The sequence below is a fragment of the Ochotona curzoniae genome, unplaced genomic scaffold (genome assembly GCF_017591425.1).
Source record: "Ochotona curzoniae isolate NIBS_2020 unplaced genomic scaffold, NIBS_Ocur_1.0 contig_392, whole genome shotgun sequence".
Lineage (NCBI taxonomy): Eukaryota > Metazoa > Chordata > Mammalia > Lagomorpha > Ochotonidae > Ochotona > Ochotona curzoniae.
The window spans coordinates 6-72,094 of NW_024466046.1; the positions used below are offsets into that span (position 1 = coordinate 6).

General features: G+C 44.0%; 1 protein-coding gene and 1 long non-coding RNA gene across 2 annotated transcripts; both read right to left on the reverse strand.

Moving 5' to 3' along the window:
- Nucleotides 1-302: 302 nt before the first annotated feature.
- Nucleotides 303-8,303, reverse strand: LOC121158910 (dynein heavy chain 6, axonemal-like). The gene is made up of 5 exons (XM_040983929.1): nucleotides 8,184-8,303; nucleotides 5,057-5,228; nucleotides 1,247-1,351; nucleotides 1,040-1,158; nucleotides 303-442 (listed from the first exon to the last, which is right to left on the reverse strand). The coding sequence occupies exons 1-5, from the start codon at nucleotides 8,243-8,245 to the stop codon at nucleotides 364-366; spliced, it is 537 nt and encodes a 178-aa protein (XP_040839863.1). The 5' UTR covers nucleotides 8,246-8,303; the 3' UTR covers nucleotides 303-363.
- A 29,113-nt stretch (nucleotides 8,304-37,416) lies between these two features.
- Nucleotides 37,417-41,464, reverse strand: LOC121158920. Its single transcript, XR_005884278.1, has 3 exons — nucleotides 41,311-41,464; nucleotides 40,578-40,640; nucleotides 37,417-37,689 (listed from the first exon to the last, which is right to left on the reverse strand). It is a non-coding gene; the product is annotated as an uncharacterized LOC121158920 (long non-coding RNA).
- Between the last annotated feature and the right edge of the window lie 30,625 nt (nucleotides 41,465-72,089).

Here is a 72,089-nt window from a genome sequence, read left to right on the forward strand (position 1 = left end):
TTGGGGAGGGGGTAGGAAAACCCCGGACACTATGGAATATCATAAAATTTAAAATAAAAGGTGAAAAAGTCAGAAAACTATATAGTTTTTATATATATTGTTTTTACGTGTGTGTGTATATATATACAAACCATGGTGTGTTTACATGCAATGGATAACATTAAGTCTGAATATAAGGACATCTTATTGTTTCTGATGACACGGATGGTCCTGGAGCACATTATGTTAGATAAAATCAGACAGGTGTAGAAAGAAAAAGCTAAATAATCTCACATTTACACCTGGGATTCAAAAAAAACCTGACAAAGGTAGAGTTAAATACAGGTAACAAATATATATAGGTTCAGGATTTAAAATTTGTACTTACTTTTTTAACGCCTCAAACATGCTTTTTTCTACATTTGCCAGCCACTGTTCTACAGCACTTCTTACGTGAATTTTCCTGTAATTTGTTTAAAAAAAAATCAGAAAGCCATTTCAACTCATGCTCTGTCCTTTGATAGACTTAGACTACATTTTGGCACATTTTAATAATATTCACGGGTCAATTATAATTCTAGAACATCTTTTGGTTATTCCAAATTTTAATTTAGAAAACTGCACAGAAAACAGTTAATCAGGTTTTAAGGAATTCTTACATAAAGGCCATAAATTACACAGTAATTAGATTATATGCAAAAAAATTCATCTGTAAGAGACAGAGAGATTGTAGTATAAAACATTTTGGGGGGCCCGGCATGATAGCTTAGCGAAACAGGTCATGCAGTAATGAGAGTAGGAAACGCAAAACAAATCTGAATGACAGAGCAGAAGCTAGACATACATGAGCACCGTGAGTTTGAAGATTATCTTCTCTGCTTCTAATTGAAAAGAAATGAATATGTATGAGAAGACATCCAGAAAGGTGACAGCATATTTGAATAAGGATATTATATCTTAGTTTGCTTAGAGTGCTTCCATGAAAAACCAAATTTCAGAGGTTGTAAAGCATGAGGGCTTAAGGGGTCTGAACGCTTGGTTAGCAGCATATTCAGCATACTTGTGCAGCACGAGGCCTTCGCCTTCAGCAGACATGAGCATCCTTATGGTAGAGGGGCCGATCTCTTGCTTGCATATCATCAGCTGCTTCACATTCTCAAAGCACTTCACTAGATGAGGCTGTGAACCGGAAAGGTGGATTGACAGCATGAGTAAATCCCGGAATGCTCGGGAAATAGCACTGCTGAACACAGGGGAGTGCCGTTACCTGTACAGACTCAGGGTTTCTGCTGCCGGCTAGGATCGCAAGCAGCTCATTGGTGCTGAGGAAGTAAAACCTGGGGAAAATCATCCTTTTCATTTCAAGGTAGTCCTGTTCAGAAGAACCAAGAGAAATGCAGTTCAGAAAATATACTTATTCATGGTAAGGTTCGTAACCGCATGTGTACCTACCTACACAAAAGCTACAACAGTAATGGTGTAGGGAACATGTTAGTATCTGTGAAAAGCACGCCAAGGCCAAATGAAAGCTATACTTAAGACATTAAAACCTTTCCTAAAGCAAATTTAGAAAAAAGAAATCAAAACCTAAGCAGCAACAAAAATCCTCTTAAATTATTCACAGCTAACAAAGTACTATATTTTAGTATGATCGATTTACTTTGTGTACTTCGCCTTTCTGGACTGCTTCCCTGTCTGTGGAGCTCCCATTTCACAGATGAGCTCACATCCTCCTGCTTAGGCACTCTCATGGAGATTCACCACTGCCGCCACCTCTCCCCACAACGTAGGAGATTCAAACCAGGAAACAGCCAGCCATCCAGTTTGGTCAGGTCAACAAGTTCTTACTGGTTTCTGTTCTATTCTCTTCAGATTCTCCCTTGGCACTCTCTCAAGTACAAAGTTTAAGAAGCCTTTCCTGTCCCTTTGTTCCCCTCCAACAGCTGTTTGCCCATTTTGCTACAAAGTTCTTAGTCTGTAAGCACAAAATCTTAATTCTCTATCATGTCACATTCTGCCATAGAGCCCCTGTTGGCTCCGATCTACTGAGTGCTTGTCAGTCTTCCTGTTGCATGCAAATTCTATAGGACTTGACTCTGCCCTTTGTTTCAACCTCTGATTTTTTTCCATTTTCCCACAGCCATTACATGTCATTTTTGCCTTGCAGGTACCAGGATCTCTTTTAGGGATGCTCCACTTCCCATCCAGCTCCCTGCTTGTGGCAGAGGAGAACAATGGAGGATGACCCAAAGTCTTGGGACCCCGTACCCACATGGGAGACCTGGATAAGTTCCTGGCTCCTGCTTTGGATTGGCTCAACTCCAGCCATTGTGGTCACTTGGGGGAATGAACCAGTGGATGGAAGATCTGTATCACTTTCTTTTTCTTTATAAATCTGCTTTTACAATAAAAATAAATCCAAAAAAAAAGAGTCCCTCTTTGTCCCATCCACCATAATGCTGACATTTCTCAAATTTTCCTATCACTCTTCTTACTATGCTCTTCTCAAGTTATTTAATCCATATTCATTTTCTTCCATTCAGATCACTTCTCTCTGCCCAGCCACACTGTGTATCCCCCTATCCTACAGAGGATGCATTCCAAGACTCCCCCAGAAAATGCTGAAACTGCACATTGCGCTAAATCCTTACACTTATGTTATTTATACATCACACTGTAATACATGCCATACATCTGCGAACTGGGATGCCTACCACACGCATAAGCAGTAAATGATGTATATGGAGTAAGTATGCTGAGCAGGGAGAGAAGATTCACATTTGGGGTAGAATAGGGAAAATTTCACCATGCTACTCAGGACAGTATGCAATTTAAATTTTTTCTGCAATTTTCTACTTGATATTTTTAGGACCATGAATGGCCACAGGTAACTGGAATTGTAGGACTCAAAGACAAGGAAGAACTACTACTCCCAGTTGCCAAGTGAGGAATTCATCTGAATGTCCCATCTGCATTAGATTTTCAGCATGAGCAAACACAATTCTCCTCCAGCTCTTTTCTCTGCAGCATCATTGCTTTTCGTTTTATGGCCAAACCAGAAATCCAGCCACAGTCCTGGACATCTTTTACACTTGACTCGCCGCTCTGCTGCTCCAGGCTCCACATTCTTTCATCCTCACTGTGGTCTTGCTATTGTTCTTGAACTAGTCTTTAAATATCCAGCCTCACTGTCCATGCTACAGCTTTGAAAATCATTCATCCCTCTCCAAGCTCATGTTGCAATTTGGTTCCTCATGTGACAATGTGGTGAGGCATTTCTACATTACATTGCTGCCTCGAAGTTTTCTCTGAATGCTCATGAAAATCGTAACTCACTGTGATTCTCAAGACCCTTCACCCTCTTGTTCCACGCGTGCCCTGTCTCATCTGTACTGTACTGCTCACAAACCAGAAGGTACCACATGTGCTCTTGGCTCCATGTCTCACCTACCCTCTTTGTTTGGACTCTAACCTAGTCAGTACCCACTCCTAAGACCCACATTAAGTGTCCTTTCTCTCAGTACGGGGACTTTTCTTTCTCTTTGCTGCGGCCTCACTCTCCAAGCTGTCATGGCATACTTCGTTTTATAATGCTCCTCTGCTCTTTCATCTCTTACACTGCAGTTCTGTAATAGTAGGCAAAGTGTCTTCTAACTTTGTAGAACCAGTACAGAGCAGCAGCAGTGCCTGGACCAAGTCAGTATTCAGCCCATGATTAAATGTCTGGTGTGGAATCATCCTCAGTAATAATTCAGGCACGTGTCAAATATAACTGGAAGGCTTAACGACCACCTGTCCTAGATCATAGCTTGTTCCAGAAGAAGGCCTGTCTGGAAGAACTTTCTATATAGAAGCCCTGACTACAGTTAAATACTCCAGAAGAGCCATCCTGGTATCTGTGTCCTGTGCTTAACAAGGAAAAGTGATGCCTGAAAAAAAATCTTGATTTTGGAAGCAAAGTAAATGTGTACATCATGAATCTCAAACACCAGAACCTAGTTGTTTAAGCAATATGTATGTCAAGATGACAATTCAATGTTTTAACAATCAGAAATTTATAAGCCCATCAACATATTCTATTTGAACTTTTGCTGCATTTATCAACTTAATAGGAGTGGTTTGGGGCTGGTGCAATGGCTCCATAGGCTAATCCTCTACATTCAAATACCTCCATTTCTTACAGGCACAGGCTCCTGTCTTGGCTGCTCCACTTCCCAACCTGCTTTCTGCTTGTGTGTGGCCTGGGAAAGCAGTAGGGAATGGTCCAAAGCCTTGGGACCCTGCACCTGTGTGGGAAACTAGAGGATGCTTCTGGCTCCTGGCTTCAGATCAGCTCAATTTTGGCCTTTGCAGCCATTTGGGAAGTGAACCAGTGGATGAAAAATCTTTCTGTCTTTTCTTCTCTCTGTAAATCTGACTTTTCAATAAAAATAAATCTTAAAAAAGCCACAGTACTAGTACTAATAAAACAATTAACCTTCATGAAGTACTTTTTGTGCCAATTCTTGTGCTTTATGCTCTCCCATTTAGAACAAAGCCCCTCAAGGTACCTCTGCCTTTTCTCAACCTTAATAGAACTTGGGGCATTTGCTTAGGATATTTATTACACCCCACCTCCATCCCAAAAGAGAGTTTTGGACTGTGTCCTGCCTTTGCTTCGATCCAGCTTCCTGCTTCTGCACACTCTGGGGAGGTAAAGATGATACCTCACATACTTGGGTACCAGCCACCCAGGTGACAGAGACGGTAAAGCTATGCCCAGCCCTGGCAGTGCAAGCATTTGGGGACTAAACTGACATGTGGAAGCAGTTGGTTTCCTTCTCTTGCAAATAAATACAAGATAAACAAATATACTTAAAAGGAGATAATGGAATTCTGGCTCTTCAAAGTTTAGTATTTTTGCCTAAGATCACTTCATCAGTCCATCTTCCATTGCTTTTGTGAATATTTTCACTCTATGCTATGGAAGAAGAGAATTTGAGGTTAGTTTCTACTGTATATTACACTCCTTCTGCAAAATAAAACCATTCACTACTTTAGGATTGGTATGATTTTTGTTCCTCATTTTTTTTTTTACCTCAAGCCTTTTCTTTATAAATTCAAGATGTTTATTACAATTTTTCAGAATTTCGGGTATTCTTTTGGAGATGATTATTTGCAAAGCATTCAGTCTGTTTTGTAGTTTGGATGTTACTTCTTTCCATGTGGAAATCACCTGAGAGAAAACTTTTGTTTCTTCTGGGAGCTGCCTTTAGAAAAAAAAGAGATGAAATTTTATATTTTTAAAGTCCTATGATTTAAATGTGCAACCTGAATACATTGCCACATTTCATGGTTTCATTTAGAAAGCACCTTTGTGGGTTTTATTTTTCTTCATCAGTCATTGATTAAAGATAACTTCTGAGTGCTCATTTTAAATGAATAATACCCATACTATGAAATGTAAGATCATTTAACAAGAGCATATTTACTATGTGGTAGAAGACAGATGTGCATGGATTCTACATAAAGTAGTGATTTGTGTGTCAATACATGGAATAAAACCAACCATGGGTGGAATTCGAGAGAAGCAGTGGGGTATGGAAGGGGCTTCCTGAACAGGACACTGCTTAATCTGGGTTCTGGAAGAGTAATCTGTTTATGACATGAGAAGGCAGTGGATGCTCAGTCCAGGAACAAGCATATAAGAGGGGTTCCCTGAACGCTCTACTAGTCTTAGGGGATGAGGAAATGCGAGGCAGGGGTCAGTCCTGGTAGGGAAAGTTTCCTTCACGGAATATTATCACTGTTTCCTCTCCTCTGAGAGCAGCATGTGGCTGCCTCTCCACATGCACATTGCTAATCTGCTGATAATGTTTGTTCTGCTGTTGAAGTATCTTCAAAAGTTGGTGGGCCAGCTCCTTCCTCTCTGCTCAGCTGGGTATCCCACAGCCATCCCACCCTAGTCATTTCCTTCAAATGCTTCATGCCTTGAAGTTGAGCGAGGAGGCCGTGAGGGGGAAGTCTTTAGGTGTGTGACATTTGATTTGACCTTCATGCACTAGATGGCAGCTAAAAAATGTTGATAGACTTTGCAAAATGTCCCCAAATATGTAAAATCATACCTGGCCAACACTGGTCTAGCATACTCAAGCATTCTTTCTCCACAGAATTCTCCAGAGGAGGGAAGCCCCCTCTTAGACTCTAAATGTCAATTTCTCCTGAGAATACTTCCACCATCATCACCTTCCACACCTTGGGTGATTGCCCTAGACATGTCTGCAGCTCGATCAAAGTCCGATTAGGAAATACCATGTCAATTAATGCCATAAGGTTGTAAATGGCTGTTGATTTTATGTTCCGGCTTTTACTTGATTGGGATGATAATCTGCTGGCTTTACTTTCAGACCAGAGATGGTCTCACCAAGAAATCGTTGAACCCACTAGGATAATAAGACACTGGACTTTATGCTTGGTAAATACTTTCAATGAAAGAACCTCAACTGAATTTGAACTGCGGTAACGCAGCAAGGTGGAGAAATCCACCATGGGGAGAGGGTTCGGTGAGGTGTGGGGGGAAATCCCAGTGCCCATAATGCAATGCCATTAATAAAAAAAAAAAAGTCCGATTAGGAGAGGAACTTGGATGTTCCCTTCTGCTAAGCACTCTCCCAACTCCTCTGGTGTTACGGTGAGGCTTGAGTCTCACCCATTCCCTTCACAACATTCTCCCTTAAGATGGATCTTTTGTTCTTTACTGCTTCCCCCACCCTCCCTGCCCCGATGCTTCCCATTGGGATCAGGGCTCATTGTCCCTCTGCATCAAACTATGGCCTATTATAGTCCATTTTGTTCTTTCCTTTAGACATATTTATAAGTGCTTTCGGCATCCCTTGTTTAAAAGCATCTTTTCAATCTCAGTAAATCCTGTAAAAGAGCAACGAGCAGTGGTATTTTGATACTTATGTGTTTGGCTCTTCTATTAAGAAATTTTTACTAAAATGCAATAATGAAACTTAAAGTTGAGCCTCAAAGCTGTTGCAACCATTATGGATATGCTTAACTATGTGTGTGTGAGTGTTTTTTTTTTTTTTTTACAACCATCTGCAGGTTAACAGGAGAATACCAAGCTTTTGTAGGATACATAATAATACGTATAAAATATGGACATTATTCCCAGAAAAGCAGTTCTTTTTCAAGCTTTTGATAGCTATTCTTTTCCCCCCAACTTATGCTTAGTATACTTATCTTGATATGAGTGGTCTTTCTTACCGTGCAAACCTTTCACTCACATACTTCATGACCTCCCATTTTATTTCAGAATGGCTCCTACACTAGCTTGTATGATTTACTCTGAATCATTAATGATTCCTAGATAGTTTCTTGGGTAACCATTCATCTCAACCAAGGCACTATTAAGACTATTAAGTGATTACCCTTAAGAGTTAAAAGCTAATTGATTTTAATACTATGAATAAAAGCAAATATAGAATTTTTAAGATAGTTTCCCAGGTCTTCTATTCCTTTACGTGGTCCAAATAAAAAAAATCTTATTAAAGTATGAAGGCTACTAAAAAGTGCTTTTTACATATATTAAAACAACACTGATATTCCAGAAGTAAACAGACCCATCAAAGTATCATTTAAGGAAGATAACAACACATCTGACACTTTGCCCCACGGTCCTTTATACATATTCATGTTAATAATTGTGAAGGGGTGGACACTTGGTCTTTGTGGGTAAGACACCTGTTAAGATGCCCATGTGCCATATCAGAATGTCTGATTTCAATATCTACCTCCACCTCCTAACGTCAGCTTCCTGCTAATGCAGGCCTATAGAATAATAAAAAATAATAATAATAAAAAAGGGAAGAAGACAGTAGCAAGTGGAGTTCCTTGATCCATGTGGGGATCCTGAGCCAGTTCATGCTCCTGCTTTGCTCTGTCTGTGCATCTGAAGAGTGCAGTAGTGGATGGGGTGTTTGTGCACACACTCCTTATATCCAATAGATACAAATTTTTAGAATTGGAGAAATAAGGCTTTTTTCCTAAATGTTAATACTTTTAAACTTCCTGTGAAAGAAAAAAGTTTTTACTGAGCACATTATACTCAAATGTCTATACTGTTCATTTCTTAAGGATTACAGAAGGTAACCAACCACTTTTTTTTCTTTTTCCAAATCTTAAGTGGGGTATTTTAAGTTTTTTTTTTTTTTTTTTACCTTTGTATTTCTAGACAGTTAAAGACTGGCTCAACATGAAGCCAGTTTCGTTGACAAGTCATCCATTCCTCAAGGGCATAAGAGAACACAGTCAGGTTATTAGTCCATTCATGCACAAGATCCTGCAAGGACAGAAACAAATATCTGGCAAATATACAAAATTGCAAAGTCATAAAATAGAAACTAAGATGAACAGTGATTATCAGTCACTGTATTTCATTTTTGAAGTTTGAGATGTTTGTTTACCCAATTCTCTTATTATGTATACATCTTCTCAAAAAGGTTTGAGTAACACATATAGACATACAGAATTAAGCATAAATACTTCCCATTCAACATTTGTTTCATAATTCCTATCACAGAGGAAACACCATTAGGGAGTCCGTACGTTTTTTCAGCACTTTCCCCTTCAGCATAAAAGCAATTGTATTATTCTGTAATTCACTTTTTAAGAGATATCATTTTAAAATGATTTCAGAAATTTCTGTCATGTGGATATAACAAATCGTTTCCAAATATTATATTAAAATAGTAGAAAAATCATGGCAAATACATTAATGCTGAAATGCTTATTTGAAGATAATGAATTGGGCCATCCTTTTATCTGGCTACTCAAAAATAAAACCACTTGTAACTCATTTGTATTCGTTTTCTGATATTTACTTCTGTATGTCTTGATTTTTGAAAGTTTTATCCAAGTATGACTGATAGGTGGCAAACTGCACCATTTATAGCTGCATAGATTTTAGCGTCTGCTTATACCTGTGGAATGATTAGCACAATGAAGACAATAAAAATCCATTACATGGAAAGGTTCCCTGTACAAACCCTTCCTCTACTCCTGTCTTACTTCTCATGCATGAACACGACACATCAATCTTTCACGCGAGTCCTAATTTCTGAGGGGTTTTTAGTTTTCCTTGCACAGACACTACACACCCATGTTTTGTCAGATTTACCTAAAAATATCACATTTAATATTATTGTAATTATTAAAAAATTTCAATATCTAATTGTTCAGTACCGATAGCTAGATTGAAGTTGATTCTTCTAGGATAATCACCTGCCCCAAAAACTTCCTAAAATTCATTTACTTTTTCTCAAAATTGAATTCATTGGTTTTAAATAGGTGCTTAGTATTAAATTCATGTGAATATAAGGAACATTTTATAGGTTTCTATTGCTTAACAGCAATAGAAGCAGGTGTTATTTTGAAATGATTTGATTCCATTTCATGATACTTATATTTACTTAGATTACAGGTCTGTTGTATATAGTAATGGTAGTTAATTTATTTTTTTTAAGATTTTTAATTTTTATTGGAAAGGTAGATTTATAGAGAGGAGAGACAAAGATCCACTGGTTCACTCCCCAAGTGTTTGCAGTAACTGAAGCTGAGCCAATCTGAAGCCAGGAGCTTCTTCTTTTACGTGGGTCTTTTATGTGGGTGCAGAGTCCCAAGTCTTGGGCCCTCCTCAATTGCTTTCCCAGGCCATAAGCAAGGAGCTGGATGGGGAGTGGGGCAGCCGGGACACAAACCAGCACCCATACAGGATCCCAGCTGTTGCAAGGCAAGGGTTTAGCTACTGAGCCATCATACCAGGCCCAATAACAAAGTTTTGAACACTCGAAAACTGGTAAGACTGTACTTTTTAAGTGTTCTCACCAGGAAAAAAAAAAAGTGTGAGGTAATAGATATGCTAATCAGCTTGACTTAGCCATTACATAATCATATTAGAACAGGTTATATAACAATAAACATACACAATTTTTATCTGTCAAATAAAATAAACAAATACAATCAAAATGCTTTTTTAAAAAAGGCTATAAGCCAGAGTCGGCAGAAATGTATGCTTTCTGATTCATTTGACTCCACATCCTTACCATGCGAGCAGAACCAGGCTGCCAGCCGTGCCCACCACCTGTGATCACCTCCCATATTAAGGATCAACCCAGTGAGGCTTTACATCCCTAAGCTCCGAACTCTCAGGAGGGGCTGCACTGTCATCATTCCCATTTTTACCTGAGAAAACTGAGGCTCAGATCAGAGGTGACTGACAGGGGAGTTGGCACGAGGCCGATGCTAGGACTCAACCCCAGATCTGCCGGAGGCTCACTGTATCTGCCATCTGTTGACCCAGTGTCAGGCAAGCAGACACTTTCCAGGAAGGCTGCTGAGTGGGCTTCTGGATTCCTTGTGGGACAGGGTGGGGGGCTCATTAGCCTTCTGGCACCCACATGCAGTTAAGGGAGTCCCAGATTGTGGCAATAAGGTGACAGAAAGCAGCAGGAGAGACACTCCTGTGTAAACCCCACCAAGCCTTTTGGGTTGTCTGACTCAGTCATTTGGAAGGGGGCAGGTGCTGTGTGCTTTCGTGCTGTGCCCACTGGGAGCAGAGCTCAGTGAACACAATGGCTGTCCCTTGTGCTCCAATCCACACAGACTTCAGAAGGGTGAGCTAGGCAGACTCAGGAGGACTGCACCAGAGGAGTCAGAGTAGGGAGTGCTGACCAACTGAGCAGTGAGCATCCAACACTGTTCTGGGCCTAGCTGTGAGCTCTGCACCTGGTACCCAAGTGATAGCAAAACAAGGCAGCAGACTTAGAACCAAAGCCAACGTGTCTCCTTACCTGGAAGGGCCTCTTGGGGCATTTAGAAGCAGGCAGAGGGCACCTGTGCCGCTGCCTATGATGCTAAATGCTGATGGCTCCTTGACCTTTACACAAATGGGGCACCCCTGGTGAGTGGGGGTTCAACCCCACTGGCAAGGTACACGCTGCTGGTGGCCTGTTCATTGTTCCCATTCACCCGAATGCCCTAGTTGTGAGATAGAAAATCTTGGTGTTATTTGGAGCCTCAGCTTTCCACTGGGCTGAGGCCCTGCAGGCTCCATCCCTACCTGGTAGCACGATTACCCCCCCCCCCCCCCATTTACCCAACACAAGCTCAGGCCAGGCAGTTCTCAGCTGGGAGCCATGAACTAAGCTTTCCATCAATGCCAGCTCATTGGCATAAATCTGGTGCCACTCATGTTGGAAACCAAGCTTGTCATCTAAGGAAATGCTCTTGGATTATAATCACTATTTCCTTTCTCATTCTCTTTTCAGATTGTTTTAATGGAAAAGTTTTTTAAATGTATATGTGGCCAACAATATGGTGTTTTAACACATATGAATTGCACAATGGCTAAATCAAGCTGTTCAATATTTATATAACCTCACACACTAATTTCATGTGTGATAAGAACACTTAAAATCTACTTTCTTAACAAGGTTCAATAATGCAATGCATTGTTATTAATGATGGAAACCATTATCTCTTCAATTATTCCTCCTAACTAAAATTTTTATTTTGAAAAGGCAACGGGTCCACCATGATGGCTCGTCTTCCAACTGCAACCACCAGGATCCCATATGTGTGCTGGTTTGTGTCCCAACTGCTTCACTTCCCATTCAATTGCCTGTTTAGGGCTGGAGAAAGCAGTGAGAGATGGTTCTAAGCCTGAGGCTCTTGGCTCCTGGCTTCAGATTGGCTCAGCTGTATCTATTGCAGCCACTTGGGGAGTGAACCAGCAGATGGAAGATCTTCCTCTCTGTCTTTCCTTCCGTCTTTGAATCTGCCTTTCCAATAGAAAAATAAGCAATTCTTAAAAAAAAATTAAAGACACATAGAAATTGTACATGTATCAAGTACTAGTTCATGTTTTGGTTCATGTATACATTGTATAATGCCCAGTCATTTGCTTTATGATGTATAGAAAACTACAGTATATTAACATTACCTATGATCATCCTATTGTATTATAGAGCCCCCAGAACTTCTTAATCCCATCTAGCTATAATCTACCCACCTATCCATTCTTCCTCACTCCGTCATCATTTTTTTTTGCCAGCATCTTGTGACCAACATTATGTTTTCAACTTTTACAGCATCACTTTTTTTTTGTCTCCATTACAAGTAAGACCAAGACCAGGGATAGCTGTCTTTTTTGTATTTGAATTTTTCACTTCATGACCTCCAGCTCATCCATGTGGCTGCAAAGAGTATGATTCCACCCTTTTCAATGCTGCATAGTATTCCATTATGTATGTACCACATTTCCCTCATCCATTCATCAGTGGGTTGATTCTGTTTCTTGGCTATCATGAACAGTCCTGCAGTACATGTGGGGGTGCAGATGTTTCTGTGACAAACTGACATGATTTCCCTTGGATACACAACCAGGAGTGGGACAGCTGGATTATATGGCAGCTCTAGTTTGGGATTGTTGAAGAATGCCATAGTGTTTTCCACCATGACAGTACTAATTTACTAACTGAAAATTAGATTTTTCTACCTGCATCCCCCCAGTCTCCCCATCTAGTCTCTATTTGCTTGAGTTTATTGGCTCTGGACTCCACCTGTAAGTGGAGTCATGCAGTGTTTATTTTCTTATGCCTGGCTTATTTCACTGAGCACCCTGTACTCCAGGGTCACCCATGTCATCACGAATGTCAGGATGTCCTCCTTCATTAAGGCTGGACAGGATTCCAACTGTCTATAAACAAGTGGTTTATAGTCCCCAACTTAGGACGGTTTGACTTACAATTCTCAGGTTTATGATGGTACAAAGCCAATATGCATTCTATAAAAACCACTCTTGGATTTTGCATTTGATCATTTCCTGGGCTAGTGTAAGGCAGCATGATCCTCTCTCCCAATCCTGACCCACCCCCCACCCTCACGCACCTGCCAGCTCTGCATTAGCCATTCCATCACAAGGGAAAACGGCCCTCTGAGTGGACCAAATTGCTAAGCTATGGTGTTTGAAAGAGTAGTTGTACCAAATATACTTTTGACTAACAATATTTTCTGCTTAAAAGATGTTTATCAGGACATAACACCATCAAAGGTCAAGGAGCATTCAGGTACCACATCTTTATCCATTCATCCATTGAGGCGCACTGCAGTTAGCTCCACATCTTGATTATTATGAGGAAAGCAGCAATGGACTTGGAAGTGGAGCTGTCTCTTTGACATACTGATTTCCTTTCCTTTCCATTTATGCCTAGTAGTGAGATTGTTAATTCATATATTAGTTCTATTTTTAATGTTTTGAGGTGACTCCACACTGTTTTCCATGGTAACTGTACTAACCTTTTCATTGTTTTCTTTTTGAGACCCCATTTGCATGACAGTTAAGCAGGTTCTGACAAAAGCTTGTATCAACAGAGTTCCCATGAGAAGTGAAAGCTAAGGAATGTTAAACCCCTCCATCAGAACCACACTTCAGACCTGAGCCATGAGCTTAACCAACTCATCCTATAATGACATCTATAGGAAACCTAAAGGAATTTCCATGTTAAAGCAGAATTATTCATCTGGGCCTGGCAGCGTGGCCTAGCAGCTAAAATCCTCGCCTTGAACGCATCGGGATCTCATATGGGCGCCTGTTCTAATCCCGGCAGCCCCACTTCCCATCCAGTTCCCTGCTTGTGGCCTGGGAAAGCAGTCAAGGACGGCCCAAAGCTTTGGGATCCTGCACCTGTGTGGGGGACCTGAAGGAGGTTTCTGTCTCCTGGCTCTGATCGGCACAGCACCGGCCATTGCAGCCACTTGGGGAGTGAGTCATCGGACGGAAGATCTTCCTCTCTGTCTCTCCTCCTCTCTGTATATCTGACTTTGTAATAAAAATAAATACATCTTTTTTTAAAAAAAGAATTACTCATCCAACTGCTCGATGAGTATACTTTGGGGTCTTTTATAACATTCAAATCAGAAGGAAAGATAAAAGCTACTTATGTTGCAAAACTTTGGAGTTTTGCTCTTTGTGGAGTAAGCCACTTTGGAGTGTGAAAAGCCTAAGTGGTTCTTTCTCTAGCTAAAATTAGCTGCCAGACCCCCAGCTGTTCACCCCGCACAGAGGGGAGGTCCTACACCATTATCCCAGGGGAGCATCTAAGCAGAAAACCTGATCATAGTGCATGCAAAGGACATCAACGAATACTACAGAAAGACCATGATTCCTATCTTTAAAAAGCTGGTACCAATGTGGGAATCCACATAAAAAATTACATCTCATAAAAACAAACCATGTCTGTAAAACACATATATTTAAGAGCAGACTGAACTATCTGTTTAGTTGGCCATGTGATGTTATAAATAAATAGTAAGACTTCAAAAAACAAAGCCACTTACATCACACTAGTGTGACCCGGCCTCACGTCTGAGATGTGGCTGCAGTGAGCCCTTAACCTGACCAATATTACTTCTTTCATTCTAACATTTTGCCACAAAGGCTGACTTTTGATCCCTGGAGTGTGATTCTCACTAACAGTTCTGGCACTGTGTGTTTTGTGACCATGGTCAATTTCCAAGAACAGCCGAGCTCCACTTGATTATTTATTTACTGCCTTCATTAGTCCCATCGGCAATTTCCCACAGAGCTGCCTTGAACCAAAGCATCGCCTAGGGCGGAGGCTAGCTGAGTTGCCATACTGCTGCTGTCTGCTAAAGGGCACCCAGACAGCAGGTGTGGGGGTTTGAGAGATGATTAAGACATGGCCTTTGTAGGCTGAGGGTCTGCAGACTTCCTTTACTCAACTTAATGCAGTGAGTACAACAGAAACGGTGAAGCAAGGGAGTCAAGAAAGCAGGGAGGAATCAAAGAAGGTTCCTCGGATTCTGGAAGGAGTGGTGCAGGAAATGGGCCTTGACAAAATAATGAGCCCAGGGGAGAAAGCTGCTGGGAAGAGCATGGGGAGAACAGAACACTGTGAGCTGAGCCAGCTGAGAAACTGTGAGGCAGGGCAGTGGGGTGCCAGTGCTGGCCCTTGGCTGGAGCTGAGAGTGTTCATATCACAGAAATTGGCAAATGCTACAAAATAAGAACTTCTTTGAGAGTAAGTTGACTGGCACAGAATTTGACCATGTATGCCAAAAACCCAGAAGTTGTTGGAAACTAGGACCAGCATCACAACACTGGCATCCCACGTGAGCATTGCTTCAAGTCCCAGCTTCTGCACTTCCCTTCCAGCTTCCTACTAATGTGACTGCTAACGCAGAAGAAGCCCAGATGTAGTAGGCTTCTGAATTTGGACTGACTTTGCCTCAGAATTGCAGTCATTTGAGGAGTAAACCAGTAGATCAAAGATCTTCCTCTCTCTTTAATAGATGTTAAAAAAAATTCCAGAATTAAGACTGTTGGTTAAAGTAATTGAAGTTTACACTAGGGATAGAGGGTTGATTTACAGGAGATCATTAGCCTTCAGGAATTGATATAACCAAGAGCTTCAATACCATCTGGCCATCTGGCCTTCTGGCCTTCAACTCTGCTTTCTTCCAATATCTTCCTATCGTGCTCCTTTTCTCTCCTTTCTACCCTCTCTCCTAAGGGTGTCTCTATTGCTAAGATCAGAAACCACAGTGTCTCAAGTTCTTAAAAGAAGAATGCAATAGCTTCACTTCATGAGAAAGACATTATTCTTTCTCAGTGCATGAATGCAAATGTCCTGGAGAAGAATGGTAATTTATTCATCTTGCCCAAGTGCTCACTTCTGGTCCTGCAGTAGAGCAGGTGTGAGCCAGGAAAGGCACTGTGATTGGCCACTTCTTGGTCAACAGCCCACCCTAGAACCAGTCAAGAGTGGCGAGAGATCCCATGGCAATCACAGCTTGTGGGTAGCCATGTAGATATGTGGGGGAAGAATGTCCCAAAAGATAGCTGGTCCTGACCCAAAGGACTTTGCAAGATGAAAGAAGTGACAGGCAGTGAGCTTGCAAGGTAGAGGCATATTGGAGTGAGGGGCTTGGGTTTTGCCCAGTGACTCATGATACATGGCAGGGGCCCCTACAGAGGAGGGTTGCAGTCCGCTGTCAGTTTTGAACAGACTGCCATACCCCATTGTGGAGGGTAAGAGTGTGACAGGTGGCACAGAGAATCATTGAAAGGCAGTTCCTCTCAGCCAGGCAAGAACTGTGCTTCCCATCTGACCTTATGCTGATGGTGTCATATTGTGTTTCCTCTCCTACTTTCACCTGGCTTCATCTTGTTACTTACTTTGTCAACGACTACCTCTCTACACCCATACACAAGCCCATTTTGTTCTCCACCTCATGTCAAGGAAGATGAAACAATATAAGCATAGTAAGGCTGTGGTAGTTGCCTCACCTAGCAAGATCAACCTCTTCAAAATCCTTTCCTTCCAAACTATTTGCTTTCACAACACTTAGGATCCCTTATCTTACTTTAATAAGAAGCCTTCTACAGTGTGAAGACTCTCAAGTAGGAAGGAGCAGAGATGGAAGTGGACATGACTGAAAAGACAGGAAGGAGGCAGGGAACCAACCATGCTGATCAGGTGGCTTGAACTGAAGGGTGAGCTGGGCGGGAGAAAGATGGAGCCCAAATGCACAGGCTCCAGAGGCTGGGAGGAGAAGAAAGGGGAGCAGAGAAGAAAGACCAGCCTTGCATGGATGGTTGCTGGCATCTGCTGCTTTGTTAGGTTGTATTTCTACCTGGACCAATCTGGATGTTTGTAGGTTATATTCTGCTAAGTAAACTTACTACTGAAAATGCACCCAGTGATGTTTTCTTACTTTTTAGTGATAATACAGAGGATGACGCTAATGTGAAATGCTCAATGGCTTTTTATACATGAAATACATTTAATGGAACCAACACCCAACTCCAGAATTAAAAATTTCCCAGCACCAAAGAAGCCCCTCTTGCACTCCTTTGAATTACCGTCAACCTGCAAGGAAAAAACACAACCCTCACTTCCAACAGGGGAGAGCCACGTTGCCTGTTTTAGTGTTCTGTGTCTATAAAGAGGCCCAACTCCTTTGATTCATATGGATATGTAGCAAGTAGTAATAAACCACTCATTCTCATTGGAGTGTTGAATTTCATTGGAAGACTGTGCTAGAATCCATGTATTCTCCTGTTGATAAGAATTTGGGTAGTTTCCAGTTTGAGGGTTACTATGAATAGTGCTGCTATACATAGCTGATTAGCTATTAATACGAAGACTCATTCTGTTCCCTTATTTCCTGAACTATTAATTTATTTAGCAGCAAAGGGCAGATAATTTTTTTTTTTAACCAAGTCTAAATTCAACCAAACTAATCTTGGTTACAAAGAACTGTGAAGGGATGTGAAAAGAGGGAGAGACAGAGAGAGACAGGAAGGAAAGAGAAAAAGCAATGAACAGAAAAGAGTTTTTCCCCAGGCCTAAGGAACTCAGTGTTAAGACAAGATCACACAACAGTATGCATCTTAATTTCTGTGAGACCCTCTGCCTTCACAAGCTGGTCCTCTCCTCCCACCCCTAGCCTAGCCCCTTCACACAAGAGAAAGTTAATATTTCACTTAACCCATCATTAGTATGCAATGGCCACACTTCCCGCAGCATCTGCCTATTATCATTATTGTTAGAAAACAAATCCAAAGTTTAATTATTCATTTTGCTGGGAGAGAGCGGCACGCATTTTGAATCACTCTTCCTCATGTCCCTTTTCTTCTTTAGAACTCCATATGCATTTGCCTTTGAGATTGGAACTGAGCCTACTCGTTATACAGGAAACACAACAAGAAGGATCACTAAATCAGGCAGCTCGCCACAGGCCCCTGGAGTCTGTGGTTCGAAATGTGCAGAGTTTTCTGTGGTAAGAATTTTCTACCCTATTAGAGCTGACATGCAGCTCTACATCTGAGTTGTAGAAAATGATTCTCCTAAAATAAACTGGCACAGCCCTGATGACCTTGACATCTGCGTGAATCATTTTAACTTTGGAGCTTAATGAAAGATGGAGCAGCAAAATGTTGCATACCCAACGCACAACCACCCAATCACCGATTTCCTGCTGCTGTGGGGAAGTATCAGGGTGGGAGAGAGGAATCAAGGAGAGAACTGCAGGACAGGAGTGGATGTCACAGCGACCCTCAACTGCTACATGCCAATAGCACATAGTAGGTTGCACAGGTGAGCTAGGCAGCAGGTGGAAAGGTTTATAGCTGGCAATAAACATTGTCAGTGTGGCAATGGCCTCCATCTCCATAATCATCACTGAGTTTGAGAGTCTGGAAGGTAAGTGCGGAAGGTAAGTCCTGCCAATAAGGTTAAGCATTTTTTCTGATTTATTGATCAGTTCTTCCTTTGGAAGAAAGGGTGCTGGGTTTGAGCAGCTTTGGGGTTCAGAGGAGCTTTCAGTCCAGGAAAGAGCCACTGGGATCAATAACTCAAAGACCTCAGTGCCAGTCCTGTGTCTGCTACATTAACAGCTGTGTGACTGCACAGGTTCCAAGCTCTCTGCCCACCTCCCACCCATTTCTTCCCAGATGAGTCTTACATAAACAAGATGATCCACATGAAAGCGCTGGCTGGAATGGAGAGTACAATGATCATTGCTCATTAGCGCCCTACTCTGCGCCTACGAGATGAGCTTATGACAAGACGCTTCCCTTGGGAAAACAAATCTCCTGGAAATCACGCAGCAGCTTGTAACGCAAACATTTGTCCCCTTTACTTCAGTTCCTTTCTTTCTGTGTTTCTGGACCCACATGGAAAGGCCACGTGCGCTTGCTGGCCGGCAGTCTGGACACTCCTAGCAGGACTGGATTGTGCCCACTGTGGCTGTGATTTTATTGCTCCCTGAGTGGGATGTGTAAAGTGGGGGTGTTGGCTGGGAGTGGGTTGCAGGAGGAGCAGGGAGTGGGAGGCCCAGGTTTCTAAAGGTTTTATCTGTAAAGATAGCTTGCGACAGGAAGAAAAATGGATCTAATATCTTTTTTTTCCCAGCAGGCTCTGCCCTATAGGGTACACCTTCTATATCCTGCCAGGGACCTGGGCCATGGATGGCACTTAGAGGATGCTCTCCAAGACCCTGTGGTTAATAAGAACTGAAGCTGCACCCGCAGGCATTTTTGGTCACATGGAATGCAAGTAGGATGAGAATCTGTAATATTTGGATGTGACACAGAGGGAGGAATCAACGTTTCCAGCACTGTGGATGAGCTTACCCGGGAATGTGGATAGAGATGGAATAAACAGAAGGTGGCAGCTTCTCTGTAGCCCTGGGTTCTAGGGACAGAAGAGACTGTCTCTGTCTTCCAGTTGGGGAGAGGGAGGTCAATCCAGTGATGACCAGAGCTGAAGCATTCATGTCACAGAACAAGGTAGAAAGCACAAGGCTGTGGAAAGCCAGAAGTCACAGCCCAGAATGGTTCTTTCACAGCAGAGAAGACCAAAGTCCTAAGGGGCAGGTCCTTGGCTCAGGTCACTTGGCTGGTGGCAGAGGTACACAGAGAATCCAGCCTTCCCAACTCAGGGATCGTCACTCCATTCTCCCAACCTCTTCCCATCCTTGCCTCTCCACTCTCCACAAGGCCAGATTTAGTGTTTTGAGTACCTTAGACAGGGCTAAATATCTGTGAATATTTTTCTTTTAATATTTTCTAATCTATTTGAAAAGGCAAAGACACATACAGAAAGGAGGAGGGTGGAGAGATTTCTTCTAGTTCATTCCCCAAACACCCATAACAGTTAAGGCTGGGCCAGGCCAAAGCCAGGAACCCAGCAAATCCATCCAGGTCTCCCTGATGGGTAGCAGAAACCCAAGTCTTTGAGCCATCCTCTGCTGTTCCCCTGGTGTGCATCAGCAGAAAGCTGAAGTGGGGAGCCAGACTGAGACCCAGACCCAGGCATTCTGATTGGGGCCATGGGTCTTAGTTGCATGCCAAAGCCCACCCTGAATAATCTGCTTTTATTCCTCCAAATATATCTCTTGGGTAACACGTCACTATTTGTAATTTGACAAAGGAACACACAGAGTATGGCAGAGATCAAATCTGCTATTTTTCCTTTCCTCCATGGTGATGGAGCTCCCATACAGAGAAAACTAGACTGCACTTCCTTGCATCCCTTGAAAGTGGACATGGCCACCCGCATGCATGCTCCTGGGTACCACTTCCTGGCAAGCTTTTAGCTGGTTGAAGCTGCTTCTGTCTTTTTGCTTGTCAATTTGATACAGGTGATGACGTAAGGTGCCCAGGAGGAGGCCCAAGAGAGAAGGAGCCATTTCTGTGAGTCATGGCAAGGGAGAGAGCCTCCAGCTTCCCTGAACACCAAGGTTATTCGCTGGGGTGTAGTGTTTTAATGGTGATATAATGAAGTCAGCCCATACAGCAGTTAGCTCTCTTATTACAGTGACGGAACTGAGACTGGCGAAATAGAACATACAAAACCCCACAGCAAAGCAGTGGTAGTCAGGAATGTCACCAAGTCAAAACGTTTGAACAATAATGTTCAAGCGAGGTACAAGATAATCCCATGTTGAAGGGGATAGGATTCAAATGCAAGAACTTCTGTTACTGTTGGTATTTTTAGTTTGTATATATTTTTAAATGTACACACTAAATCAGTACAGTTGGATCTGAAGACAACTTATAGATTAAAAAAAGTGTGTACATCGGTGGTATATATCTGAGACTGTTTTGCTAAAGGGCGAGATGCCTCCACCCCTGGCCAGACTTGGACAGCTATGAAGTGGAAGTGGACACACGGTAATGGCATTGCCCTGCAGCTGGCTATCATTACATTCTGATTTCCAGCTAGAGGGCCTGTGCCAATGTCACCTCTCTTCAGTGAATCCTGGTAAGCCCTTATCATCAAGCTTTTATATTTTTTAACAGAAAAAATATATATATCTTTTGCTTCTACTACTTTGTTTATCCTTCCCAGAGCCTGTAGGCAATGTTCTTTTCAAAGATATATGGCTGAGGTCCCTTTAAAAATGAACATGTGTCATCAAGGGCCCCCTTCTCCCTGGCTGTAGGCCTGCTTGCCCTGCATTCTCCTCCCACCAGGTCAATGTCAGAAGACTCTGTTCCAAGTCTAAATGTATGGCTTTCCATATATTAGAGGGTCCCTGTGGCCCAGACTGCTACCTGGAAGGGAACGTCAAAATTCATGTTGATAGAGGCATTGGGAGTACAGTGTGAACGTAACCGTCTACCAAAAAGTTTAAGTTGGGGTCAGTATTGTGGTAGTGGGTAAAGCTGCTGCCTGTGACACCAGCAATCCCATATCATAGTGCTGGTTCAAGTTCCAGCTATTGCACTTATGATGCAGCTTTCTGCTAAGGTGCATGAGAAAGCAGCAAGAGGTGGCCCAAGTACTTGAGCCTCTGCCATCCACAAGGGAGACATGGCTGCAATTCTTGGCTCGTTGCTTTAGTCTGTACCAGACCCAGCTATTGTGGCCATTTCAGGAGTGAACCAGCATATGTAAGACATCACTTTCTCTGCCTCTGCTCTGTCTGTCTCACTCCACCTTTCAAATAAATAATACTTTTACGTTCATGGAAAAGTAAAATTGAAAGATACACCTATTTTTGGTGCAGTTTTAAAAATCCATGCATAGCTGTTTCATAATCTGTGAAGTGCCCTCTTGTCTCCTCTGCAGCTCTTCCAACTTTCCCACGTACTGCCCAGCCTCTCCAAGGTCAGCACTGGCACAGTTCTCCCCCAGGCATTAAGGGTCTTTGCTAGTTCCTATTAAGATGTTCTGCCCATGAGTCTGCAGGTGGGGAAGGGCTGGGTGCGGATAGCTCACCTCTGTCACCCTTGGCTTCAGCAGGAATGGTTCCAGGTGCAGAATCACTGCCTGCTGACTTGTATGATGGGCCGTTAAGGCTAACTGCCAGCTTGCCCAACACTGCTGGCTACAACATCTGCACGGGACTTCTGCCTGTAGCTTGGGTTTCCCTACAACACGGTGGCTCGCTCGCAAAAGTGAGTGCTGGGAGAGACAGTGAGGTCCTATTACCTGTCGCAATGATAGCCTTAGAAGTCCCACAGTGTCTTTTCCAGCTATGTTCTATTAATTGCAAAGTCCCCGTCCTCCCCAGCATCAAGGGACTGAAGGGATGAGAAAACACCCTAACTCCTTAGGACAGCTGCAATCAGACAGACAGACAGCAAGTGTCGGCAGGGAAGGAGACAAACTGGAACCCTCATTTACTGCTGGAAGGAACGAATGTAAAAACGCTGTGGTCACTTTTAGAAATGGGCATTTCCTTAAATAATCAGATACAATGACTATATGCTCCAGTAATTCCACTCTGATAACAGCTTCACAAAAACACAGGGCTGGGGCCACAGCATGTTAGGCTAAGCTTCCACCTGCAGTGCTGGCATCTCATTTGGTTACCAGTTCCAGTCTTGGCTGGTTCACATTTACTAAGCCATCTCCCTGTGTTGGCCTGGGAAAGCAGCAAAAGATGGTCCAAAGCCTGGGCCCTGCACCCACATGAGAGACCTAGAAGAAGCTTCTGGCAACTAGCTTCAGATCAGCTCAGCTGCAGCCATTACAGCCTCTTGTGAACAGGTGACCCTGCAGATAGAAAATTCGCTTTTTCTCTCTCTGATTTACAAATCAAAACATTTTTAAAACTATATAAATGGAAGCAGTATTCATAACAAACTGTGAAAACACCTAATGATTTTATCAATAAAATATAATCTTCAACAATATTATTGGCTATAAAGAGGAATAACTTCCCATGTTTATACAACATAGAAGAACTTTATAATATGTTGCTGAACATGAAAAAAAAAAATCCAGCCACAAGACTCCACGCTTGAGAAAAGTCCAGGTAGGGAGATTAAAAAAAAAAAAAAAAGGGAGGGCTTGGTTTGTAAAAGAACAACTGGTCCTGACACAGTGGCTCAATTGGTTAATCCTTCCCTTACAAGCACTGCTATGGCAGTTGTGGCCATTTGGGAAGTGAATTAGTGAATGGAAGATCTTTTTCTCTCTCTGTAAATCTGATGTGCCATTTTAAAAAAATGAGAAGCAGCAGCAAAAGTGTTAACTTTGCTAAATGTGAACATGCTACCATGGTCATATTGTGATGGTCATTTATTTTTGGTGCATGTCAAAGTAATAAGGGATAAAGCGTTATGTCACCAACTTACTTTCAAATGTTTCAGCAAAAAAGAAAACTATGCTAATGTGACAGACACTAATTAAAAAATTAGTGAATTAAAAGGATACTAGATTGGCATTGTGGCTTAGCAGGTAAAGTCTGCCTTTTAGGCCTGTATCCCATGTGGTGCCAGCTGATATCCCAACTGCTCTACTTCCCATCCAATTCCCCATAAGTGGCTTGAGAAAAACAGCAGAGGATGCCTCAGGTGTTTCAGTCCCCCACCCATGTGGGAAACCCGAAGAGGCTCCTGACCTGAGACCAGCCCACCTCTGGATGCTGTGGCCATACGGAGAGCAAACCAGGAGGCAGAAGATTTCTCTCCCTATCCACCTCATTTTCAAATAAACAAGTAAATAAATAACTACACTTTAAAACTAGACTTTCTGAATATAGTTATACCAGATTCATATGTTTTAAATGAGTTTTCCAAAAATCTATCATAAATTAATACACTCAGGGGTTAGAAAAACACCTTTTGATCAAACACTTAAAATCTCTGAATGAAAAATGAATGCAAACTAATAAAAGGAATCACATCATTTGAAAATAACTACCTAGGGACCAGCATTGTGGTGCACTGGGGTAAGCTGTCATCTGCAGGACTGGCATCATACAGGCTCCAGTTCAAATCCCACTTGCCTTGCTTGTAATCTAGCTCCCTTGCATTACTAAGGCATCTCATTGCCCAGGAAAGCACCCATGGGGAGCACCCAGCTAGAGGTCCTGGCCTGGGGTCCAACTGTCAAGGCCATTTGGGGAGTAAACCATCAAACCAATGAATTCTCTCTTTCTCTTCATTCTAAGTCTTTAGAAAATAAAACATTACTTATCATTTCCTATGTATTTAGGCAAAGAATATACTACAAATATGTGAATTCAAATGAGAAATAAATGTTTACACAGTAACTCCAAGAATAATTTCTTATAAGTGAAAAACGGAAAACTTAAAATAGAAGAGTTGTGGTAGATAGTATCTTTGATTTCTTGGTTAAGGTGCTAACAACCAGCAATCAGCGGTCCAATCAGCACCAGATCATTTCTGACATGATGCACCAAATCTTTTTGTAGAAGTAAAAAGATGAGACAAACAAACGAGGTGGTGATGACTCAATTGACTAACCCTCCCCTTGCAAGTGCTAGTATCCCCATACTGCAATGGTTTGTGTCCCAGCTGCTGCACTTTCCATCCAGCTCCCTGATTGTGGCCTGGGAGAGCAGTAGGATGGCCCAAAGCCTTAGAACCCTGCACCACGTGTGGACCTGCACCCAAGGACAAGCTGCCACCTGCGCTCTGGACACGCACTAGGGCCAAGTTGCCACCTCCCCTTCCCGGACCCCTGTACCCTGGGGGTCTTACCTTGTAGATGTCCGTTTTCTCCTCAGAGGTCACATGGTGCTGGTGAAGCCCAGTGGGTCTGTGAACTCCTCCAGCCAGGCTCAAAGTCCAGGCACTCTGGGGGCGGCACCAACTCCACCTGGCACACAGCGGGCCCCACATGGGTTCGCCATGGCGGCCACCGTGAGGCCCTCCCCTGGTGGGGTGCAGGTGGACAGCAGGTGGGAGTAGGGTCAACTGGAGTCCACGAGCCCTGTCATGTCCTCTTGCGGGGCCCACAGTGCATCTTCGGGCAGCCCTAGAGCTCTCCAAGCAGAGCCCAGCAGTGTGTCCTCTTCCTCTGCTGCTTCTTCACTGACTGAGGGTGCGGGGCCACAGCACCTTGCAGGAAGTGACCATGCGGCCAATTGCTCCACCTCAGCACCCTCAGCACCACGCAGGATTCCTCCACCAATGGGGACCCTTTTCTTCCTCTTCTCCGACTCCAGGGCGCCCCGCTGTGCTTCCTTTCCTCGCCCTGGGGAAATTCTGCACTGCCGAACAGGGCCTGGGGCCCCTCACAGCACTGGGCCCTGCAGCGCAGGAGGGGAGAGATGCAGCTGCTTCTCCAGCATGGAGGACCTTGGAGGGCTCCAGGGGGCAGAGGTTGTGCTTCTGGAGAGGAGGACTCTCCCTCGCTGCCACCAGCACCACCTCCCGTGGGCGTCTCGATGGACATCCGACCTGCTCCACCTATTGTTTAAAAAAAAAAAAAGCAGACTGGAATATAGAATGGGGGAGATAGAAGTTTATATTCACTCAATCATACCCCTAATAGCCAAAATGAACCAGGAGGTTCTTCTTGGTCCCCCAAGTGAGTGCAGCTCCCTGCCTGTGGCCTGGGAAAGCAGCTGAGGACAGCCCAAAGCCACCGGTCCACAGTGATATGCACTACAGCAGAGATGCGTATTTCCATATCCAATGTCCTCCTGATTTGTTATTGCGGACAAGAACCTCCCTCAAGAACCATAGGCTCTGGCATGATGGTGTGGACTCAAATAGCTACAGGTGGGAGCAGGGCAGCAAGCTCAGCTGTGGCCTAAGCACTGCAGAGGAGAGAGGTGGGCCAGATACCTGGGGGTTCGTGTAGTGTTCAGGTCCACAGGGACCCCAGCCATGCCTTAATCTTTCAAAGCCACCTGTGCAAAATTTGAGTGAGCAGAAAGGAGATGAAAGGTGGAGGCCAACTGCAGAGGAGAGGACCTCTTTGGCCTCAGCTGGGAAAGCTGTAGGGATGGCGCCTTCCGATACATGCATACATACACACACACACATCCTGTTCTTCTCTTCCATGTTTCTGGGGGAAGGCACATGCCACTTAGTGAATGACCTTTTCTTCCAATTCTGATAGTAAAATGAATGCTCCACCAGAAGGAGCACTGTTCTTTTGTCTTGCAACCTCCTGGCACACAACTGGAGTCATGCATGCTTCAGCTTAACCAGGCAGCCATGTCTCCTTGGAGTGCCTTTGGGAAGTTACATGGAAACATAACTTTAGAGAGTAATCAAGGTCAACCCCAGGAGTGACAAATGGCTCACAATGGCCATGAAGGGATGATGCTCCAAGCCAGGTGCAGGGCGCACAATGTGCATGTCCTTCTAATACACCAGTCCCATGGATACCATTGTCAAAACGTGCAATGGAATACAGACCTGCTGGTATTGTGCACCTGTCCCAGGTTCACAGCACAAGGTCAGAATGTGGAGTCACAGAGGTGGCCTAGATGGGATCTCTAGGAGCCTCACATTACATGAGTGACAGTATCACACCAATGACTTGGGCATTTCCAGGCTGATGTCTCTCTCCTGGAAGCTGTGGCATGGAGCAGTTCTTCTGGGAAAGTTGTCCAGGTCCAGGCCTTCAGCTTGCCTGAATCCTGGCCCTCAGACAGCAGCCTGAGTGGGGCTGGTAGCCTGGCAGACAGCAGTCTTTTATTAGACAAACTGCCGAGCCCAATGCTCTAGCATTTCCATGGAATGCAGTGAGTCTAGGGATTGGAAAGTGTCAGGGGCTTCCTCTGGGAAAGCCTTTCCTATACAGTGATGGAAAGTGATCATGGCCGAGGATGGCCCTGGGGTCTCCCCATTCAGGTGAGGCTGTCCTTCATCCTGCAGTCAGACTGGGGAAGTTAAGAAGCAGGCCAGGAACAGGGTGGTGGTTGTCTTTTTGTCTTTGTTCCCCTGTGTGGATTAGCTTTTTTGCCAAGAAGCCCCATGTGTAGACTTCCAGGGTTCTCCTTTAAACCCACCTCTGGCCTCATCTCTTCTAGGGCAGGACTCACCCCCTTCTCTGACATCTGGGCCTTCCTGCACTATCCCCCTGCAGACCCAGCCTCTATACACATGGAGCCTCAGGCTTGCCACGGATCCTGGGCAACATCTGGCCTCTCTGGGAAACAGGCCAGGCTCACCAAGCCAGAAGCTATGAATTCCATTTGGGCTTCCCGTGGTGGGTGTCAGGGATCCAAGGTTTTGGTCTTCCACATGCCACTTTTCAGAGTGCACCTCAGTAAGATGCTGGAATTGAAAGCTGCACCAGCACGGGAAATGGGTAACCTGCTGTGGCCTGTGCATCCCAATGGGTTCTAACTACCTGCATCTGATACTTGCTCTCTCTGGACCTAAAATGAATTAGTTGAAGGTTGCTAAAGAGAACACTAGTTTTCTGTGTTTGAATCAAACTCTCACAGCATAAAAGCTTGACATACATTATAAATCCAAGAATTGCACACAGAAATCTTACACTGAGCATTTCTTCAAGCCTCTCCAGGAAACACTGACACCCCTATAGTCAGCTCTTTTCTGCTCCAGCCAGCAGAGCCAGTAACCTGGACAGGGAGAGGGACTGGGGATGAAGTCCTGACAGGAAAACAGTAATGGTAGAAGTGTGGTCTCTGGAAGCCTTCCTTTACTACTCCTTTTACACTTCCCCCTCCAGTCCTTTAGCTAAACAGTAGGATGCCAATAAATTCAATTAGTCTAGGTGCCTTTAGCAGCAATCCCATTTCCTGAACTGCTCAGCTTAAGGAGCGCTAATTAACTCCTCAGCCCACAACACTTTTCAACTTGTGAAATAACACCTGTCTCCTGTTGAACTCAAAATAACCAAAAATAGGAAAAGGAGTGCATAAATTATTTGTTATTTGGAACTATTTTAAGTTATCAGCAGTTATGTAGGAATAGACAGAGAAACTTTCTTGCAAACTTAGTGGGGTTAGTGTGATGTTCCTGAGAAGCCAAAATTGTTGGAAAATTTTTCCCCTTATATTTTCTTTACATGGAAGTCAAAGCTACAGTGAAAGAGGCAGAATCAGAGATGAAGAGATAGAGAGATACACAGAAAGGCAGAGATGTAGCAAAACCAGTACTGACAGGGACATTCAGAACATTGAAAAATATCAGAATCAAAATCCCAACCATTTGATCATGGCTCATTGCTACTAAGAAACCATGTGAGCTTGAAGGCCAAAGGGCCATGTGACCTTTTGCACTGAGGAGCTCCAATTTTCATGAACCAAGGTCCACCCAAGTCTGGGTATCTCACAGGTGGCTCCAAGTAATTAAGTGGGTGGTTAACTTATGCACTGAACCAAAGAAGAACCAGGCATGGGCTGTCCAGCCCAGATAGGTAGGGAATTTGTGGTATTTCCCACCTCACCTTGCAAGCTACTGTGAATTACCCCTTTTCAAGCTATTGTGGGTTATTGGGCCCCTATAAAAACCCTGTGAATGTGATGTTCAGGGTCGCAGTCCAGTAAGAGCTGCTGGTCCCGCTGGCCAGTGGGTCAGTTGGTTGCCTGCTCTCAACCAAGAACCTCTGTGTTGGTGATGGCTGGAAGCCCTAGCTCGAGCTTGAATAAACCGCCCTTGTGTGCTTACATCAACTCAGATTCCTGGGGATCTCAAAATCTGGTCATAACAGCATCAGGTGTTTACAAATAGAAATATCACAAACAAATGACCTAATATGATATACCAAGGACTTACTTTAAAAATGCAAGAAGCAAAAAATGATAAAAATCACAGCAGTAACAAATACAATTGAACCTAAAAAACTACAAATCCCATATGGGATCCCGGGCGTGCAAGGCGAGGACCTTTAACCACTTGTGCCACCGCCCCGGGCCCCCTTCTTCCTCTTTTAATGCTTTACACATTAAAGCCTATATCATCTGATATAAGAGTGGCTATACCAGCTCGTGTTTCCTTTTCCATTAGCCTGGAATATCTTTCTCCATCCTTTGACCTTCAGTTTCTGCTGATCTTTGCTGGTGAGATGTGCCTCCTCTAGGCAACAGATAGATAGATATTTGCTTTTAATCCAATTCAATAAGCTACAGTGCTTGATTGATGAGTTCAAGCCATTTACATTCAGGGTTAATACAGATAGGTAGAAATTTGTTCCTGTCATTTTAGCAATAGGTTGTTCATTGATGTGCTCATAGGTATTCCAAGACCACCAAAGGAGGTTTGAAATAGAGGAAAACTACAGTTTTTTTTCTACGAAAGTTTGATTTATGTATTAGGTAGAGCTTGAGAAAAAAAAATACTGAAATCAAATAATCACAGTAACATACTATGCTAAGAGTTAGGTGAATATAGTCATTGATCTAAACAAATCTTATTTTAATTTCATTTTTCCTATGAGAGAAAACACATTTTGACTTCTCTTCAGCATATCCAAATTGCCAACATCATTGCTGATGTATTTTGAGATCATTTTTGTAAAATAAGAGAATATCTCAGGAATGGGCCTGATGCTATTGCTCAGTGGCAAATTTCCTCCCTTTGCATGTTTCAGGAGCCCATGTGGGCACCGATTTGTGTCTTGGCTGCTTCACTTCCATTCCAGCTCCCTGTTTGCACCTTTAGAAAGCCTTTGGGACCTGCACCCATGGGGGAGACATGGAATGGGCTCCTGCTTCTGGGCTTTCGATCAGTTCAGTTGCAGCCACTGTAGCCACTTAGGACGTGAACCCAGAACAAAAGACATTTCTCTGTATCTCTACGACTCTGCCTTTCCAATAAATAAATAAATAAAATCTTAAAAAAAGAAGAAAAGCATATCTGGTTACCAGCATTGGGGTGCCATGAAAGCCAGTAAGATAATTAAGATGGATATTAAACAGGGGCAAAAGAATAAATCCCATTCCAGACAGGATGGAGGACCACACAAGTGAGATTTCACCACACTAATCAGAATACCACACAACTGAAAACTTACAAACTGCTTACTACCAGAATTTTCCATGCACTCTTTTAATGCAATTGGCTGTACGTAATCAAAACCACAGAACAATGTATAAAACCACGGACTGACTTAGGATTGGCCATAGGGGGAGATTATTACAACAAAACAGTTCAGAAATAACACTGTACAATTATACTCAAATGATTCTCAATACAGGTAGCCTAGCTAAATCAATCGAACACTATTGTTTTAAACAAATAGTGCTCATCAAAATTGAATATTCATATGCCTTCCATCCCAAATAACTAACCTGCGTATGTACCTGACGTTATACACACAAAAAAATAAGCAGTTCAGGATGAACCTAAATGTAAAAGCCAATAGTTACAACCCCACTTGTGAGACCCACATCTCACACGCCAGTGCCTGAATTCAAGTCCCAGCGCCATTCCTAACTCAGCTTCCTGCCTGGCAGGCAACAGATGACTGCGTAAGTAGTTGAATCCCTGTCACCCACAAGAGAAATCTGGATTGAGTTCCTGGCTTTACCCTGGCTGGGAGTGAACCAGCAGATGGAAGCTTTATCCCTTCTCTCTTTCAAATAAAATGAAAATAAGGGAAAAACTGAACTCAAAAGGAAATGCTCTATAACAAAAGCGAAAACCACAGAACTTCTACATGGAGAAAAAAAAATGACTACAGCCACAGATAAGGAAAATGCTTCCTAAATGATATGAAAACTAAAATCCATCAAAGGAAAACAGGTTCTGCAAACCACTCTTTCAAGCAGATACTATCAGAAAAATGAAAACACAAATTACACACAAGAATAAAGTTTTTGTAAATCATGTGTCTGACTAAGGACTTGCATTTAGTATAAAAAGTATACTTTTCTTAAGAGTGTTCAAAGCCAACCCAACAAACACTTCACTGAGGAAGATGCACAAACAGCTAACATGAACAGAAACAATGCACATCATCAGTAGCCTTTAGGAAAATGCAAATTAAACTACAAGGAAATACCAGTACATACTTAATAAAATGGCCAGAACCAAAACAAGAGACAACACATGTTTGCCAGAACATGGAAAAACCGGAAGCCTCTACATTACTGGGGGGAATGTAAAATGGTTCAGCCACATATGTCCACACAAAGTGTTATACCTAAACAGGCATTACTATTATTCCTAACAGCCAAACACTGGAACAATCCATCGATCTTCAACTAGTAAACAAGTAGAAAGGTACGTAAATACAAGGAAAATACTATTCACCAATAAAAACAAATGAAGTGGGGCCCAACACAGTAGTCTAGCAGTTAATCCTCAACTGGCATGCTCCGGGATCCCACATTGGCACCATTCAGGCCCTAGCTGCTCCAGCTTCTCCCCCTTTCCTCCCTCCCCCAGCTCCCTGCTTGTAGCCTGGGAAAGCAGTCAAGGATGGACCAAAGCCTTGGGACCCTACACTCACGTGGGAGTCCCAGAAGAAGCTCCTGGCTCCTGGCTTCAGACTGCCTCAGCTCTGGACACTGCAGCCACTTGGGGAGTGAATCAGTGGATGTAAGATCTCTCTCTTTCTCTTTCTCTCTCTCTCAACTTGCCTTTCCAACATAAAATAATTTTGAAACATTCTCCCCCAAAAAAGTTTTATTTTTATTGGAAAGGCAGATTTACAGAGAGAAAGATTTTTTCATCCACTACTTCACCCCTCACATGGCCACAACAGCCGCAGCTGAGCTGCCAGAAAGCAGGAGTTCCTTCCTGGTCTCCCGCGGGTGCAGGGTCCCAAGGCTCTGAGCTGCCCTCAAGTGCTTTCCCAGGCCACAGGCAGGGAGCTGGATGGAAAGTGAAACAGTTAGGATATAAACCAGAGCCCAAATGGGATCCTGGCACATACAAGGTAGGGATTTTGGCCCAATTTATCCACTTCGAAGAAAAATGCTGCAACTCACCATAATACTGAAACCAGACTGGAACGGCTCTATGGGTAGAGAATTCTTTCATAGTGAGAATTCAAGCGACACCCAGTTGGCTGATATTCCAAGCAGATATTAACTTTAGACCGCTACTTTTCTTTGGTGACCATTTCAACACCTCCTTTGCTGCCAACAATCTGAATTAAAAAAAAAAAAAAAGTAAAAATTAGTATTTAAGTAGAGTCAAGCATTCTCTGCTAAACACATAAATTATTCTGGGCTTCAATTTTAGATTTCAACAAATAAATGACAATAGTGACATCTGTAATATTTACAGGCAAACAAAAATATATAATGATTATTAAGGCTTCTTTGTTGCTTTTCTTGTTAAGACTTATTTATTGGGCCCAGCACGGTAGCCCAGTGGCTAAAATCCTCGACTTGTAGAAGCTGCTATAACATATGGGTATATGTTCCTATCCCACCAGCCCTGCTTCCCATCCAAATCCCTGATTGTGGCCTGGAAAAGCAGTTGAGGATGGCCCAAAGACTTGGGATCCTGCACCCACATGGGAAACCTGGAAGAGGCTCAAGGCTCCGGGCTTTGGATCATGTAGCACCAGGCTTTGTGGTCACTTGGCGAGTGACTCATCAGGCAGAAGAACTTCTCTGTTTCTCATCCTCTGTGCATATCTGACTTTGTAATAAAAAAAAATAATCTTTTTAAAAAGATTGATTTATTTTTGGGCCCAGAGCAACAGCCTAGTGGGTAAAGTGCTCGACTTCCATACGCCAGGATTCTATATGAGCACTGGTTCATGCCCTGGCTGCGCCACATCCCATCCAGCTCCCTGCTTGTGGCCTGAGAAAGCAGTCAAAGACGGCCCACACCCTTGGGACCCTGCACCCATGTGGGAGACCTGTCAGAATTTCCTATCGTCAGACTAGCTCAGTTCTGGCCACTTGTGCAGTGATCCAGCTTACAGAAGATCTTTTGCTCTGTCTCTCCTTCCCTCTGTATATCTGACTTTCCAAATGAATAATTTAATTTAAAAAAAAAAACTTTATTATTTGGAAAGGCAGATCAGGTTTATGATGTTCATCCACTGAATCATTACCCAAATGGCCATAATGGCCACAGCTGAGGTGAGCCAGACATTTCTTCTGATTCCCACAGGGGGATAAGGTCCCAAGGTTTTGAGCCACCCTCTTCCTCTTTCTCAGATCGCAAGCGAGGAGCTGTATGGGAAGTGGAGCCACCAGGACACTCACTCAACCACATGGGATCCTGGCACTTACAGGTGAGCATTTAGTCATTGAGCCCTCATGCCAGTCCCTCTCACGGAGTTTTTCTTGTTTGTTTGTTAGTTAGTTTGTTAAGGCTTATTTATTTTTATTGCAAAGTCAGATTTACAGAGAGGAGAAGAGACAGAGAAGATCTTCCGTCCATTGATTCACTCCCCAAGAGACTGCCACGGCTAGAACTGAGCCAATTATCCAAAGCTAGCAGCCAGAAGCCTCCTCCAGGTCTCCCATGTGGGTGCAGGGTCCCAAAACTTTGGACCATCTTTAACTGCTTTCCTAGGCCATAAGCAGAGAGGATGGGAAGCAGGGCTAACAGGATTAGAACCAACGCCCATATGGGATCCTGGCACATTCAAGGCAAAGACTTTAGCCACTAGGCTACCATACTGAACCCTCTCTCAAAAGTTTTAAACTCTAAAGTTTAATTCATATTAGAGTGCCTACACTGAAACTAGACATTTAACAGATTTACTCTATGTGTACCTCTTGTCTGGTTTGAAGACCAGATGAATTTCTGTCTCTAACTAAACTATTCATACTATATAAAATAAAAGGCAGCAGATGAGGCTCAGCTGCCTGGTTCCACTCACATGGAAACCCAGACTGAGTTCCTGACTCCTGGATGCGGCTGGGCCCTGCGCTAGGAACTGCAGACGTGTGGGCAGTGATCAGCGGAAGGGAGGTCTCCCTGTTGGATTCTCTGCCACTCAAATAAATTACAAATAAGTCACACTGGGTTAAGAATAAACACAGCAACACTCTCAGCAGCAATCATGGAAAGGAAGAAACAAACTTTCACATCATTTTACTGAACTAAAATGATTCATAATTTAATTTTTAAAATCTGTATTCTTATTCAAAAGTGAAATGAGAAGAGCTCTTCCATCCACAGGAGCTTCATCCAGGTCTTCCATATAGGCGACAAGGGGCTCAAGAACCTGTGCCATCTTCTGGTGATTGTCCCAGGCCATCAGCAGGGGTTGATCAGAGTAGAACTGCCAGGACCTGAACAGTGGGCTGGCAGCTGTGCAGGCAGCAGCTCTACTCATCACAAAACCAACTCAGTCTCACATCATTACAAAAGCTCTCCACAAAAGCAAGATTCTTTTTGCTGAATATGCATGTATGTGTACATTTTAAAACTCAAAGCAACAAGCATGGAAGAGACAGACATGTTCCTTCCGTCCAGTGCTCCACTCCCCAGATGGCCACAATGGCCAGGCTGAAACCAGAAGCTGAAACTCCGTCTGGGCCTCCACATGGGTGCAGGGATCTAAGGAACTAGGCCATCTTCAATTTTTCCCCTCAGGTCATTCTCAGGCAGCTGGATGAAGGCAGAGCAGTCAGGACTCACACTGGCAACATATGCAGCAATTCCATCCACAACACCACACAGGCCTCAAGAAGCAAGTGTCTACTTCACTTCCCACTGACCTTCTTCCTCATTATACTAGAACATATGATCCATCAAAAACATAAGGAAAACAAAGACCTGCAACACAGGACGAAGCAAAAGCAAAGCCCCAGAGGTTCTAGGCTACTAGCTAACCTTAAAAACAGCTGGTCTGGAGTGAGCAGCAAAGATAACTCAGGAAACAGCAACATGGCCATGTGGGATGTCAGCACTACAGATGGTAGATTAGCGCACTGTGCCACAACAGTAGCTCTCACATACACTTTAACCAGAATATTAACAGAAACTCTTTTCACTACTTATATCTGGAAAACCACTTATCCAGAAAAGGAAAAAGAGAGTGAAATTTTCAGGGAAAACAAATCACTGGAATAAGTGACTTAAACAAAATCTCAACTAAAACATGATGATTTGGTGGCCAGCACCATGGCACAGTGGGCTAAGCTCCCACCTGTGCCGCTAGCATCCCATACAGGTATCAGCTGGTGTCCTGGCTGCTGCACCGCCCATCCAGCTCCTGGCTTGTGGCTACGAAGGCAATAAAGGACGTATCAAGTCCTTGGTACCCTGCATTCAGGCTGGAGACTCAGAAGGACTGGCTCAGCCCCAGCTATTAGGATCATTTGGTAAATTTGATGATGGATGGAGGATCTCTGTCTCTCCTTCTCTCTGCACTACTCTTTCCAATAAAAATAAGTGAATCTTAAATATAGAGAGATCTAGGGCCTGGTAGAATGGCTCATTGGCTAAATCAACACCTTGCAAGCACCAAGATCCCATAGAGCTTACAGTTCCAGGTTCTAGCTGCTATACTTGGCATCCAATTCCCTGCTTCTCTTTCCCTCCCTTCCTCTCCTTACAAGAGACTGGTAAGTTGTATTAAAAGCAATTAAAAACACCAAGCATGAGTTTACTCAAAAGCAAAGAAATAAACTGACGGAAGCCCAACAATGTGGACTGGGCCTCCTCAGGTGCTGAGGCCTGTGCAATGTTTGGACAGTGTGCCCCAAAGCACAGTTCATCTGGGCCAGCTGGGGACATCAAGTGCCACATCAGGAAATGCAAAGCAGAACAGATCAGATCATTCTCCTGGCCAAGCTTGCACCAAGTACCCGGGTCTCTGGATGCACTAAGGTGGACTTGCTCAGCCAGCGGATCTGGAAAAGATCTTCTCAACCCTGATGCAATAAAACTAACAATGTGTCAGAACTGCCCAAACCACTCAAGCAACACTCTGGGAATGTTCTTCCTCACATCGGGGTCTCTAAGGTGTCATCAAAAGGCCATCTCCTATCCCCGGGAGCTGATGCAGTTCGACAGCAAGGAGCGGCCCCCTCCACTCCGACACCTCACTTCCATCAGTGGACAGATCAACAAAACAGAAAATCAGCCAAGAAACAACAGGGCTAATCTGCACTATGGACTAACAGAACTTCATTGCCATCTGAGAGAACTCATTCCACACCTCCAGAAACCATCCTTTTCATCAGTACATTGAACTTCCTTATCATGGTTCACTGCTAAGATATAAAGCAAAAGTCTCAATAATTTTTTTTTAAAATGAAACCATATCATTTCTCTTTTCTGATTACATTCTGATCACAATCTAATTCAGTTAGAAATTAATGACTTACAAATATCTAAAAGATATGTAAACTCACACATGACTTAACAAATTGCTCCTAAGCAAAGAGCCACAGAAGAAATCAAGGAGAATCAAAAGCTTCCTGTGAACAAATGGAGACAGCACAATGCATCAGAATTGAAGGGACACAACAACAGCAGTGCTGACAGGGACATTTGGGGCGGTCAGTGCTTATACTGAGAAATGGAAAGGCATCAGATAAACGGCATCAAGGCAAAAGACAAACAACACAAACCACAAAATTACTAGGAGGAAAGAAATTAGAGAATAAACAAAATAGAAAACAAGATAAAAGATCAATGAAGAACACATTTATTGAAAACTAAGCAACACTGATATATCACTAACCCAAATAAGAAAAAAAGGGAAGAGAGAGAGAGAAAGGAAAAAAGGAAGGACGGCCCCAAGGACAGAAGTGGAGCAGGCCTTGCAGGACAGCGTGAACCCGAGGCACCTGTGCCCACTCTACACAGAGACCACACTGAGTGCTAGACCCCAGCTTCCCTCTCATCTCTGCACCAAGGACTCCAGCCCTCCCAGAAAACAACACACAAAGCACAAAGCCACAGCCTGCCATGATGACCCCCACCCTGAGGGCGAAGCCACCACCTGAGCTTCTCCACCCAGAATGCAGGACTAAGCTGCCACCTGAGCTCCTGGATCCGATGCCTAGGGCAAAGAAACCTCATGCCTTTCATGGACCATGCCAATGACCAAGCTGCCACCAGCCCTCCCAGACAACACACAAAAGGGCCAAGGCACTGCCTGCCCTCCAGGAACACTCACCAAGGACCAAGCCACCGCCTGCCTCCTGGACCCTGCACCTAGGGACAAGCCACTACCTGCCCTCCTAGACCCCACGCAGATGGCCAAGCTGCAATCTCGCCTCCTGGAATCCTCACTGAGTGCTAAGCCATGGCCCATCCTCCTAAACCCTGCAGGCAGGCAAGCAGCCACCTCCACTCCTGCACCATTGTGATGGAGATGGCCAAACTACCCTTGCCCTAGGGGACAAGCTTCCACCTGCGCTCCCACACACAGGTGCTAAGGCCAAGCTGCCGCCTCCCCTTCCTGGATCACTAGAACTTGGGGGTTCTTACCTTGTAGGTGTCCGTGTTTTCCGTAACAGGTCGGATGGTGCTGATGAAGCCCAGTGGGTCTATCAAGTCCTGCAGCGAGGCTCAGAGACCAGGCACTCTGGGGGCGGCACCAACTCGCACATAGCTGGCTCCATGTCCACCATGGCAGCCACCGCGAGACCCTCCCCAGGTGGGGGGCAGGTGGACAGCAGGCAGGATGATTTTCAGCTGGAGTCCATGAGCCCTTACGTCCTCTCCCGGAGCCTGCTGCACATCTTCGGCAAGAGAACAGTTCCACTCTGGAGAACCCAGTGACTTGTCCTCTTGCTCCACTGGCTCTTCACTGACTGAGTGTGCGAGGCCGCAGCATCTCGCAGGAAGTGACCAAGCGGCCAATCCCTCCGCGTCAGCACCACGCAGGATTCCTCCGCTGGATGCCCCGCCGCCCTTGGGGAACCTTTTCTTCCTCCTCCTGGACACCAGGGCGCCCTGCTGTGCTTCCTCTCCTCACCCTGGGAAGTTCTGTGTGGTCAGATGGGGATGGGGGCTCCTTGCTGCACTGGGCTCTGGAGGCCCACTTAGAGACATGCAATTTTAGGTTTTGACTGCTGTACAAATAAAATGTGATCTATCAGTTTTGACATATTTCATGTTGGTTTTGAAAAACTGTACACTGTATTTGTCTTTTAAGAAACTTCTTCCATGGTTCTTATTGTTTCATTTATTCATTCAACAAAAATCTCTCAGAATTTTTCTTTGGATCGAGAACTCTATGTGGCAACCAAGGCACAGACGCTTTGAAAATAATTAATTTGTAAGGAGTTCAGGTGAAAGCCTAATTTTTTAAATGGATGAACGATTAAAAATGAAATAGAGTTATTGCCATGTTGGTGCAAGGAGATTAGATGATCATGTGAAAATTACCTGAAAATGAGTTGAACAGCTATGCTATCTTGTGAATTCTTTCAACATGTTTAAAAGTAAATTCTAGTTTTAAGTTTATTGTAAACGGAGAGGCAGAGAAGGAGAGAAAGAGAGACGGAGCGAGAGCCAAATTCTAAATAACATTGCAAATACCTACACTACTATAGGCTACATCAGTCAAACACCAGGAGCCACGCGCTCAAGTCCATTTTCCCATGTGGGTGGCAATGAATAGGCTATGTGAGCTATAACCTGTAGGCTTCCGTTATCAGAAAGCCAGGTTTGGCACTCCACCATGGCATGAAGGTGTCCAAGGCAGTATCTTCACCATTTGACTAATGTCTACCTCCCTGAAAGAATTACTATCATGCGAAGAAATGGTAGGTCCCACTTGAAACCAAAAGAGATTCCTTGAGAATTTAGAGGGAGAGGAAGAGGTAGTAAGTAGTGAATGAATTTTGACAAAAGAACCAGCATAGACTTGAAAAATGCTTTTGGGAAGATGGGAGAAATTAAGGTTGATGACAACAGCTGTCCAAACTAGCATCATTACAGAAATAATTAAGGGGAAATAGTTGGAAATATTTAACATGTAGAAATGCATGGATATATGCATTGGTGCATGAAAGCAAGGAAAAAAAATAAAAGCATTATTATTTCATATCAGGTTACACACTACGGTGCAGAATTTCATTATAGTTCATAGAAAAACAACGAGAATCTGTTTTGATTATTGTGTCAGGGGGTGTTAGCAATAGTGAAGTTTGACATTTTTGCGTCATAATAGCAGAGATTATGATAGGATTAAATGGGGACCAAGAGAGCTGTCTAGATTCCAGATATGGATTATGGAGTTATCAACTGCGATCACAATTAAATTTGAAAAATAATAGAGGGAGCAGATGCTAAGGCAAGAAAAATCCTTATCAAAGAAATGGTCATCTGGAGGAGAAAAATGTTCTTTAGAATAGGTGAGCTCTTACTTGACAGTGAAAAAAATTGTTTTGAATAGAAAATTATGGAGGATAACTCAACAATATAGCATTATGAAGCACAGGCTAAAAACACTCAGTGCTTTCAAGTGCTAAGTAAAATCAAATAACACAGTGGCCAAACATTTGCCCATCAATATGGAATGTGAGAGGAAAGTAACTGTGTCTCCTGGAGTAGATTCAGTAGAGTCATGCACATAGTCAAAGGCAATTTATAATACATAGAACTGGGCCTGGATGATAGAGCAATGGTTAAGGTCCCCACCTTGAACCTATCGGGATCCCATATGGGCGCCGGTTCTAATCCCGGCAGCTCCACTTCCCATTCCACTGTCCCTGTTGTGGCCTGGGAAAGCAGTCGAGGACGGCCCAATGCTTTGGGACCCTGCACCTGCCTGGGACACTTGGAAAGAGGTTGTTGGCTCCTGGCTTCGGATCAGTGCAGCACCAGCCGTTGCCACCACTTGGGGAGTGAATGACCGACTGAAACATCTTCCTCACTGGCTCTCCTCCTCCTCTCTGTGCATCTGCCTTTCCAAGAAAATAAATAAATCTTTAAAGAAATAGATAGAACTTAGGGGAAGATTAACAAGAGAAAGCATGAATATAAGTATGTAGTTTTAAAGTACAGAGAGAAAAGGAGAGTCATAAAACAAAAGATGACTTCTCTTCACTCCTGGCTCATTCACTGTCCAAATGAGCCATGCGTTTTTTCTGGGATACCCACACAGGTGCCAGGGATCCAGGCTCCCCAGCTGGCAGCCTGAAGGCAAGTGAGGCAGCTGGGACTCAAACTGCCACTCTTATGAATGCTGGTGGTGTAAGCCATGGTTTCCCCCACTGCACCACAGCACCATTCCCATGCTGCACGAATTCTAACCACCACACAAACCAAAGGAAATGTTTAGGTACAACCATGCACATCGAAAGCAATCTTCATAGCTGTGCAGATCATACTAACAAATATCTCAAAACTATCCAACTTCAACATGAATCATGCTGCTTTCAAACATTTGTGGAATGTGGAATAATATGGGAAAATTCTGCTTGGTTTAACAAGTCACATTTCCATGAACTTACTGCAGACTTCTCATACACATTGACTTTAGAGTTTTTGGACAAAATTGCAGTTATTTTTCAATTCATTTTATCCCTGAACTTTTGCAAAAGATTTATTTATTTTTTGGAAAGGCAGATGTGTAGAGAGGAGGAGAGACAGACAAGAAGATGTTTCCTTTGATGATTCACTCCCCAAGCAGCTGCAACAACCAGAGTTGCACTAATCCAAAGCCAGGGGCCTGGGGCCTCTTCTGGGTCACCCACACAGGTGCAAGACTGGAAGGCTTTGGGTTGTCCTCCACTGCTTTCCCAGGTCACAAGCAGGGAGCTGGGTGGGAAGCGGGCCTCCACGATTAGAACTGGCGCCCATATGGGATCCTGGTGGGTTTAAGGGGAGGACCTTAACCACTACACCCAAAACTAAATCAATCTTCACAAAAAGCTTCTGCCCTTCCCTTCAAAGACATGCAAATAAAAGGAATAAACTCAATCACCAATTCATTGCCATTGTTCATACATACCTTAGAGATGTGTCCAGATGTTGCCTGTCTCTGTGTGTATTCTGCAATGCTCTTTACACAGGCCTGGAAGGAAGGCAAGACAAGGAATTTAGCCACTAGACTAACACGGTGGGCCCATGGTTTATGTCTTAAAACACTTTGCAGAAATGTGGAGGGAGCTTCTGAGGGTTCATATTGCAAATGCCCATAAAATCTCCCAGGTCACAAGCAGGGAGTTATATGGGAAGCATGGCCGCCGGGACACTGGGATTAGAACCAGCACCCATACGGGATCCTTGTATGTGCAAGGGGGAGGACTTTAGCCACTAGGCTAATGTGCCGGGTCCCAAATTGGTTTTTGAAGTATGAAACTATTCACTGTCTGTCTTTGTGCTAATCCTTCTAAAATAGTGATCAACAGAATGCACTGACTCATTCTTTTGCCTTGTTTCTTATAAATTATCAAACATCAATGAAATTCTAGACTCTACTTGGATCCATGAATGCTCACCTTGCAAAGTGTATCCACTTTCATACTATTTTTCATCCCTTGGTCCAATGTACAGCAGTCTAAATCAATTGGTCTCAGTTACTTTTAACATCTTTGTAAATGTAAAACCTAAAGTAAGTGTTCATGCACTAAGACTATGTGTTTGGAACATGTGGTTTCTGAGCGGGCATTTGGCCTAACAACTGAGATGCTGCTTAACCTGCATCCCACATGGAGAGCCTGGCTGAGGTCATGGCTACTCACCGTCCTGCTGATGCAGACCCTGGGATCCAGCAGGTGATGGCGCAAGGGTGAAATTAGTGTCACTCATGTGGGAGATTGGGACTGAGTCCTTGGCTCCGGGCTTTAGCCTGGCCCAGCCTTGGCCACTGCAGGCATTTGGGCTAACTGAACGGGAGCTCTTGAGCTCTCTCACTGGATGGCATCAGGCTAAGAGGCTCCCGTGCAGACAGCAATGTGACTAGTTACACATACACCAAGTTAGCTTCTCAAGAGCTACTGCAGTCAGGCAGGGGAAACAATGCCTCACCTTGTTCTAACCCTGACATGACAAGAGTCACATCAAAGAAAGCAAAAACAAGAGTTGTCCAGGCATGCCACCCTTCCCCCACTCCAACGATGGATGCAGAGATAGTTGCCTCCTGCGTGGGCATTAGGGGACCAGGGCCACTGTGAAAAATATAGATGGCAGCCCTTGCCCTGGCCCCAGGACCACACCAGGGCAGTGAGTATTGGGATCTTCTACTGCCAGGTGGCCTCTGACAGCCTGCCCCAACCACCAGCAGGAAACAAAACTACAGCTGTGCAGGACACACTTCAGAGCTCAAAGCTGGCACATTATGATGAGACCAGCACCTAAAGAAGCCTACAGGACTCCAGTTTCTCACCAGTGCTCCTAGAATGGCATCATGCAGAGCCCTGAGCTCTGGAGGTTTGGACTCATTTTGCCATGTGTCACTGCTGGCCTCTCGTAGGTTAGATCAACAACCCTGGGACTTTGGGGGAAATGCACATTAGGAAAAAGCAAAGCATGAATTTCAAAATTGTTTTGTACTAGAATAGACTTATTTGTAATTCCAACTTTTCCTCAAACTTTCCGAAGGATTGTTCTCTGTCCACAGACCTTACTCATGTGTCATAAACGGAGGACAATGTTTAACTTTGCTGTCCCTTCAGCTGGTTTGGCAAGGAGGGTAACCATGAGTGACATAAAAAGTGACAGGACATGTAGAATGGGCTGGTTTATCAAATTTAAGTACGATGATTAAGAGTATTGTGTGTGTGTGTGTGTGTGTGTACATTTCCACCATACACACACACACACACACACACACATACACAAGGAAACAATATTTTGGAGTCAACCCCATGGCATGGCAGGCAAAGCTGCCACCTGTAGTGCCAGACTAATATATGGTTGTTACTTTGACTTCTGCTGCTCCGCCTCTGATCCAACCATTTATAACTTTACTATAACGACTAAAACATTATAGCCATGGGCTGGCATGGCGATGTGCCATCCCATTTGGGCACCAGTTCACATCCCAGCTGCTCCACGTTTGAGCAAGTACTGACCAATGGTCTGGCAAAGTAACAGAGGATGGCTCAAGTCCTTGAGCTCCTGCACATATGTGGGAGACCAGGAAAAAGCTCCTGGCTCCCAACCATGGTCAGGTCCAGCTCTGGCCATGCTGGCCATTTGGAAAGTGAACCAGTGGAAGGAAAATCCTCTATCTATCTTTCCCTCTCTCTGTAATTTTTCAAAGTATATAAATTGTGTAATAATAATAATGACAACAATAACAACATTAACACATCCCAAAGCGGGGCCTGTCACTACCACACAGCATTAACTTAAGCTGCCACCTACAATGCCAGCATGCCCTATCAGGTCCTGGTTCAAGCCCAACTGTTCCACATCTGATTCCACTTTCTGCCAACGCATCCTGCGGAGCCGGACAAGACAGTCCACGCACGTGAGTTCCTGCCACCAGTGAGGAAGACCAGAAAGGAGTTCCTGGCTCCTGACCTCAGCCTGGCCCAGCCCTGGACGTTACAAGCCACTTAGGGAGTAAAACAGTGAATGGAAGAGAGCATCTTTTCTGTCTCACTTTGCTGTTCTCCCTGATAAATCAAAATAATATAGTTCACAAAATTTTTTCTTCAAAATATGGGTAGGGAACAGAGTATAGAAAGTATGAAGACTTTTTACCTCTTTGTGTTTTCTGTTTGTTTCCTTATCTATCATAAGCTGTTATCACTTTAAGAGTCTATTACAGTCAATAAAGTTGTTTTGTAAGCCTCAAAGTAACTACAACACAAAACTTACACACAGATTTAGCAAGGAAATCAAAGTACAACTCTAGAGAGAATCACTAAATGACAAATGAACACTGAGGGGAACGGACACACAATAAAAACACACAGGTCTCAAAACAGCAGCAGTAAGACATAACCAATCAATAATGATCTTAAATGTCAACAGACTCAATTCCTCAGTTAAAGGCACAGACAGGGGTGTCAATGTTGTGGTGGCAGCAATGAAGCCGCCACCTGGGATGGGGTGCCAGCTTATGTCCTGGCTGCTCTACTTCCGACCCAACTCCCTGTACATGTACCGAGGAAAGAAAGCAGTGGAAAGGGCCCCAGGCTTTGGGTCCCTGCACTCAAGTAGGAGACCCAGACAAGCTTCCAGGTTCCTCACTTCAGCCTGGCCCATCTGCAGATGTTGTAGACATTCAGGGAGTGAGCCGTGCTCATGTGAGCTTTTTCACTGTCTTTCTCTCTCACTATCTCTCTGTAACTCGGTCTTTGAAATCTGGATGAAATTACTCCAGACACTTCAATTAGCAGTGATTGTTCTAGATTAGACTAAAAAAGTATAGTAAGTGAAAGCTTTTCCCTGGTAAAAGAAGAAAAACTACCTTGTAAACAAACAACCTACAGGATGGGAGAAAATACGCACACTACACACCTGACAGGGGACTGGGAAACAGAAACTGAAACAGCCACAAAGCAAAAACACCATCAATAACGCAATTAAAACAGATAGCAGATTGAAATATACTTTTTTCAAAAGATGTATACATGACCAACATGTACATGAAAACATTGTCAATATTAGATTTTTTTTTTGAAGATTCATTCTTTATTTGAAAGACAAAGTTATAGAGAGAGAAGAATCATATCCATGTGCTGCCGGCTGCCAATCCCAGTTTCAGCTCAGATCAAAGCCCCAATGGCCCAGCCTGGACCAGGCCTAAGCCAAAAGAGTCTGGGTCTCCCCTGTGAGTACAAGAGCCCAAAGATTAAGGCCATCCTCTCCTGCTCCCACAGGCTATCAGCACAGAGCTGGATCCTAAGTGGAACTGCCAGGATACACATCACACCCATAGGGGATGTAAGCTGTTCTGGGCAACAGCATCACTTACTGCCAGTCCCCTACTTTGTCTTTAAACTCTTTTTTTTTTTTTTTTTTAACAAAAAGTGATGGAGAAGATACAGAGAAAAGGGAATCCTTGCACACTGTTCATGGGATTATACATAAAACAGTAGAGAGGTTCCTCAAAAACTGGAAACTAGGATTACCATATGATCTAGCAATTCCACTAACTGGCAAGATTCCAAAGAGAAATGAAATTCATCCGTCGAGCTGTCTGCACTCCGCAAGTTCCAAGAAATCAAAACAACCTAAGGCTCCCTGTACTGATGAACGTCTAAAGAAAATGGGTGTGTCAACATGGAAATGTAACTCAGACATGAAAGGATCACATTTGTCCTTTACAACACCTTGACTAAACCGCAGGTGACAACATCAACCAAAGCACCGTAAGATAAATATCACATAATTTCACTCACATGTTGACTTAAAAAACAGAAAGCTTATAAAAGCTAAAAAATATATACTTGCGCTTACCAAACACTGGGTGGCAAGTGGGGAGGGAAGGATGGGCAAAGGTGGGTTCATAGACACTGGATTAGAGCTAGGTGGCAGGAGGTTTTGGGTTCCACCATACAATATGGTGATTATAAAATCCTTCTCTCTCAGCCGGGCAGTGTGTTCCAGCTGCCGAAGTCCTCGCCTTGAACACACTGGGATCTCATATGGGTGCCGGTTCTAATCCCTGCAGCTCCACTTCCCATCCAGCTCGCTGTTTGTGGCCTGGGAAAGCAGTGGAGGAAGGTCCAAGGCCTTGGGACCCTGCACCCGTGTGGGATACCCGGAAGAAGTTCCTGGATCCTGGCTTTGGATCGGCATAGCATCGGCCATTGCACTCACTTGGGAAGTGAATCATCGGACAGAAGATCTTCCTCTCTTGTCTCTCCTCCTCTCTGTATATCTGACTTTCCAATAAATAAACAAATCTTAAAAATCCTTCTCTCTCACTTGCTCTGTCTCCCTGTAACTCTCCCTTCTACACAAAAATAAATAAATCTTTACTATTTATTTGTAAAACTTTTCTGAAACAATTCAGAAGACTTCCCCTGCCCTCATTTTACCATGGATTTTTTGCATAGAAAGCTGAATGCCAAAGTACTCATGCTGTTTAGCTGTTTCTGATTGGCACTGACTAAATACTGCATGCAAATGAGAGGATACCGTCATCTTACCTTACACACAAACTCTTCCAATCTTTCCATAGCATGATGGGCTTGCAGGAGATGGGACATGCCCATAAACCCCTCATCTTCATGGGAAACTTCTTCACTGCACTCATGTTCCCCAGAGCTCTGTAAGGAAACCAGAGAAACGGTGACAGAATGAGAATCAAATGATACAATAAACACTTGTTCCCCCTTTCTGCAGATCATAATTCAACTCTTTTTTTAAGATTTATTTTTATTGGAAAATCAGATAGAAAGGAGGAGAAACAAGAAGCTCTTCCCTCTGCTGGTTCACTGCCCAAGCAGCTGCAACAGACTAAAGAAACACTAGAGAACCCAACAATGACCCAAGCATGCCTTTTATAAACTTGCAGATGCAATGCAACTGGGAAAGGGCAGGCTTTTATGATAAATGATACTGCAGTAATTGAACAGTAACAAAAAATGAAAAACACATAAACACTTTAAACTCCTACACCAATACTTTGTAGGAAAATTAAAACAGCTCATTAACTTAAAATGCAAAATGAAAAACCATGAATTTTTTACTCCATGAAAAAAAAAATGAAAAAACCTCCCTCAGGAAACGCATGTGAAACCTTTAGGACCGAGAGGGAGGGTCTGACAAGTGGTCTGACATGACACCAAAAGACCAATAAATGACAAGACAAACTGGTGAAATAGACTTCATGTTAAGTTGAAAAAAAGTAAGTTTCAGCCTGGGAGACGAATATCTGCCTGTCACTAAGCAGCCAGGAATAGCCTTTAAACTACACACACACACACATACACACAAATGGAACAGCACCAAACAATCCAACTAAACAGAAAATGATAGGTACAAACACCTTATTCAAGAGGATAGAATGACAGAAACAATGAAAAAATGCTTGTAAATGCACATGAAAACTACAACTACACAGTACTGCAAACCTCAAAATCAACAAAACAAAAGACAAAAAGGAAAATGACTTCTGGCATGACAGAATGAAGCACTCCATTTGCTTATCACAAGATAAACTGCTGAAAACTATATTTTAAAAATATGCATTTTAGTATATATATGTGATTAAAAAGGTTTATATTTTTATCTGTAATATATATACATATATTTTATGTATATACCATTTTTAATCACTTAGGGGCTGGCATGGTGGTGTAGCATCCTAATCCTCATCTATCATGTGGCATCCCATATGGGTGTTGGTTCATGTCCCAGCTGCATCAATTCCAAACCAGTTCCCTGCCTAGGAAAGCAGCAGAGGATGGCTTAAATCCTTGGGCCTCTGGACCCACATGGGAGACCAGGAAAAAGCTCTAGGCTCCAGGCTTCAGATCAGCTCAGCTCTGGCATTACAGCCATTTACGGAGTGAACCAGCAGACTGAATGTCCCTCTTTCTAATCTTCTTTTTATAAAATCTGTCTTTTAAATCAATCTCAGGGTGAGGGGAGAACTTTGGAAAATGATCCTAAAAACAAACAGCAAAACAAGAAACCTCCATTCAAGAATGTTACCATAAAGAAAAGTGCAGCTTCCATGGTCTGACCATGGAGTGCAAGTGTCAAAGCTGAGCCTCCTCAAAATAGAGGCTCAGACAGAGCGGTGGACAGCACATCTAGGTGCCCATGGAGGATATGACAATCCATCGGAACCTGCAAAGGACACCTCGTACCACTACAGAGGACAGAGGACAGAACAAATCGATCAACTATCCCTCCTCAGGTGCTGAGGCCTGCACAATGTTTGGACAGTGTGCCCCACTGCACAGTTCATCTGGGCCAGCTGGGGACATCAAGTGCCACATCAGGAAATGCAAAGCAGAACAGATCAGATCATTCTCCTGGCCAAGCTTGCACCAAGTACCCGGGTCTCTGGATGCACTAAGGTGGACTTGGGCAGCCAGCGGATCTGGAAAAGATCTTCTCAACCCTGATGCAATAAAGCTAACAATGTGTCAGAACTGCCCAAACCACTCAAGCAACACTCTGGGAATGTTCTTCCTCACATCGGGGTCTCTAAGGTGTCATCAAAAGGCCATCTCCTATCCCCGGGAGCTGATGCAGTTCAACAGCAAGGAGCGGCCCCCTCCACTCCGACACCTCACTTCCATCAGTGGACAGATCAACAAAACAGAAAATCAGCCAAGAAACAACAGGGCTAATCTGCACTATGGACTAACAGAACTTCATTGCCATCTGAGAGAACTCATTCCACACCTCCAGAAACCATCCTTTTCATCAGTACATTGAACTTCCTTATCATGGTTCACTGCTAAGATATAAAGCAAAAGTCTCAATAATTTTTTTAAAAATGAAACCATATCATTTCTCTTTTCTGATTACATTCTGATCACAATCTAATTCAGTTAGAAATTAACGATTTACAAATATCTAAAAGATATGTAAACTCACACATGACTTAACAAATTGCTCCTAAGCAAAGAGCCACAGAAGAAATCAAGGAGAATCAAAAGCTTCCTGTAAACAAATGGAGATAGCACAATGCATCAGAATTGAAGGGACACAACAACAGCAGTGCTGACAGGGACATTTGGGGCGGTCAGTGCTTATACTAAGAAATGGAAAGGCATCAGATAAACGGCATCAAGGCAAAAGACAAACAACACAAACCACAAAATTACTAGGAGGAAAGAAATTAGACAATAAACAAAATAGAAAAAAAGATAAAAGATCAATGAAGAACAGATTTATTGAAAACTAAGTAACACTGATACATCACTAACCCAAATAAGAAAAAAGAGAAAGAGAGAGACAAAGAGACAGAGACAGAGAGAGAGAGAGAAAGGAGAGAATGGGAGGGGAGGGGAGGGGAGGGGAGGGAAATGAAGGGAGTGGGGAAGGAGGAAGGGAGGGAGGAGACAGTCCTAATTAAAGATGAAAAGATGTAACAGTGTAAACCACATAAGCAAGAAGAATTTTCAGGAATAACAACAGCTAATCAACAACGAATAAAATGTTGAAGAACTGAGCCATGAAGATGCAGAAAACCTAAACAGACCCACAAACAAATCACATCAATAAGCAAAAGATTTAATCGTGAGCAGCTGAAAGATCAGGGGGCAAATATTGCAAGGAGTGCAAATCAGAGAAAGGAAAATGTTGGTTTTCATTTGAAGCAGTTAAGTGTTGTCAAAGTAACAAAAATTCAAGTTAAAATCAAGGAGGTGGGCAAGCATTGTGGCACAGCACATTTAGTTCCCAACTGCTGTACTGGCATCCCATATGAGCACCAGTTCAAACACTTGCTGCTCCGTTTTTTAAATAAAACATTCATTTGTTTGCTTGCTTGCTTTTATTGTAAAGTCAGATATATATATAGAGAGAAGCAGAGACAGAAAGGAAGATCTTCTGTCCAACGATTTACTCCCTAATTGAATGTAACCACATGAGCTGTGCCTATCCGAAGCCAGGAGCCTGAGGAACTCGCATGTGGGTACAACATTCCAAGGCCTTGGGTCATCCTCGACTACTTTCCCAGGTCACAATCAGGGAGCTGGATGGGATGCAGGGCTGCTGGGATTAGAACTGGCACCCATATAGGATCCCCGCGTGATCAACGGAAGACTTTAGACGCTAGGCCATCATGCCATGCCCTGTTGCTCCCATTTTAATCTTTCTTCCTGCTAAATGTGCCTGGGAAAGCAGTGGAGGATGGCCCTAGTGCCTGATCTCCTGCACTCCTGTGCCTCTAAAATCAACAAATCTTTTTATTTTTTAAAGGGAAGGGCATCGAGAGACAGAGACCAGCACCATGGCTCAATGGCTAAATCCTCACCTTTAATGTGCCAGGATCACAGAAGTGGTTCCATTCACATCATGGCTGTTCAGCTTCCCTTCCAGTGCCTTGCTTATGGCCTTGGAAAGCAATCATTTTTTCTTTTTATTTTAATCCTGCACCAACATGGAAGACTTGGAAGAAGCTCTTGGCTTCGGATCAGCTCAGCCCTCGCTGCTGCAGGCACCTGGGCACTGAACAAGCTGATAAAAACTGCTCTGGTTATCTCTCCATCTCTCTGGAACTCTCAGTCTTTGAAAAAAAAAAACTGTATATTCATGTGGGTAGTGGTTGCACAGGCAATGTGTGAAGCATTAATGAACTGTGCCTTTAAAATGTGTTTACTGCACCTAAATTACACATCACAGTGAAAGGAAAATAGCAACCTCACAACTACATTTAGGGAACCAATTCCTTTACAGTACAAACTAAGCTAACTCAACGTTGACCTGCCTTTTATCTGTATTGGAAATGTTCTCTGAAGGAAAAAACAAACAAACAAACATGTAAAGGGGTACCCTCAAAACATGCAGAAGATCCCATTAGGGTGAAGCAGGTTAAGCGGCACTGGCATTCCAAATGGACACCTGTTGAAATCCCAGCTGCTCAACTTCCAATCCAGCTCCTCGCTAATACACCTGAAAGAGCAATGAAGGATGACTGAGTGTGTGGGCCTTGCCACCCACAGGGACATACAGATGGGAGCTCCTGGCTGCTGGCTTCCGTATGGCCCAGCTCTAGGCATTGTAGCTATCTGGGAAGTAACTGAGCACTGAGAAATATCCCTCTGCCTCTTTTCTCTGAAACTCTTTCAAATACATAAACAATGTTTAACAACAAAAATACTCCAGGAAACCATCAAAGAGATTTACCTGTTAGTCATGCATTTTTTTTTTAGTCCCCTATGTATCTAAATTAGAGATATTTCTTCCATAGTCTTCCCTTTTTAACAAAAGAAACCAGGTTTCTCAAGATGGACTGAAACAGTTTGAATAAAAATGTTATAAACAGCTGTAAAATTGGTCTGATCAGGCGATCTTTTTTCTTTTTTTTTTTAAGATTTATTTGTCTATTGGAAAGTCAGATATACAGAGAGGAGAGACAGGGAGGAAGATCTTCCGTCCAATGATTCACTCCCCAAGTGAGCGCAACGGACGATGTTATGCCGATCCAAAGCCAGGATCCAGGAACTTCCTCTGGGTCTCCTACATGCGTGCAGGGTCCCAAAGCTTTGGGCCCTCCTCGACTGCTCTCCCAGGCCACAAGCAGGGAACTGGATGGGAAGTGGAGCTGCCAGGATTAGAACTGGCGCCCACATGGGATCCCAGTGCGCTCAAGACAAGGACTTTAGCTGCCAGGCCATGCCACCGGGCCCTTGATCAGGCAATCTTAAAAAGCATCTTCCAAGAATGTAATCTAACTTACCAACAGATTATACCTAATTCTCATCTGTTAACAAGAAAACTGCTAAAAGCTCAGAGTTTGCAGATTTTTCTCTTACATTACTGAGATTAGCAAACTTCAGTAAGAAATTTGTAAAACAAAACAGGGTCCGGCACTGTGGCATGTGAAGCTAAGCCTCCCACTGCAGTGCCAGCATCTGCTATTGATGCCCATTTGAGTTCTAGCTGCTCCACTTTAAATCCAGCTCCCTGCTTATACACAGGGGAAGCAACAGAGGCTGGCCCAAGGCCTTGGACCCATGCACCAATGTAGGAAAACTTGAAGAATTTTCTGGCTCCTAGCTTCAGATCAGCTCAGCCTGAACTGCTGCAGCCATTTGAGGAGTGAACCAGCAAAGGCAAGACTTCCTTCTCTAACTCTGATTTTCAAATAAAAACAAAATTAATTTTTAAAATATATATTATGTATTGTATTCACTTTATGTAACTTAAAACAAACACATTCAGAAACATAACATCTCACAGCAAAATCTAGGATGAAAAGTTGATTAACTAAAATGTCAATATTGAATTCTTAAATGTTTAATAGATTTCTGCAGGAAGACCTATACCTCCCCTTCTACTTTAACTTCATCTGCTCCTTAGAATCACAGGTTTTCACCAACTGCAGTAGGAAAATGCGCAAACAATGCTTCATTACAAATATCACCATCCAAGTGATGGGAAAAATCCAGAACCACATTTTAGCCTAAGACCGCATTTCTCAGAGTTTTTAATGAAGATTCTGACCTTACACTAAGTATAAATTGTGTGATGGAGTGGGCATTTGATGTAGTGCTTATCAGAGAGGACATCCACTTTGCAGTGCAGTGCACGGTTAAAGCCCTGGCTCAATCTCCCAACTCTGGCTTCCTGCTAGTGGGAGGCAGCAGCAATGGCTTCCCAAGTAGGCTCCTGCCAACCACTTGGGAGACCTGGACTGAATTCTGGGCTCCCAGCTTGCAGGCACTTGGTGAGTAACCAAGATGAGAGGTCCCGCTCTTCAACCCTACTGAATATTCTCTTAAACTTAAAAATATATCATTAGGGTCCGAGTACAGTGGCCTAATGGCTCAAGTCCTAACCTTGACATGCCTGGATCCCATATGGGCAATGATTGTTATCCCGCCAGACCTGATTCCCATCCAGCTCCCTACTTGTGGCCTGGGAAAGCAGTCAAGGATGGCCCAGGGCCTTGGGATCCTGCACCCACATGGGGTACCTGGAAAAATTTCCTGGCTCCTGGCTTCAAATCAGCTCAGCTCCACCGTTTGTGATCACTTGGGGAGTGAGTCATTGGACAGAAGATCTCTCTCTCTCTCCTCCTCTGCATATGTGACTTTGCAGTAAAAATAAATACATCTTTAAAAAATGTATTGTTACGGGCTAGCTCCCTGATTATGCTCCAGGGAAAACCATGGAGGATGCCCTCTGGCATGGGAAACCCCAATGAAGCTCCTGGCTCCTTGCTTTGGCCTGGACCAGTCTTGCCCCTGCAACCATTTGGAGAGTGAATCAGCACAATCAATATCTATCTTTCCCTCAATCTTTGAAAACACTGCCTTTCAAATAAACAAATAAGTGAATAAATATTTACAAAACTTAACACATCTTTTAAAAGTATAATTGTAAATGATTTCCGTCCCAGAGCAATAGCCTAGAGGCTAAAATCCTCACACTGCATGTGCCAGAATCCCATACAGAAATAAGTTCTACTCCTGGCCACCCCACATCTATTCAGCTCCCTCCTCTTGGTCTAGGAAAACAGTCAAGGACAGTCCAAAGTCATGGGTATCTGTACCTGCGTGGGAGACCTAGACAAATCTTCAGGCTTCTGGCTTTGGATCAGAGAAGCTCTGACCACTGCAGGTGCTTGGGGAGTGAACCAGTGGATGGAAGATCTTCCTCTCTGTCACTTCTCCTGCTGTATATCTAACTTTCAAAAAAAAATAAAATAAGTATTAAAAAAAATTATCACTCTAAGGTTGACACAAATTTTGGCAAACGCTAGTCTAAATTCTTCACATTTAGTTACTGAGCTATTGCTCACCCTAGGAGATAATGCTTCCCACAACCACTAACCTGACTTACAAGCACAAGTAAAACTCATATATCCACATAACACTGCAGAGTAACAGGAATCCTCAAATATATTCCACCTTATGAAACAGAGAAAAAAATGACAAGCTCAACACAGAACACTACTCAACTGTACATCAGAAGATTCATGGGAAATGGAATCAGAAATTAATATTTGAATTTATACACTCTGTCAAACTGCTGAACTATCAAAAGCACTTGAGCAAGACCCTCGGAGCATGTCCCAAATTGGGGACCTGGGATCAGTTGGAGGTTGGGTGGGGCTTCTCCCTTTATCTCCCTTTTTATCCCAGATATAGAAAAACATACACACACACAAAAAGAGAATGTGGAAATAACAATCTTACCCATAACAATAACAACAGCAATCCTGTAGCCCTTGAACCTTTGTGCCATAATTAACCATGTACAGACTGTCAAAAATAAAGAAAGAAAAACAATTACGAACTATATTATTTTGATAACACAGGGGGAATGGCAAGAGGGGAAAATTTTGGTAAATGGGGAAAAAGAGGAGGAGAAAGGGGAGAAATGAACCTCTATAGCTACTTAATGCATATCAGGAAAAAAAATTAAAAGGAATTCCTAGATGAAAGAAATGTGTGTTTTATGACCACTTCACTTTTATGAAGGTACATCATTCTTGTCTGGGGAAGAGAGCAAATTCACATCATTATCAGACAGCAACAGTTAGACCTCAAAAAGAAATCTTTAAACATTTCCTGCAAAACACACCACCCATCCTAAAGCTGATTTCAACTACTTAGGAAAGCTTACCTCGCCTCACTTGCAATCTCAAGCACACCTGCAGAGTGGAAACAACCGGTCCCTTGAGCAACCCATGACTCCTACTGTGAAGCAGTCCATGTCTCAACACAAACTGAAAAGTCCTGAGAGCTTTCAGCTGAGAACCACGCAGGTGCCCGCCGCCAAGCACCAGGCAGGTTCCTGTGGCCAAGAACCAGGAGCTGGCCACAGCATGGCGCGCCCCACAGACCCCAGCACCCCACCGGGCGTTTAAGCACACAACTGGCCTGCTCGACCACTTCCCACAGCTTCCTGCCACAACTTCCTCCCACAGCTTCCTGCCACAGCTTCCTCTGGCAGGACTGCAGCCCGCTCACCCACAAGCCCACACCCCCAGCCCCCAACTCCCAGAGCAACGACTGTTTGCAGAAGCCCAACTCGCTCCACCATGGGTGCCCAGGGGGCTCCCCAAGCACGACCAGAGACTCCCGTGCCAGGGCTCCACCGCCAAAACAACTCACTGAGGCCGCCCCTCCAGGCTGCCGGGGATGCTGAGTCCGTGACCAGGAGTGTGGGCCGGCTTCCCACCTGTCCCCAGGCTCCTGCAGGCCGTGGGCGCCCTAGGACCAGCAGGAGACAGCTGAATCCACCCGCAGCGGCTGCAGGAGTACCCGCGCCAGCACGTGCACGCCACTGGCCTGACCCACCAGCATCCCACCAGCTTTCAAGCACACAAATGACTTCCCACAGCTTCCTCCAGCGTGGCCTCAACCCGCCCACAAGCCACACTCCCAGCCCCCAATGGCCGGAGCAACTACCGCTTAGAGAAGCCCACCCCCCCTCCACCGCGGGTGCCCGGGGGCTCCCCGAGCTCCACTCCGGACTCCCACACCAGGGTGCAGGCCAGAACAACTCACCAAGGCCGCTCCTCCAGTGCTGCCAGGGCTGCTGAGTCCGTGACCAGGAGTGTGGGCCGGCTTCCCGCCTGTCCCCGGGCTCCTGCAGCCCGCAGGCTCCCTGGGACCAGCAGGAGGCAGCTGAATCCAACCGCAGCTGCAGGAGCACCCGCACCAGCACGAACATGCTGCTGGCCTGTCCCACCAGCACGCCACTGGCTTTCAAGCACACAAACGGCCGCTCGGCCACTTCCCGCAACTTCCTGCCACAGTTCCTGCCACAGTTCCTGCCACAGCTTCCTGCCACAGCTTTCTCCCACAGCTTCCTTCCACAGCTTCCTCCAGCAGGACTGCAGCCCGCTCACCCACAAGCCCACACCCCCAGCCCCCAACTCCCGGAGCAACGACTGTTTGCAGAAGCCCACCTCCCTCCAGCATGGGTGCCCAGGGGGCTCCCCAAGCATGACCAGAGACTCCCGTGCCAGGGCTCCACCGCCAAAACAACTCACTGAGGCCGCCCCTCCAGGCTGCCGGGGCTGCTGAGTCCGTGACTGCCCGTGGGCCGGCTTCCCGCCTGTCCCCAGGCTCCTGCAGGCCGCGGGCGCCCTGGGACCAGCAGGAGACAGCTGAATCCACCCGCAGCGGCTGCAGGAGTACCCGCGCCAGCACGTGCACGCCACTGGCCTGACCCACCAGCACCCCACCGGCTTTCAAGCACACAAATGGCCGCTGGGCCACTTCCCACAGCTTCCTCCAGCGTGGCCACAACCTGCCCACAAGCCACACCTCCAGCCCCAACCGCCGGAGCAACTACAGCTTAGAAAAGCCCACCCCCTCCAACGCGGGTGCCTGGGGGCTCCCCGAGCTCCACTCCGGACTCCCACACCAGGGTCCAGGCCAGAACCACTCACCAAGGCCGTCCCTCCAGCACTGCCACGGCTGCTGAGTCCGGAACGACGAGACCGGGCTCCGCCAGGCTTCTCCGCGTTCCCGCCTGCCCGTCCGCATTCCCACCTGAAGGTCCGCGTTCCTGCCTGTCCGTCCGTGTTCCCGACTGTCCCCAGGCTCCTGCAGGCCTCGGGCGCCCAGGGAGGAGCAGCAGCCGGCCGAATCCGCCCTCCGCAGGCTGCAGGAACACGCGCGCCAGCTGGCCCACCCCACACCTCACTGTTTACCGGAACACACGCTGCTCGGGCCGCCCCGCCTTCCTGCCGCTCCTATTGGTCCAAGGCCATCCTGGCCCGCCCTCACTGCTCCTTTATTGGTGCTCTTCAAGCTAGGCCCGCCCTTTGCTTGCTTCTATTGGCCCTCTCCCAAAATGTCCCACCCTCTCACCATTCCTACTAGTACGGGTCAGCAATGCCCGCCCTCGCAGCACTCCTATTGGTCCTAGGCTAGCCAACCACGCCCCATCCCAGATACAGTCCGCAGCTGCCTTTTTTTTTTTTTTTTTGCCTGTGGGCAATGAACTTTTTGACTTTTTTTTTTAATAATACAAAGAAAAATACTTTTGTAATTAGAAAGTCGCAATAGAAAATCAAGAGTAGGGCCCAGCACAGTGGCGCAAGTGGTTATGATCCCCGCCTTGCACGCCCGGGATCCCATATGGGCGCTGGTTCTAATCCTGGCGGCCCCGCTTCCCTTCCAGCTCCCTGCCTGTGGCCTGGGAAAGCAGTCGAGGACGGCTCAAAGCTTTGGGAACCTGCACCCATGTGGGAGGCCTGGAAGAGGCTCCTGGCTTCGGGATCGGCATAGCATCGGCCCGTTGCGCTCACTTGGGGAGTGAATCATTGGACGGAAGATCTTCCTCTCTGTTTCTCCTCTCTGTATACCCGCCTTTCCAATTAAAATAAAATAAATCTTTAAATAAAAAAAAAAGAGTTCCATTAAAAAGTGGAAATTCAGCTATACAGGGAGGTGCAGAGACAGAGGGAAAATCTTCCCTCGATGATTCACTCCTCAAAGTGATCACAACGGCCAGCGCTAAACCAATCCAAAGCCAGGAGTCTTTTCCAGGTCTTCCACATGGGTGCAGGGTCCCAAGGTTTTGGGCCGTCTTTGCCTGCTTTCCCAGGACACGGCAGGGAGCTGGATAGGGGAAGCAGGGCTGCCAGGATTAGAACAGGCACCCATATGGGATCCTGGTGCATTTAAGGCAAGTACTTTCACTGCTATGCTACCACACCAGGCCCCCATTTCTGATACAGCTTAACTAGCTGCTACACAATGCTGGCATTTCCTCCCCCACCACACCCTGTCTCTCCAGCAGAGAAATGACAACCCTCTGCTACACCAAAAGAAAGTAATACTAGGATGTGCATTTTGACTACTCATAATCAATGCCAAAAAAGCAGTATGCACATTAAATTCCTGACTGCAGCTGACACAACTTGAGCTGCAGCATTGAGCTAACAATACTATGCTTTTGCATTATTTATGTACTTATTTATTTTGTAAATTGATTTATTGGATCCTGCACCCATGTGGGAGACCTGGGGGAATGATCAGTGGACGGAAGTTCAGTCCTTATACTGTCAAGAGGAATGGGGGCGAGGCTAGTGCTTGGGCTGCATTTTGGTCGACTATTCAAAGGGGGCCGAGTTTGGGAGAAGGATTTGGGAGGACCCACTTCGGTGCCCTTAATTGGAAGCCTTAACAGTATCATGGTGTCAGGTACATATGGGAGTGTGAGTACTGGTCATGGTGATAAGCAGACAGCAGCCATGCTGGGCCACTCCAGCTGCCTCTGTTTGCAGCACTGTAGAACTTGTGGTTCCCAGAAAGGGAGATTTGGGCAGTCAGAGCACATGCAGTGGGTTCGGTTGGTGCACACTGGGCTTCTTGTGTGAGCTGGATGGGGCTGCCGCATGCTGCTGTGGTCCTAGTTGCTGCACCAGTCAGCTGGAGCCTCTGCAAGGCTGGCTGGAGCTGTACCACAGCAGGTGAGACAGAACTAGCACACTGGGCCGCATTGCCACAGCTGCAATAGGGTGATGAGGTCCGACCTCAGCTCTTCTCTGTTAGTGACCTACCCGCTCCCATCATAAGGGTGTCTTCTCTTCTCTTTTTTTAAAAATGGATTTTAAAAACTTAAAGAATTATCGAGAGAGGAGAAAGGCATTCATTCCATCTGCTGGTTCAGCCCCTCAAATTGCTACAATGAACAAGGCTGGACCAGGCTGAAGCCAGGAATGTTGTTTGAGTCTCACCTGTGGATGCAGGGGCCCAAATACTTCAGCCATCTTTCACTACTTTACCAGGTTCATCAGCAGGGAGTTGGATCAGCAGTTGGGAATTGAACCAGTGTCCACATAGGTTGCTGGCATTGCAAGTGCTGGCTTAACTCATTATGCCACTATGCCAGCCCCCTCAAAATGTTTTCTAGACCTACCCTCTCATCTTAGCCCTTAAGATATTGCTTCCTTGAAAAGAATTAAGAAGGTTAAAACATATGAAATTGTGAGATTCTCCAACAACTTGCCCATCACCCTGACTCTGAAAATGCGAGAGTCTTTGAACTTCCCTGCCTCATCTCTTTCCAAGGGCAACTGATTGTGACAGCTCCAAGACAGGCGAGGAACAACAAGTGGGAGCGGAGGCCAGAACGTTCTGTCAGAGAGGAAGTGAGAATGCCTGGGGACACTTGCAGAAGTTGGCCCAAATCTCTGGACCCCTATCACTCATAGAGGAGATCCAGATGGAGTTCCTGGCTCTACTGCTTGGGAAATTAATCAGTGCATAGAAGATTTTCTTTCTTTCTCTCTAATTCTGCCTTTTAAATAAACAAATCAAAGAAAAATTCAAACATTGTCCAGACCACAATAAGATACTTGGTTGGCTTTATGAAAATCGTATGAGAGTTGTGAAAAACGTCATCCATCTTTAACCTGTTCCATGAGTTTCTCCGTGCTCCTTGCATCAACAGGAGCCCTGAGGACACCACCGAGCTCCTTGTGTTAACAGGAATTACAGGTATTCAGCTCTCCGAAGCAGCTATGGTTTACATTCTCTCCTTGGGCTGATAGAAGACAGTGATCAGGATTCTCTTTCTCCTTGATCTCAATCACCACTTCCAAATCATTACAATTTGCCCTCTTTTAAAGATAAGCTCCAGCTCCTCTGAAGTTCATGTCCTTTTGTTGCACTGTACTCTTCCACTTTCATCAAGAGCATTAATCCACTGGAACATAACTTTCTTATCACCCATTACCCTTTCATTTCTGTTTACCCTGTTTGTTATCCAGGGTAGATTATGCTGTCTTTCCACACACTCTTGCCAATTTGCTAAGCTCTTTCTCTTTGGTCTACATGGCAAAACATCAACCTTGCACAAACTCAAACCTATGAGTTCTTTAAAGCTGCACATCCCAGTGCTGTGAGACATCCCACAAGTAGATGGGTTGGTAGTTTTCCATTTTAATTAAGTACTAATAGACCCTGGACACATAAGAAAAATGTTATTGTCTTAGTAACTTGCTCTCCCAACACTCTTCAATGACTTCAGATTTTCACACTGCAAAAATCTTTAAACCTTAACCTTTCAGCTCTCTCCTTCAACAGATCTCAATGCCTAATTCCCTGGGAACAGAGGAGAATCCCTGTAACTTGCCACTGCCAAACAAACCAACAGCTCATGTTTGTTTTATTCCTCCTGATTTAATAAAGAGGGAAGGAATGTCTTTCCTCTTATCCAAGATCAGTCCTTGACACATCATTTTGCTTAGATCCCATTTCTCCATGCATGCACCATTAAACTGTTCCTTTGCACATCCAAGCAACCCCTAACTTAAACAAAATATATTGTTTGGCCATCTCTCTCCTGTTGTTAATCCGTGCTTGTCTTTGGCAACAGTTGAACTTCACAACAACAATTGCATACTCTTCTGTTTCCTCCTCCATTTCTTAATCCAGAAATCCTACCAAAACACAGCACACAAGTAAGGCCAATGGGCAGTTTTCAGTCATCATTTTACTGAAGTTGTGGGTATTATCTGGTCTTCAGACTACTCCTTTCTTACATTTTTTAAAATTAAGCAATCCATAAAAATATACACATTTGTGGGATACATATGACCTCAAACCCTGATCATTTCTTTATAGTGAAACCATTGAAGATCCCTTCTTCTAGCATTGTAAAAAAATATACAGTTCATTACTGCTGTCTGGAGTTGGTCTAGCATGCAGTAGAAACTAGAGCTGCTTGTTCCTGTCCACTGGTTAACTTTTCTTCATCCTTCTCTCTCCTTACCACTCTTTCCAGTCTCTGATAACCACCATGCTACCCTCAACTGCTGTCAGGCCAACTTTTCTAGATCAGGCTTCATCTGTCTTCGCCTGGTTTACCTCACTGAGTCTAATGGCTCCTCCCACCCCCACTTCTGATGCAACCTTTTCCTTTGTGATGAACAAAAACCAAGGCACAGTACAGAGAGAAGACACTGGGGTCTTGAGAAAATGCTGCCACCACCTTTGAGATCTTCCTCACCAATTAAAAAATGCACATTAGATGATATTCTCTAAGCAGGGATGTCGATCACAGACTGCTATAAAAATAGAAATGCCAAATATTCTTGGTGGCAATGATGTCCCTATTGCTATTTTTATTTTTATTATTGTGGGTATTTGGATTCTAATCAGTATTCAAATTGTTTAAACAAAAAGTCTTTGAAGACCCTTCTAACTGCTATGATGAATGAAAATTAATAAAATATCAAACCTTATATTTTGAAGGTAAACTAACTTTTACTTAATTTCTTATTTTGAGGCCATTTTTAAAAACCCTTTTCATCTTCATAAAATAAAGCATTAAGCAACATGCCTGGTCTTCCTCTCTGTCTCTCCTCCTCTCTGTATATCTGCCTTTCCAATAAAAATAAATAAGTCTTAAAAAAAAAGCAACATGCCTGGGTAGTAATCTTGATCAGTTTCTTCTGTTTTTCCCTGACTGGAGTAATCCAGCGAATTTTCTTGGTGCGTCATAGGTTAAGGTCTCCTGTTCTTCTGTTTCATATAGTTCAGTCTCTGTTGCTGTAATTTCTTCATATTGTTCATATGTTACACATCTAGTAGGACAAAGAAAATATTCTGAGAAATAAAAGCATCATCATACCAACAAGACACCGAACTGTTAGCGCACTATTCGGAATTTCACTTTTATAATTGCAATGGCTTTTTATGGTAAACACGTTACAACTTAAAGATTGAATATTTATTTTGTACTTTATAAGAAAGTGTAATATCTGTCCTTTTGAGTGATTTTTGAGCATGCATTTTGAAAATAAGAGCCAAAATATTTACATTGGAAGTCAAATAGTTAAGTACTCAACAGAGATAAGTGGTTTTAGCATAAGAACATAATGCTATAAATTATTAGTAAAAATGCAAAGTGAGAAGGGATATAAAAATCTTGATTTCATGTTACATAAAAAATATTATCCATTTATATTAGTGGTAGAACCAATTCAGGACACTCTTCTGAAATTTTACATTTATTTATTAACTTCCTTTATGACAAAGTGAAAAACTCAACTCGTTTAAAGTAAAATCTTCCCACAGCATATCAGACAATTGTCTGCTCTGTAAATGCTGGAAAAAACATTTTGCAGCAACTCCCAAATCACTGTCTACAATCTATTGATGCAGGAGGTCATATTTTAAGGCAGCAAAGGAAATTCAGACTGTGCAACTCCTTTTGTGTGTGTTGTGTGTGTGTGTGTGTGTGTGTGGTGTGGTGTGTGTGTGTGGTGTGTGTGGGTGGTGTGTGTGTGTTTTGGAGGGGGAGTCCCTATTGGTGTATTAAACAACAATAATCATATAACTAAGAAGGCGCTACTTTTTTCAGGGACAAGTAAGGCATAAGTTCTTATTCATAAAGCTTAGAAACAGACAGGAAACAGGCAGTGGGGATGCACTCATAACTCACTGGGTGGGACACAAAGATTAGTTACTCCTCACTAAGGGATTGAAGATTTCTCTGCACACCCCTCCTAAAACTGTTCACCTAAACTGTTGACATATGTCTTGTTAGAGTTATAGTGTTAGACTACCTGAAAAACAGCCAGGTTCTGCAAAATCATGCTTTAACGCTATAAAGTGCTAAATACTAAAATTAAGATAGACATGAGATAGCTGAATAGTAATCTATAGCCATTTTAAGGTGTATAGAACCCAGTTGTATATAAACTAACAATTGAAATGTCAATGTAGAAGCATAGGATGTGGTTCAGAACTTGCACTCTTTTTTTTCTCTCTCTCTCTCTCTCATAACATGTTGGTTACACAATACCATGTCAACTAATTCCATTACATTATAAATTGTTACTGATGTAATGTTGGGGCTTTTAATTGATTGGGATGATACTCTGTCAGCTCTACCTTCAGACAAGAGATGGTCTCCCCAAGAAACCGTTGAACTTCTCTGGACAATAAGATGCTGGACTCTGCTTTGTAGATGCTTGTAATGAAAGAATTTCAACTGAATTTGAACTGTGGTAATGCAACAAGGTGAAGGAATCCACCATGGGAGGGGGGCAGGTTTTGGAGAGGGAAGGTGGGAATCCCAGTGCCTATAAAACTGTGTCACATAATGCAATGTAATCAATAAAAAAAGGATAAAAAAATAAGTTCTTATTCATAAGCAGTTCATCAGGTATCACTAAATATGTTCTCTTTGAACTCTTTTGAGACCCCATTGGTTTATAAACATTTTGCAAAGTTTCCCCTTGAAACTCTAACCTACAGACAGACAGACACATACACATACACACACAAACACACACACACACACACACACACACACACACACACACACACGGAGCATCTGTGCCCAAACATTGCCTACTATTCCTCAAAGAATCTCAGAATTTCATCTGGGACATTGTTCTTTCCCATAGTTTCAGTCTTGGAGCCTTGTGGCCTGGGAGACTGGAAGAACAAGAGGGCGAAGATGGTGCCCAGGGGCAGACGTGGGCACCCACTTCTGTAATCAACCACTCACTCATTTCCACCCTTGGCCCACACAGGGTGCTGAGGTGCTGACACCCCCCAGCCTCTGGCTGATTTGGCTGCTTCTGTGGCTTCCTGTCTTGCAAATCCATTAATCACTATATGTCTGATCATTGGAGAATTTGACAAATTTGCATTCAAGGTCATTATTCATAGGTAGCATCTTACAGTAGCCACTTTCAAATTTTATCATAGTTCTTTCTTTCTTTTCTTCCCTTCTAATTTTTTGTGATTAAGTGATTTTCTCTAGCAATGTGATTCATTATTATTACTATTATTTTGATAAGTGTACTATGGAGTTTTAGTTTGTTTTTACAAGATATTTTGAAATGATAGCAATTTGGCAATAATAATAAAGATAGGAAACAAGAAAGATAAGAAAGATTAAAATCTGCATTTACATGCTAAGACTATACTTGATTTTACATCTTTGGAATTGCCTGTCTCTCAATATAGCATTGAAAATATTAGTGTTCACTGTATGTTTTACTTTGTAACATTTCATTTCATTTATTTGGTAAACAAAGAAACAAACTAGAGCTGGAGCTTGAATCCAGGCACTCCAGGTTAAGATGCCCAATCAGCATCTTAACCACTACGCCAAACATCTATTCTAGATTCATCTGATTTTCTAAGAGGGAAATTGATGATCAAATTGGAGAACCCAGCCACATGTTACTTAGCGAAATATCCAAAAAATAAAACCACACCAAAAATTTAAAAATATAGTAAAAACATTAAACACATAATTAGCCTATGATCTAGAATTTTTAGGTATATATTCAAAATAATTAAAAGCAGGAACTTTGGATATTTGTTTTCCAAATTTCAGAGTAATATCATACACAATAGTCTGAAACTACAAACAACCAAAATACCCATCGACAAAGAAAATATAAAAAAACAAAATGTGGTGTATATATTATCATGTGATGCATACATACAATGGAATATTATTATTCAGTCTTCAAAATGAAATCCGAATACACACTACGACGCAGGTGAACACGAAGACATGTTAAGCAGAACAAATTAGACACAAGAAAATAAACATTCCGCTAGATTCTGATAATCAGAGAGAGTGAAAGACTTAGCGGAGCAGATTCTCTCGGGGGAAAAGAAGAGAATTGAAAAAGGTAAAAATCACAATTAAACTGATAATCACAGTAATAGAAGGGGCAAAAAAAAAAAAAGCTTTCCCAGCAGATTACATGAAGTTTTTGACTTTTCACTAATTTGTAATAATTCTTCTCACTCTTTCTCCCATACATCTGGGGCCCTATTTGGGTGCTAGGTTGTGCACCATCAATATCAGCTATCCTACCCCCAAAGAAGCTTGACATCATATGGACCAAAATCCCGTTTAAAACCTGGTAATTTTGTTTTAATAACAGTGGTTTTTGTGCTTGTATGGTTGTATCTCATATCCAAGCATCATTGAAATTCCCACAAGCATGTCTATTTCTCCTCTCTGATGTTCTTTTCTGCTCTGCTCACACCTTCAGCTCGCTTGTAAACCTGCTTCTCCAATCTGTAAATAGCTTTTACTTTGGACATAAAGCCCTGTTGTCCTTTGTCCTTCTGTCTATTTTGGCTGACATTTCTTGGTGATGAGGATTCAAAGTGACTCCTTGAGCCTTGCTGGAAGATGCCTAAAATCAAAGCACAGCATCTGCCCAGGTCCTGTGAGCTGAGCTGGTTTTCTGACAGTTCTGGAGAGGCATTGTGACAAGGCCCTCCTAGACCCAGACCTTCCATGCTTGGCTGAGCTCCTGAAGAGCGGCTATCCATGAGGCTCCAGAGAGTCCAATCCCCAGACCTGCTTAAGCCAAGTCTTCAGCCCACCAGGGTTTTAGGACTAGAAAGCTAAGGCTGCAGAGCTCATTGCAAAAAGGCCACTCAAGGGGAAAGCTGCTTCCAGGATTGCTTGCGACAGGTAACCTAGTTTATAAAGAAGGTTCCCAGGACCAGGAAGGCTGCAGCTTTTGTGTTGAAGAACTGTATGTGGTTGGCAATCATGAATGACATTGGTTTAAGCTAACGCAGGATAACTTAAAAAAGGAATCTGTTGGTAACTGGGTGTGTCCTTTTATATCCGTAATTCAGTGCATTTGCACACAAAATTAGAACAGAGGATTCACACCTCACAAAGCAACCCTTAACTTGCTGCAATGGCCACTTGGAGAGTTCCAAACATAACCACGAAGTGATCACAGCCTCTCTTAAGAAGATCGGCACTAAACTAAGAAGGCCATGACAGACTGGCGGCCTCATCAGACCCCAAGCCAAGTCTACCTTGCTCAATCCACTCCTAAGGGAAAGCTGCTTTCTCTTCCTCCCTGTGAGGACCCCAACTCCACTCCCACCCCACTAGGTCACCCCAGTTTCCTTCCTGCTGCCCCCTCCACTCTCCTCTGATGACCACCTCCACTACCCTCGCTCTCCATCAGACACCCCAACTCCTCTGGAACCTCCCCACCCCCACCACATAGCCATCACATACACACTGCAACCAAGCTCCCTTTCTTGACCTTTCCCGATGGTTGCAGCGGCTCCTTATGAAGTCTCTCCCACTGACAAAAAAACATCTCCCACAGCTCCTATTTAAATCAGGTTAATGGAAACACTGGCATGCTTTTTCCCCTGGGGAAAAAAAAAAAACTGAATGCTTAACAGTAGTAAAAGGTTTTCTGAATCCTAAGCAGGACTCTTGAGGGTCCCAAAGACAGCCAAGCCTCCTTATTAGTGCCTACCTATTGGAATTATCGGACCTTCATTGATGAGTTCACACGTTAGCAGGCCACCTCCAAGCACAGGTATGTCTCCACAAAACTGGATGGGATTTACCTGAAGATGATTTTATTCTTGCATTTTAACAGGGCTGGCATTGTGCTCTGTGTGCCCTACTGGGTAAAGCTGTTGCTTGTAATGCCAACAGCCCACGCGTGCACTGGTTGGAGTCCTGGCTGCTCTACTTCCAATACAGGTCCCTCATGTGCCTGAGAAAAGTAGAAGATGGTCCATATTTTTGAGCCCCTGCCACCCAGATGGGAGACCAGGTTCCCAAAGCTTTGGGCCGTCCTCGACTGTTTTCCCAGGCCACAGGCAGGGAGCTGGAAGGGAAGCGGGGCTGCCGGGATTAGAACCGGCGCCCATATGGGATCCCGGGCATGCAAGGCGAGGACCTTTAACCACTTGTGCCACCGCTCCGGGCCCCCTTCTTCCTCTTTTAATGCTTTACACATTAAAGCCTATATCATCTGATATAAGAGTGGCTATACCAGCTCGTGTTTCCTTTTCCATTAGCCTGGAATATCTTTCTCCATCCTTTGACCTTCAGTTTCTGCTGATCTTTGCTGGTGAGATGTGCCTCCTCTAGGCAACAGATAGATAGATATTTGGTTTTAATCCAATTCAATAAGCTACAGTGCTTGATTGATGAGTTCAAGCCATTTACATTCAGGGTTAATACAGATAGGTAGAAATTTGTTCCTGTCATTTTAGCAATAGGTTGTTCATTGATGTGTTCATAGGTATTCCAAGACCACCAAAGGAGGTTTGAAATAGAGGAAAACTACAGTTTTTTTCTATGAAAGTTTGATTTATATATTAGGTAGAGCTTGAGAAAAAAAAATACTGAAACATAACATACTATGCTAAGAGTTAGGTGAATATAGTCATTGATCTAAACAAATCTTATTTTAATTTCATTTTTCCTATGAGAGAAAACACATTTTGACTTCTCTTCAGCATATCCAAATTGCCAACATCGTTGCTGTTGTATTTTGAGATCATTTTTGTAAAATAAGAGAATATCTCAGGAATGGGCCTGATGCTATTGCTCAGTGGCAAATTTCCTCCCTTTGCATGTTTCAGGAGCCCATGTGGGCACCGGTTTGTGTCTTGGCTGCTTCACTTCCATTCCAGCTCCCTGTTTGCACCTTTAGAAAGCCTTTGGGACCTGCACCCATGGGGGAGACATAGAATGGGCTCCTGCTTCTGGGCTTTGGATCAGTTCAGTTGCAGCCACTGTGGCCACTTAGGAAGTGAACCCAGAACAAAAGACATTTCTCTGTGTCTCTACGACTCTGCCTTTCCAATAAATAAATAAATAAAATCTTAAAAAAAGAAGAAAAGCATATCTGGTTACCAGCATTGGGGTGCCATGAAAGCCAGTAAGATAATTAAGATGGATATTAAACAGGGGCAAAAGAATAAATCCCATTCCAGACAGGATGGAGGACCACACAAGTGAGATTTCACCACACTAATCAGAATACCACACAACTGAAAACTTACAAACTGCTTACTACTAGAATTTTCCATGCACTATTTTAATGCAATTGGCTGTAAGTAATCAAAACCACAGAACAATGTATAAAACCACGGACTGACTTAGGATTGGCCATAGGGGGAGACTATTGCAACAAAACAGTTCAGAAATAACACTGTACAATTATACTCAAATGATTCTCAATACAGGTAGCCTAGCTAAATCAATCGAACACTATTGTTTTAAACAAATAGTGCTCATCAAAATTGAATATTCATATGCCCTCCATCCCAAATAACTAACCTGCGTATGTACCTGATGTTATACACACAAAAAAATAAACAGTTCAGGATGAACCTAAATGTAAAAGCCAATAGTTACAACCCCACTTGTGAGACCCACATCTCACACGCCAGTGCCTGAGTTCAAGTCCCAGCGCCATTCCTAACTCAGCTTCCTGCCTGGCAGGCAACAGATGACTGCGTAAGTACTTGAATCCCTGTCACCCACAAGAGAAATCTGGATTGAGTTCCTGGCTTTACCCTGGCTGGGAGTGAACCAGCAGATGGAAGCTTTATCCCTTCTCTCTTTCAAATAAAATGAAAATAAGGGAAAAACTGAACTCAAAAGGAAATGCTCTATAACAAAAGCTAAAACCACAGAACTTCTACATGGAGAAAAAAAAAATGACTACAGCCACAGATAAGGAAAATGCTTCCTAAATGATACGAAAACTAAAATCCATCAAAGGAAAACAGGTTCTGCAAACCACTCTTTCAAGCAGATACTATCAGAAAAATGAAAACACAAATGACACACAAGAATAAAGTTTTTGTAAATCATGTGTCTTTTCTTAAGAGTGTTCAAAGCCAACCCAACAAACACTCCACTGAGGAAGATGCACAAACAGCTAACATGAACAGAAACAATGCACATCATCAGTAGCCTTTAGGAAAATGCAAATTAAACTACAAGGAAATACCAGTACATACTTAATAAAATGGCCAGAACCAAAACAAGAGACAACACATGTTTGCCAGAACATGGAAAAACCGGAAGCCTCTACATTACTGGGGGGAATGTAAAATGGTTCAGCCACATATGTCCACACAAAGTGTTATACCTAAACAGGCATTACTATTATTCCTAACAGCCAAACACTGGAACAATCCATTGATCTTCAACTAGTAAACAAGTAGAAAGGTACGTAAATACAAGGAAAATACTATTCACCAATAAAAACAAATGAAGTGGGGCCCAACACAATAGTCTAGCAGTTAATCCTCAACTGGCATGCTCCGGGATCCCACATGGGCACCATTCAGGCCCTAGCTGCTCCAGCTTCTCCCCCTATCCTCCCTCCCCCAGCTCCCTGCTTGTAGCCTGGGAAAGCAGTCAAGGATGGACCAAAGCCTTGGGACCCTACACTCACGTGGGAGTCCCAGAAGAAGCTCCTGGCTCCTGGCTTCAGACTGCCTCAGCTCTGGACACTGCAGCCACTTGGGGAGTGAATCAGTGGATGTAAGATCTCTCTTTCTCTTTCTCTCTCTCTCAACTTGCCTTTCCAACATAAAATAATTTTGAAACATTCTCCCCCCAAAAAGTTTTATTTTTATTGGAAAGGCAGATTTACAGAGAGAAAGATTTTTTTCATCCACTACTTCACCCCTCACATGGCCACAACAGCCGCAGCTGAGCTGCCAGAAAGCAGGAGTTCCTTCCTGGTCTCCCATGGGTGCAGGGTCCCAAGGCTCTGAGTTGCCCTCAAGTGCTTTCCCAGGCCACAGGCAGGGAGCTGGATGGAAAGTGAAACAGTTAGGATATAAACCAGAGCCCAAATGGGATCCTGGCACATACAAGGTAGGGATTTTGGCCACTAGGCTACCATGCCAGGCCCAATTTATCCACTTCTAAGAAAAATGCTGCAACTCACCATAATACTGACACCAGACTGGAACAGCTCTATGGGTAGAGAATTCTTTCATAGTGAGAATTCAAGCGACACCCAGTTGGCAGATATTCCAAGCAGATATCAACTTCAGACCGCTACTTTTCTTTGGTGACCATTTCAACACCTCCTTTGCTGCCAACAATCTGAATTTAAAAAAAAAAGTAAAAATTAGTATTTAAGTAGAGTCAAGCATTCTCTGCTAAACACATAAATTACTCTGGGCTTCAATTTTAGATTTCAACAAATAAATGACAATAGTGACATCTGTAATATTTACAGGCAAACAAAAATATATAATGATTATTAAGGCTTCTTTGTTGCTTTTCTTGTTAAGACTTATTTATTGGGCCCAGCACGGTAGCCCAGTGGCTAAAATCCTCGACTTGTAGAAGCTGCTATAACATATGGGTATATGTTCCTATCCCACCAGCCCTGCTTCCCATCCAACTCCCTGATTGTGGCCTGGAAAAGCAGTCGAGGATGGCCCAAAGACTTGGGATCCTGCACCCACGTGGGAAACCTGGAAGAGGCTCAAGGCTCCGGGCTTTGGATCATGTAGCACCAGGCTTTGTGGTCACTTGGCGAGTGAATCATCAGGCAGAAGAACTTCTCTGTTCTCATCCTCTGTGCATATCTGAATTTGTAATAAAAATAAATAATCTTTTTAAAAAGATTTTAAAAAGATTTACTTATTTTTGGGCCCAAAGCAACAGCCTAGTGGGTAAAGTGCTCAACTTCCATACGCCAGGATTCCATATGAGCACTGGTTCATGCCCTGGCTGCGCCACATCCCATCCAGCTCCCTGCTTGTGGCCTGAGAAAGCAGTCAAAGACGGCCCACACCCTTGGGACCCTGCACCCATGTGGGAGACCTGTCAGAATTTCCTATCGTCAGACTAGCTCAGTTCTGGCCACTTGTGCAGTGATCCAGCTTACAGAAGATCTTTTGCTCTGTCTCTCCTTCCCTCTGTATATCTGACTTTCCAAAAGAATAATTTAATTAAAAAAAAAAAACTTTATTTTTTGGAAAGGCAGATCAGATTTACAGAGAAATAGAGGCAAAAGAAAAGATGTTCATCCACTGAATCATTACCCAAATGGCCATAATGGCCACAGCTGAGGTGAGCCAGACGTTTCTTCTGATTCCCACAGGGGGATAAAGTTGTTGGAGCAACAATGATGCTGTAACAAGCTCATCTTCAGCCCTGTGGTGGCAATGCCAGGTGCTCCCCTTCTGATTCTGCTCTCTACTTATGGCCGGAGAGAGCAACTGAAGATGCCTTGGGCCCTGGAATCACACAGGAGCTTCCACAGAAGCAGCCTGTGGGTCCCACCTTCAGACCACCTAAGCCCCTCCTTCCCTAACTCTCCTTGGCGCCCTGTAAAGTCTGCCTTTCATATGAAAACAAAATTTTTAAAAATGCATTTTGTATTATTCAGCAGTTATTTTTAAGATTGATTTTGTTATTGGAAAGTCAGATATGCACAAAGGAGGACAGATGGAGAGGAAATCATTCACCGATTGATTCACTCCCCAAGTGGCCACAATGGACAGCACTGAGCCAATCCGAAGTCAGGAGACAGGAGCCTCTTCCTGGTTTCCCACACAGGCACAGAATCCAAAGGCTTTGGGCTGTCCTCTACTGCTTTCCCAGGCCACAATCAATCAAACTGCTGAACTATCAAAAGCACTTGAGCAAGACCCTCGGAGCATGTCCCAAATTGGGGACCTGGGATCAGTGGGAGGTTGGGTGGGGCTTCTCCCTTTATCTCCCTTTTTATCCCAGATATAGAAAACCTTACACACACACAAAAAGAGAATGTGGAAATAACAATCTTACCCATAACAATAACAACAGCAATCCTGTAGCCCTTGAACCTTTGTGCCATAATTAACCATGTACAGACTGTCAAAAATAAAGAAAGAAAAAGAATTAGGAACTATATTATTGTGATAACACAGGAGGAATGGCAAGAGGGGAAAATTTTGGTAAACAGGGAAAAAGAGGGGGAGAAAGGAGAGAAATGAACCTCTATAGCTACTTAATGCATATCAGGAAAAAAAATTAAAAGGAATTCCTAGATGAAAGAAATGTGTGTTTTATGACCACTTCACTTTTATGAAGGTACATCATTCTTGTCTGGGGAAGAGAGCAAATTCACATCATTATCAGACAGCAACAGTTAAACCTCAAAAAGAGATCTTTAAAGATTTCCTGCAAAACACACCACCCATCCTAAAGATGATTTCAACTATTTAGGAAAGCTTACCTCGCCTCACTTGCAATCTCAAGCACACCTGCAGAGTGGAAACAACCGGTCCCTTGAGCAACCCATGACTCCTACTGTGAAGCAGTCCATGTCTCAATACAAACTGAAAAGTCCTGAGAGCTTTCAGCTGAGAACCACGCAGGTGCCCGCCGCCAAGCACCAGGCAGGTGCATGTGGCCAAGGACCAGGAGCTGGCCACAGCATGGCGCGCCCCACAGACCCCAGCACCCCACCGGGCGTTTAAGCACACAACTGGCCTGCTCGACCACTTCCCACAGCTTCCTGCCACAGCTTCCTGCCACAGCTTCCTCTGGCGGGACTGCAGCCCGCTCGGCCATAATCCCACACCCCCAGCCCCCAACTCCCGGAGCAATGACTGTTTGGAGAAGCCCACCTGCCTCCACCTTGGGCGCCCAGGGGGCTCCCCAAGCACGACCCAAGACTCCCGCGCCAGGGCTCCACCAGAACAACTCACTGAGGCCGCCCCTCCAGCACTGCCAGGGCTGCTGAGTCCATGACCAGGAGTGTGGGCCGGCTTCCCGCCTGTCCCCGGGCTCCTGCAGGCCCCGGGCGCCCTGGGACCAGCGGGAGGCAGCTGAATCCACCCACAGCGGCTACAGGAGCACCCGCACCAGCACGTGCACCCCGCTGGCCTGTCCCACCAGCACGCCACTGGCTTTCAAGCACACATATGGCCGCTCGGCCACTTTCCACCGCTTCCTCTGGCGTGGCCTCAACTCGCCCACAAGCCCACACCCCCAGCCCCCAACTCCCGGAGCAACTACCGCTTAGAGAAGCCCACCCCCCCTCCACCGCGGGTGCCCGGGGCTCCCCAAGCACCACCCCGGACTCCCGCGCCAGGGGTCCAGGCCAGAACAACTCACCAAGGCCGCTCTTCCAGTGGTGCAGGGGCTGCTGAGTTTGTGACCAGGAGGG

Bases quoted from the DNA above. Each gene is read 5' to 3' on its own strand.
- LOC121158910 (XM_040983929.1), bottom strand. From the start codon at position 8,245: ATGACTTGTCAACGAAACTGGCTTCATGTTGAGCCAGTCTTTAACTGT. The intron at 5,229-8,183 runs GTAAAAAAAAAA...TTTTTTCTAAAG, and splicing joins AACTGTCTAGAAATACAAAG to GCAGCTCCCAGAAGAAACAA. The intron at 443-1,039 runs GTATGCTGAATA...AACAAATTACAG, and splicing joins GAAGGCCTCGTGCTGCACAA to GAAAATTCACGTAAGAAGTG.